Below are 72,089 nucleotides of genomic sequence, written 5' to 3'. Positions count from 1 at the left end.
CTATCTGGTCTTAGTATCGACCTTTCTGAAAGCTTAGTATTTTTCTCTAGAGTTGACAGCCAAATTAGAGCTAAAATTCTATCGCTTTTATAATTTGGGTCTTGCACACTACTTGTGAACTACTTGGGACTACCATTCTCATCCAAAGCTATTAGCTCAATTGACTGTAGTACTTCGCTTGTGGAAAGAATGACTACAAGAGTGAAGAGGTGGACCTCTAAATTTCTCTTATTTGTAGTGAGAGCTGTCCTCATAAAATTTATCTTATGCTCCATGCAATCTTACTGGGCTCAAACTTTCATTTTACCTAAGAAGGTTATTGAGGAAGTTAACCAAATTCTGAAGAAGTTCTTGTGGTCTGGTCCTGAACTAAAGAAATTATGTGTTAAGGTGGCTTGGGAAGTGGTCTGTGGACCTAAGATTAATGGTGGTTTGGGCGCGCTACACTAAAATGACAAACATAATTGTAAATCTGAGGCATGTCTGGAAACTTTTTGCTAGAAAAAGGAAAGTCTATGGGTTGGTTGGACATATAGATACTTGATCAAGAATACGAGCTTCTAGACTGTTAAACCTTCAGCTCTAAGTTCAGGTTTTTGGAGAAGGCTGTTGAAGTTAAGGGATATGGCAAGGGGACTTGTAAAGCATAGAGTGGGGAAGGTTGCAGACACAATGCTGTAGCTTGATTACTGGCTGCCAAATGGGCCACTTGTGTCTCAGATGAACCTTAATGATGGGGAAATTCTTTAACTGGACCTAAGAGTCAAAGTTGATAGGCTAATTTCCTTTGATCATTGGGTTGTTCCAGCTACATTTGCATATATTCAATTTTTTCATTCATAGAACTTTCACTCTCAGTTATAAGAAATAATAGCCCCTTCTAATGAGCTTGACATAGTAAGTTGGATACCATCACCAAGTTCCAACTTCTCCCATGCGCACACAGTTAAGTGCTTTCTCCCTCCCACTTACATCTTCCCTTAGTATCACATCATTTGGTTCAAGAACCATATTCTAAAACATTGTTTTATTACCTGGCTAGGGTAGATTAAGTACACTTGACAGGAAGGCAATGAAATACAAGCATCACCCTAATGTTTGTTACTTATGTCTAGCAAAAAATGAGTCTCTGGACCACCTATTTTTTTAATGCAACTTCTCAAAGAAGATTTGGTCCTTTGTTTAGCATACAACAGGATTTTACATCCAATTATCCAGTTGGGAATACAGCAAACCAGAAGCCTAAGGGACTTCTTGTGCACAGATTATTACTATCTGCTGCAGTCTATTTCATATAGATGGAGAGAAACAACAGAGCTTTTACGAATCTCACATAAATCACTACTTTCACCATAAACTAGATTAAGAGATATATCAGAGGAAGACTTGCTTCAATCACCCTTAAAAGGATTTCAGACTTGAGGGAGATTAGTAAAGTTAAAGAATTGCAGAGACTTTTCAGTGGGGGTTGCAACTTTGCCAATGCTCAGAATCTTGCTTTTGATTAATATATGCAACCGACGAAAGGGTTGTCCATCTGTACTTGGAGTAACAGATTTGTTCTTTGTGAAAGGATTGATCACAAACCTCCATGGTCTAATCTGTTATGGGGTTGCAACTGGGTGCCATTCCTTGTGCTTGTTTGGATTACTTACTCTCTGGAATTATTTGTGTAGCTTGTTGTATTGCTTTTAGTTGTTATTGAGGAATTGGAGTGTGTCTTGTGTTTGTTTCCTGCTTTGGAAGCTTGTTTGTCACTTTGAGACCTCCATGTACATTCTCTCTTTTTCTTAATACAAGCTTACCCTTTAACTTTAAAAAATAAAAAAAAAAAATAAAAAATAAAAAATCTCTTTTTTATTTTTTTATTTTTTATTATTATTATGATTGATAACAATTTAACTACTTATCTAACATTTGTTAGGGGGATGGGTCGACTTTGAATTGTATGTCCCAAACCTACCCATTGACAACTAATTGGAATGCATTATTTTTATTTTATTTAATTTATTATTGTTATTTTGTAAATAGAAGTAATAAATTTGATTTTAGTAATAAGTAATTTATTGAAAATAGTTCAGTGAAGTTGTAAACATTTTTTTTCCTTTAGTAAAGTTCCTTCTATAAGTATGTTCTTTTCATACGCATGGTTCCTTTTAATACCTCAGTTTTATTGGTTTTTTGAAGTCGTAATATATGTAATTTATTTTTTAAAGTTCCTTTTAATAACCTAGTTTTATTGGTTGGTAGAAGTTGTAATACATGAACAAATCAAAAATTAAAATATATTTTTTTTATCTTGACAAAAAACGCACTTATACATATATATACCTACTCATAAACATAACTCAAAAACATTTATAGACTAGAGATGGCCAGTCAGATCCATGATATATCCCAAATTCTGGGATTATACATGGAAGAACCAACAATTGGCCTAGGATGTTGTTTTTAAAAAATGAAAACTGAGAAAGCAAAAATAATTTAAATATAAGGTGCTTTAAATTGAAATTTATTTAATTGACATCCCCGAAAATACCTACATAAACTCATGCTATACATTGTACATTATTGCCACAAATATCTGTCCATTTTCTTTAAAAAAAAAAACTCACTCACACACACAAAAAGATGATAATCAAATAGAGTTGTGCGGTTGGAATAGTACCTACTCCAGAGCATTATATCATATTTATCTCTTCGCAAGTCATTTATGAAAATAGCAGGATACCGATCATAAAAAGCAAGATGGGGGATAGACAGTTTGTAGCACCTCCAGTGATACATATAAAACTTGAGCCTTGAGAGATAGCATTGTTGAGTGACCGAAAGAGCAACTCCATTGCAAGTACAAAGAGCAAGGGAAAAATAGGATCTCCTTGCCTAATGCCCCTTCTGCCCTTAAAAAACGTAAACAATTCCCCATTAAGGGAAATAAAATAGGAAGGGGTAGTAATGCATTAGGCTAGATCCAATCCCAAAAGGTGTGATTGAACAGGTCAATCAGGTTCTCAGAGCCTTTTTCTGGTCCAGTATTGAACTAAGGAAGAGGGGAGCTAAAGTGGCTTGGGTGGCTTTTTGTAGACTAAAATGTTTGGGAGGCTTAGGTTTTCCAGATCTTGAAATGGTCAATTTAATTGCAAGTTTGAAGCATATTTGAAATTTGTTTGCTAGGAAGGATTCCCTTTGGGTTGCATGGGCTCACAAGTACCTCATCAAGGCAAGGACTGTTTGGACTGTCAAAGCTACTTTTCTAAGTTCTGGGTTTTGGAGGAGGCTGCTCAAATTGAGAGGGATGGCTAGGGGGCTGATCAAGTACAGAGTAGGGACTGGCACTGATACTATGATGTGGCTTGACTATTGGTTACCAAATGGACCACTGTGCTCACAGCTTAACCTAACTGAGGTGGAAATTCTTCAACTGGATCTAGGTATCACAGTTGATAGGCTAATTTCCAGCACTCAGTGGGTGATCCCACCATCATTATAGCACTTGCAGGTCTTCAATTCACACAGGCTCACATCCTAGCTGCATTCTCTCCCTTTGCCTTCTGCTGAGAGGGACACTGTGGTGTGGACTCTGAGCCCCACAAATATTTTTTCACTAGCACATACCATTAAATACCTAACCCCTCCCTCAATTTCTTTTACTTGGGCTTATCTGCTTTGGTTTAAGAACAATATTCCAAAACATAGTGTGATTGCTTGGCTAGCATGCAGAGGTAGATTGTTCACACTTGATTCAAAGCCAATGAGAAGCAAGCACTATGTTAACAGATGCTTTCTGTGCCTTGCTGACAATGAATCTATTGACCACATCTTTTTTAATTGCAACTTCAGTGCTCATATTTGGTTGTTTATACAACATGTTGCTGGGTTCTATATTTTGCCGGATAGTTGGGGGGATATAATCAAGTGGTGTTCTGCCTCATGGTCCTCACAAAAGTTCTTCATCCACAAACTATTCTTCAATGCTGCAATTTATTCTATCTGGTTGGAGAGGAACGCAAGGGCTTTTAGGAACAAAGCTTCTTCCCCTCATCACATCATTTGCCTCATTAAAAGTTGTGTTTGAGCCAAGCTTGCATCTTTGACACTAAGGGATGGTAATCATCTCAGGATGGTTGGATCACAGGAGAACTTATTGCAGTTGTTGATGCAAGGATGCTCCTTTGAAGGAGGACAGACATGTTGCCTTGCTAATTAGTTTGTGATTATTTTGCTCAGTGTATCCTTGTCTGTTTTGTCTAGGTAATTAAGCCGGTCAGGTGGGGGTGTACGCTTTAGATGATGGTAGTTTGTTTGTTGTATGTTTTATGATTGTTTCGCTGCCTTGTGCTTAGATGTGCGTTTGGGCTGTTCTTGTAAATTCTCATTTTTATTTATTAAAGCTTACCTTTTAACCAAAAAAAAAGTATAAACTGCCAGTGTAGTGAATCAAATGCTTTTTTGAGAGTACAACCTGGTGGCTAATTAGCTTTGTGATAGCCATTAAGAAGCTCATGTGCTAGAATTATGTTATCTGTTTTTAATTTTTTTAGTTGAATGGGTAAGCTTGTATAAAATATAAAAAATATGTACACAATCCATGAAAATGGACACGGACCAAGGCAACAACATGATACAACAAGGCCTCAAAAGACAATTACAACAAGCCAACTTAGTAAACTTCAACAAGCAAGCATTAAAACTTAAACAAGAACCAAGACTGCCAATTAGCAAAAGCATAACCCTGTATGTTATCTGTTATTTGTCTATTTTAAAAAAAATATTCTGTCAGAGATTAATAATTGATATATATATATTTAGGAAAACCCCTCTACAAGTTAAGAAGATATTTACTAGAAAGTATCTATATTTAGTTGTGTAAGGATTAGATATATATCATCTTCAGGTGCTAGAATCTATCTCCTCGTGTGTGCGTGGGGCCCAAATTCCTATGTTTTGATGGGCCCATATTAGATATCATTATTGATCATTATAGATATATATATATATATATACCCAAAATACGTTCACAGACCTATATTTCCATAAAACTTCCCAAGTTTTGGATTCGCTCCCTCTCCTGAACATCATGCATATGAGGGCTCAAATTCTTACTCGTGTATACACACACACTCACACACACACACACATATATATATATATATTATTTATTTACTTAAAATCTTATGCTCAGATATTGTCTCTCTTTTCTATAAATTTTTGAAAAATTATAACCAATTTTTTAAGGCATTTTTTCTTTACTCAAAGATCAATTATTCATACATTTACCAAACTTATAAACATAAATATCCATGTGTATATATATGTGTGTATATGTATAATGTACATTTTGCATGGTTTAATGCAAATCGAACACTCAAGTAGTTTAACAAGTAAGAACAATTCCATAAGTATTAATGTTAATTGTGAGACTGGGTTCGATCCATGGATTCTTATGGGTGATTTTAATGTCCTACGAAACTTTTGGAGGTGCTTTGAGATGGACTAAAGGAATGGAGGACTTCATGAACTGCTTACATAAGAATGAATTAAACGACCTTATTAGATTTTCTGGCATCTACTTCACTAGCTCGAACAATAATAGCTTTGGCCCACTGGGTGTGCTAACATATCAAAGAAACTAGATAGAGTATTAATTAACAAGGATTGGATGCAATGTTCCATCAAGTTGCTTGTGAATTTTTGCCTCATGGAATTTCTAATCACTCTCTAATGGTGGTCAAATTTGGTTCCAATTCTCCTAAAAAGAACATGCCGTTTGGATTCTTTAATTTCTAGGTACTTAATGATAAATTCATTGATATTATTTATCTAGGTTGGCAAAATGAAGTTCATGGGACCAAAATGTTTTGTGTGGTTTAAAAGCTGAGAGCTTTGGAACAACTCTAAAGTTGCTTAACAAAAATGATTATGGTGTAATTTCCACAAGGGTAGCTGCCTACAGAGAGAAACTGTCAAAATGTCAACCTAGTCTTGATTTGAATCCAACTGAAGATTAACTCAGACTCAATGAAAGGGACCTACCTACTAAGTTTTCGGAGCACTGCTCAGCTTAGGAGATGTTCTTTAAACAAAAAACACATATACGTTGTCTTAGGGTGGGGGATTAGAAACATACTTCATGAAATCATTCTAATCAAAGTCCAATAGAGGAAATATTGTTTCAATTGAAGATTCTAATGAGAATGTTGTTCAGGATCAAGACCTTAAGAATGAGTTTCTCCGCCACTTCCAGAACCTGCTTGACAAACCTACATCAATTACAGAGGTATGTCCTCTTTCTCAAACTTAATTTCCCAAGTCTGTTCATACCTTTTACCTCCACTCACTCACATACCTACAGACTTGGAAATTCAAAATTGCATTATCTCTTTTCATCCTTATAAAAGCCCTCGACCCGATGGCTTTAACTCATGTTTTTTCACCCATGCTTGGCATATATATCATTGGACAAGATATCATTGATGCAATCAAGGATTTTTTCATATGTGGGAGAATGCCCTCGACCTGATGGCTTTAATTCATATCTTTTCTGCCATGCTTGGCATATATATCATTGGACAAGACATCATTGATGCAATCAAGGATTTTTTCATATATGGGAGAATGCTTTCTGAAATAAATTGTTATTACTTGCATTAGTGCCCAAAGTACCTAACCCTACAAATGTTAGTGACGTTTGACCTATTTCTTGTTGTAACCTGATCTATAAATGTATATCTAAACTTATTGTAGCTAAGCTTAGCATGTTCTTCCTTCAATTATTAATCCCTCGCAGAATGACTTTGTTAAAAATAGACAAATAACAAATAACATACAGGGTTGTGCTTTTGCTAATGGCCAGTCTCGGTTTCTTGCTTAAGTTTTTATGCTTGCTTGTTTAAGTTTACAAGTTGGCTTGTTGCAACGGTCTTTTGAGGCCTTGTTGCATCTCGTTGTTGCCTTGGACTGTGTCCATCTTCATGGATTGTGTACATATATACAAGCTTACCCATTCAACTAAAAAAATAAAAAAATAAACAGATAACATAATTCTAGCACATGAGCTTCTTAATGGCCATCACAAAGCCAATTAGCCACCATGTTGTACCCTCAAAAAGGCATTTGATTCACTGCACTAGCAATTTATACTTGATGCAATACATTTATTTGGTTTTCCAAACATGTTTGTACATTGGATCTAGCCCAATGCATTACGACCCTTTCCTATTATATTTCCCTTAATGGGGAATTGTATAGGGGAATTAGGCAAGGAGATCATATTTTTCCCTTGCTCTTTGTACTTGCAATGAAGATGCTCTCTCTGTCACTCAACAATGCTCTCTCTTAAAGCTCAAGTTTTATATGTATCACTGGAGGTGCAATAAGCTGTCCATCTCCTATCTTGCTTTTTATGATCGATATCCTACAATTTTCATAAATGAATTGCGAAGAGACAAATATGATATAATGTTCTGGAGTAGGTACCATTCCAACCGCACAGCTCTATTTGATTGTTATCTTTTTGTGTGTGTGAGTGAGTTTTTTTTGTTTGTCAAAGAAAATGGACAGATATTTGTGGCAATATTAATGTACAATGTATAGCATGAGTTTATATAGATATTTTCAGGGATGTCAATGGGTTTCAATTTAAAGCACCTTATATTTAAATTGTTTTTGTTTTCTCAATTTCGATTTTTTTAAAACAACCTCCTAGGCCAATTGTTGTTTCTTCCATGTATAATCCCAGAGACGCAACAATAATACGATTAAGTAAAGCATTCGCACAGAGATGAGTCCTTAAAGTATCTAGGATTGCACTCCATCCAAATTTGATAAACTAATGCTGTAAGACAAATTTTATAAACAATGTTTCTAGGGTCCCTCTTGTCATTCCAAATTTGGCTTGCCCAAGTGAAGAAATCCCTCCATGATGAAGGCCGGATGTAGAACGCACAACGTGTTTGTATACCACAAATATTTTTTTTTTTTCAAACTTGTCAAATCCCAGTATAGAAAATATTTCAAGCTTTGAACAAATTTAAGATAAACATTGTAAAAAATTTTAAGTATAGTTAAATATTTATCAATCTTAATAATAAAAAGTTGGTAAAAATTAAAATTATCACAAGAAATGAAGAGAGAGAAAAACAATAGTTAATAGAATTATAGATTTTTATAATTAATTGGGGCGAGCTTCGGGTTTTAAATTATTTTTCTAAACCCGCTCCTAATCCTATTAAGATGATCCTAAATCTGTCTCAACATGGGCGAAACGGAGAAGCCAATGCCTTAAATTGACATCCCTAATTCAAATTACAAATACAGAAGTACATGAAACAAACATTAATTACTTTAACCCTAGTCAAAATAAAAGAAACAGAAAGTCATCCCTAATTGCATCTAAGTTAACCTTACTGAAATAAGAAGAAACAAAAAGTGAACCCTAATATATAGATCAGAACAAAATCGTCAACAAAGGAACTATACAAGACGGACTTCACCCAATTGATTTCATTAAATTGCTTATAATTGAAATCAAATTTATTATATACAACTTGTATTTACAATCTTATTACAACTTGTATATACAATAATAACTGATGTATTCCAATTAAACATATACCAATACGTACAAAAGTCCATCAACATGAATTGTGTTGATCACGTTACTGAAAATAAAAGAAACAAAAAGAGAACCCTAATAGCATCTCCAGTATATGGTCTTTCACCCATGAAAGAATATCAAACTCTGCATGCGAATCGGTGATGGTCTTGGTTTCTTCATCATTGTTGGCAGCCCCACCATCTGGATACGCAGGATCCAAGAAGTCTTGATCAACTCCATGAACGGCGGTCTCAAACGCAGGATCAAAGAAGTCCTCAACTCCATGAATGGTGACACGTCCATCGTTGTAGATGTTCCACTCGGTGATCTTGACTCCGTTGATGGAAGCCGGTCCGCCACCGGGAAGCGTGGTGAGGACGAGTGAGTGGCCAGGAAGGAGAGTCTCGAACGTGTTCTCGAAAGGAAGAACTGATGATTGAAGAATGTCATGACTATCAAGCTTTGTTGGAATGACATGATAACGAAGGAGAGATAAAGGAGGCTGAGTGCAGAAAGCGTCGTCTCGTGGGAAGAATATAGTAATTGGGGTGGTGATGTCAGGGACCAAAGTGTGTAGAGTCATTGCAATTGTCATTGACATGGCTGTGTAGCCTCTCTTCATACCATAATCGGCAGCAACAGGTAGCGGCATGATTGAAAGAAAACCAACTACAAGATGAACAATGGTGAATACTACTTTGGAATCCATGAGAATAGTAGAACTCAAAGCGTACTGCAAAGACAAATGGCTGTAGAAAAGAGAGTACTGGGAGATATAAGAAACCCTAACTATATATATATATATATATTTAGGAAAACCCCTCTACAAGTTAAGAAGATATTTACTAGAAAGTATCTATATTTAGTTGCGCAACGATTAGATATATATCATCTTCAGGTGCTACAGCTGTATTATGAATCTATCTACACTTCTTGTAAGGGAAAGTGTGTGCGTGGGGCCCAAATTCCTATATTTTGATGGGCCCAGATTAGATATCATCTTTGATAGTTTATTTTATATATATATATATATGGCCCAATATATATACCTATATTTCCATAAAACTTCCCAAGTTTCGATTGACTGCCTAACACCATGCATATATACATATATATGGGCTGAAATCAATATATATATATATATATGCACATACGCCCATATGCATGGATAAAATTTTAAATCAATATATATATATATATATATATATATATATATATATAATCTTATGGTCAGATATTGTCTCTCTTTTCTAGATATTTTTGAAAAATATTCACCAAAATGTTTTGGCATTTTTTCTTTACTCGAAGATCAATTATGCGTGCATTTACCAAACTTATAAACATAAATATTTATATGTGTGTGTGTGTATATATATATATATATATATATATATGCGCGTATATATATAATGTACATTTTACATGGTTTAATGCAAATCGAACATGCAACTAGTTTAACAAGTAAGAACACTTCCATAAGTATTAATGTTCATAGCAGTGAGCCTGGGTTCCATCCACGCATTCTTATGGGTGATTTTAATGTCCTATTCCATGTGAATGAAACTTTTCGTGGTGTTTTGAGATGGACTCAAGGAATGGAGGACTTGATGAACTGCTTACATAAGAATGAATTGGAAGGCCTAAGATTTTCTGGCATCTAATTCACTCGAACAATAATAGCTTTGGCCTGTTGGGTGTGCTATAACATATCTAGGAAACTAGATAGGGTATTGGTTAACCAGAATTAATTGGATGCAATGTTCCCTCAAGGTGCTTGTGAATTTTTGCCTCATTGAATTTCTGATCACTCTCCAATGGTGGTCAAATTTGGTTTCAATTCTCCTAAAAAGAACATGCCCTTCAAATTCTTTTATTTTTAGGCACTTAATGATAAATTCATTGATATTGTTTGTCTAGGTTGGCAAAAGGAAGTTCATGGGATCAAAATGTTTTTTGTGGTTCAGAAGGTGAGTGCTTTAAAACAACATCTAAAGTTACTTAACAAAAATGATTATGGAAAGCTGCCTACAGAGAGGAACTGTCAAAATGCCAATCTAGTCATGATCTATATCCAACTGATGATCAACTTAGACTCAATAAAAAGGACTTTGCCGGTTACTATAAGTTTTATGAGCTTTGCTTAGCTGATTGAGGAAATGTTCTTTAAACAAAAAACACATATACATTGTCTTAGGACGTGGGGGTTCGGAACACTACATACTTCATAAAATCATTCAAATCCAAGGCCAACAACAGAGATATTGTTTCAATTGATCGAAGATTCTAATGGGAATGTTGTTCAGGATCAAGACCTTAAGAATGAGTTTTTCTGCCACTTCCAGAACCTCTTGGACAAACCTACAGAAATTACACAAGTATGCCTTTTTTCTTAAACTTCCAAGTTTGTTCATACCTTTTACCTCCACGCACTAACATACCTATAGACTTGGAAATTCATAATTGCATTCTTTCTTTTCATCCATATAAAAGCCCTCGACATAATGGCTTTAATTCATGTTTTTTCACCCATGTTTGGCATATCAATGGACAAGATATCATTGATGCAATCAAGGATTTTTTTCATATCTGGGAGATTGCTTTTTGAAATATATTGTTCTTACTTGCATTAGTGCCTAAAGTACGGTACCTAACCCAACAAAAGTATGTGACTTTCGACCTATTTAAGAATCCATGGATCGAACCCAGGCTCACAATTAACATTAATACTTATGGAATTGTTCTTAGTTGTTAAACTACTTGAGTGTTCGATTTGCATTAAACCATGCAAAATGTACATTATATATATACACGCATATATATACATATGGATATTTATGTTTATAAGTTTGGTAAATGTATGAATAATTGATCTTCGAGTAAAGAAAAAATGCCATAAAAAATTGGTTATTATTTTTCAAAAATTTATAGAAAAGAGAGACAATATCAAAGCACAAGATTTTAAGTAAATAAATAATATATGTGTGTGTGTGTGTGTGTACACGAGTAAGAATTTGAGCCCCCATATGCATGATGTTCAGGAGAGGGAGCCAATCCAAAACTTGGGAAGTTTTATGGAAATATAGGTCTGTGAACGTATTTTGGGTATATATATATATATATATATATATATATATATAATGATCAAAGATGATATCTAATATGGGCCCATCAAAACATAGGAATTTGGGGCCCACGCACACACGAGGAGATAGATTCTAGCACCTGAAGATGATATATATCTAATCCTTGCACAACTAAATATAGATACTTTCTTGTAAATATCTTCTTTACTTGTAGAGGGGTTTTCCTAACTATATATATATATATATATATATATATATATATATAATTAGGGTTTCTCATCTCTTTTCTACAGCCATTTAATTTTGCAGCCGCTTTGAGTTCTATTATTCTCATGGATTCCAAAGTAGTATTCACCATTCTTCTTCTTGTGGTTGGTTTTCTTTCAATCATGCCCCTACCCGTTGCTGCCGATTATGGTATGAAGAGAGGCTACACAGCCATGTCAATGACTATTGCCATGACTCTACACACTTTGGTCCCTGACATCACCACCCCAATTACTATATTCTTCCCACGAGACGACGCTTTCTCCGCTCAGCCTCCTTTATCTCTCCTCCGTTATCATGTCATACCAACAAATCTTGATAGTCATGACATTCTGCAATCATCAGTTCTTCCTTTCGAGACCACGTTCGAGACTCTCCTTCCTGGCCACGCACTCGTCCTCACCACTCTTCCCGGTGGAGGACCCGCTTCCATCAACGGAGTCAAGATCACCGAGTGGAACATCTACAACGATGGACGTGTCACCATTCATGGAGTTGAGGACTTCTTTGATCCTGCGTTTGAGACCGCCGTTCATGGAGTTGATCAAGACATCTTTGATCCTGCGCATCCAGATGGTGAGGCTTCCAACAATGATGGAGAAACCATCACTGATTCGGATGCAGAGTTTGGTATTCTTTCATGGGTGAAAGACCATATAGTGGAGATGCTATTAGGGTTCTCTTTTTGTTTCTTTTATTTTCAGTAACGTCAACACAATTCATGTTGATGGACTTTTGTACGTATTGGTATTTGTTTAATTGGAATACATCAGTTCTTATTGTATATACAAATTGTAATAAGATTGTAAATACAAGTTGTATGTAATAAATATGATTCCAATTATAAGCAATTAATTAATGAAATCAATTGGGTGAAGTCCTTGTTGTATAGTTCCTTTTAATATATATAGTTGGTGTTGAGGATTTTTTCTGATCTGTTTATTAGGGTTCACTTTTTGTTTCTTCTTATATCAGTAAGGTTAATACAAATGCAATTAGGGTCCTCTTTCTGTTTCTTTTATTTTACCTAGGGTTAAGGTAATTAATGTTTGTTTCATGTACTTGTGTAATTTTAATTTGAATTAGGCATGTCAATTTATCCCATTGGCTTCTCCATTTCTCCCGAGACAGATTTAGGATCATCTTAATAGGATATTAAGATTAGGGGTGGGTTTAAAAAAATAATTTAAAATCCAAACCCCCGAACTAGCTCGCCCCAATTAATTATATAAAAAAAATAGATTAATATAATTCAATTAACTATTGTTTTTCTCTCTTCATTTTTTACGATAATTTTAACTTTTAACAACTTTTTATTATTATGATTGATAACAATTTAACTGTTTGGGGGATGGGTCGACTTTGAATCGTATTTCCCAAACCTACCCATTGACAACTAATTGGAATGTATTATTTTTATTTTATTTAATTTATTATTGTAATTTTGTAAATAGAAGTAATAAATTTGATTTCAATAATAAGCAATTTATTGAAAACAGTTCAGTGAAGTTGTAAATATTTTTTTCCTTTAGTAAATTAAGTTCCTTCTATAAGTTCCTTTCGTATGCATGGTTCCTTTTAATACCTCAGTTTTATTGGTTGGTAGAAGTTGTGATATATGTAATTTATTTTTTACAGTTCCTTTAAATAACCAAGTTTTTTTGGTCGGTAGAAGTTGTAATACATGAAGAAAAAAAAAATTAATATTTTTTTTATCTTGACAAAAAACTCGCTTAGACATACCTACCCATACACACTCGAACTCAATAGATAAACATGACTCAAAAACATTGATAGACTAGAGATGCCGGTCAGATCCATCATATATCCCAAATTCTGGGATTATACATGGAAGAACCAACAATTGGCCTAGGAGGTTGTTTTTAAAAAATGAAAACTGAGAAAACAAAAACAATTTAAATATAAGGTGCTTTAAATTGAAACCCATTGACATCCCTGAAAATACCTACATAAACTCATGATATACATTGTACATTATTGCCACAAATATCTGTACGTCCATTTTCTTTACCAAACAAAAAAAAAAAAAAAAAAAAAACTCACTCACACACACAAAAAGATGACAATCAAATAAAGCGGTGCGGTTGGAATGGTATATACCTACTCCAGAGCAGTATATCATATTTGTCTCTTCGCAATTCATTTATGAAAATAGTTGGATATCGATCATAAAAATCAGGATGGGAGATGGACAACTTGTTGCACCTCCAGTGATACATAAAAAACTTGAGCCTTGAGAGATAGCATTGTTGAGTGACAGAGAGAGCAACTCCATTGCAAGAACAAAGAGCAAGGGAAAAATAGGATCTCCTTCCCTAATGCCCCTTCTACCCTTAAAAAACCTAAACAATTCCCCATTAAGGGAAATAGATTAGGAAGGGGTAGTAATGCATTGGGCTAGATCCAATGTACAAACATGTTTGGAAAACCAAATAAATGTATTGCATTAAGTATAAACTGCCAGTGCAGTGAATCAAATGCCTTTTTGAGAGTACAACATGGTGGCTAACTGGCTTTGTGATGGCCATGAAAAAGCTCGTGTGCTGGAATTATGTTATCGATCTGTTTTTTTATTTATTTATTTATTTATTAAGTTGAATGGGTAAGCTTGCATAAAATATAAAAAATATGCACACAATCCATGAAGATGGACACAGTCCAAGGCAACAACAAGATACAACAAGGCCTCAAAAGACCATTACAACAAGACAACTTAGTAAACTTAAACAAGAAACCAAGACTGCCCATTAGCCAAAGCACAACCCTGTATGTTATCTGTTATTTGTCTATTTTTAAGAAAATCATTCTGTGAGGGAGGAAGAACAATGCTAAGCTTAGCTGCAATAAGTTTAGATATATATTTATAGATCAAGTTATAACAAGACAGGATTTGGGTTGCTTGGTTTTAGAACTGTTATTTGAGGACTGCATCTTTTTGGAATGTTGCTCCTAGGATTAACTCATCTGCTATGTGGCAAAGCATAATGGCTGTTCGTGATATTGTCAAGGAAAATTGCAGGTATAGAATTGGTGATGGCCTAAATATAAAAGTTTTCTTGGATCCATGGTGTGAAGGGAAACTGCAAAGCGATTTATTTAACCATAGGCTATTAAGGTGCCTAAGTAGGAACAAAAACATTAGTATGCATAAGCTTATTATAGAGGGAGAATGGGATGTATTTCAATTAAATAATACTACTCAAGTGTTAATCCAGGTGTTCCAGAATAAGAAAATCCATGGCGGGGAGGATAAAATTCAGTGGGTAACTACATTTAGTTTTAACGCTGCTTGGGAAGCAACTCGTTTCAGATTGCAGGAAGTGAATTGGGCTGGTTCGTGTTGGGGTGAGGGGAGGCCTAGTTCATGCGGTTTTGGTGATGCAAAATGCCATCTTAACCCACTCTTACTTGCAGAGAAAAGGTTTTGCTTTAGTTTCTAGGTGCTTTCTTTGCTATAAGGAAGTGGAGAGTATTGATCATTTATTTTGCTGCTGTGAGTATACAAGAAAAGTATGGGACAATTTTGCAGGAATTTGTGTTTGGAATACTCAAGAATGTAATGGGATATATGAGTTGGCAGATTTTTTTTCTTCAACAGTATCAAAGGAAGGGGAGGAAGATGAAGATGGCAAGGATAGTGTTTACAGCCTCCTTATATATTTTATGGGGTGAAAGGAATAATTGAATGCATAATGATAAAGTGCGAGAGTCTAAGGATTTAGCAAAGTGTATTCGTTGAGAGGTACTTGAAGTCCTGGGGGTATGCCTTCAGGACATCCAGTAGTTCTCTTGTTTTATTAGCTTGTTTTGAGTGTTTTGTCTTCCCTTTCTAATGGTTTTGTTTTGTTTTGGTAAAGGGTTTTCCCTTATTTGTCTTTATACTATATTGTTCATATATATATTAAAAATTCTTCATTCAGTAAAAAAAAAAAAAAAAAAAGTTACAACAAGAAATATGTCAAAAGACACTGACATTTGTAGGGTTAGTACTTTAGGCACTAATGCAAGTAAAAACAATTTATTTCAGAAAGCATTCTCCCAGATATAAAAAAAAATCCTTGATTCCATTAATGATATCTTATCCAATGATATGCCAAGCACGGGTGAAAAAACATGAATTAAAGCTATTAGGTTGAGGGCTTTTATAAGGATGGAAAGAGAGAATGCAATTATGAACTTCCAAGCCTGCAGGCATGTGAGTGAGTGGAGGTGAAAGGTATGAACATACTTGGAAATTAAGTTTGAGAAAGAGGACATACCTGTGTAATTGCTGTAGGTTTGTCCAAGAGGTTCTGGACATGAAATCATTGCAACCAATAAAGACTTCTTAATTTCTGGCATGTTGCTCTGAGAAATAAATTGCTCATATATTGCCCTAGTACCCAAAACCCCCAACCCATCAACTGTGCATGATTTTAGACCTATTTTCTGTTGTAACTTGATTTATAAGTGTATCTCTAACCTGAATGCAGCAAAGATTAGGTCTACCTTGCTTTATCTTATTAGTCCCTCTCAAAATGCCTTTGTGAAAGGAAGACACTTTTCTGAAAACGTGATTCTTGCACATTAACTTGTTAATGGATATCATAGAGCTTCACATCCTCTAAATTGTGCAATGAGGTTGACCTTAAAAAAGCTTTTGACAGCATTCATTGGCAGTTTATCTTTGACACCTTGAAATTGATATGGTTCCCTGATTATTTAATACATTAGATATCACAATGTGTTACAACTCTATCCTACTCCATTTCTCTCAATGGGGCACTCTTTGGTTTCTTTAAAGGACAAAGAGGAATAAGGCAAGGAGACCCTATATCCCAATTGTTGTTTGTCTTAGCTATGGAAATTCTTACCCTATCCATAAATAACTCAATTAGCAGTAACCCCAATCTTAAATTTCATTGGAGATGCAGCAAAATGGCCCTATCTCATTTAACATTTGCTGATGATATATTCTTGTTCTTTCATGAAAACATTTCCTCTGTCCGAACCATTTTCCAAGTCCTAAACTAATTTCTTGCTCTATCTGGTCTTAGTATCGACCTTTCTAAAAGCTTAGTATTTTTCTCTAGAGTTGACAGCCAAATAAGAGCTAAAATTCTATCGTTTTTATAATTTGGGTCTTGCACACTACTTGTGAACTACTTGGGACTACCATTCTCATCCAAATCTATTAGCTCAATTGACTGTAGTACTTCACTTGTGGAAAGAATGACTACAGGAGTGAAGAGGTGGACCTCTAAATTTCTCTTATTTGTAGTGAGAGCTATCCTCATAAAATTTATCTTATGCACCATGCAATCTTACTGGGCTCAAACTTTCATTTTACCTAAGAAGGTTATTGAGGAAGTTAACCAAATTCTGAAGAAGTTCTTGTGGTCTGGTCCTGAACTAAAGAAATTATGAGTTAAGGTGGCTTGGGAAGTGGTCTGTGGACCTAAGATTAATGGTGGTTTGGGCGCGCTACACTAAAATGACAAACATAATTGTAAATCTGAGGCATGTCTGGAAACTTTTTGCTAGAAAAAGGAAAGTCTATGGGTTGGTTGGATATATAGATACTTGATCAAGAATACGAGCTTCTGGACTGTTAAACCTTCAGCTCTAAGTTCAGGTTTTTGGAGAAGGCTGTTGAAGTTAAGGGATATGGAAAGGGGACTTGTAAAGCATAGAGTGTGGAAGGTTGCAGACATAATGCTGTAGCTTGATTACTGGCTGCCAAATGGGCCACTTGTGTCTCAGATGAACCTTAATGATGGGGAAATTCTTTAACTGGACCTAAGAGTCAAAGTTGATAGGCTTATTTCCTTTAATCATTGGGTTGTTCCAGCTACATTTGCATATATTCCATTTTTTCATTCATAGAACTTTCACTCTCAGTTATAAGAAATAACAGCCCCTTCTAATGAGCTTGACATAGTAAGTTGGATAGCGTCACCAAGTTCCAACTTCTCCCATGCGCACACAGTTAAGTGCTTTCTCCCTCCCACTTACATCTTCCCTTAGCATCACATCATTTGGTTCAAGAACCATATCATAAAACATTGTTTTATTACCTGGCTAGGGTAGATTAAGTACACTTGACAGGAAGGCAATGAAATACAAGCATCACCCTAATGCTTGTTACTTATGTCTAGCAAAAAATGAGTCTCTGGACCACCTATTTTTTCAATGCAACTTCTCAAAGAAGATTTGGTCCTTTGTTTAGCATACAACAGGATTTTACATCCAACTATCCAGTTGGGAATACAGCAAACTAGAAGCCTAAGGGACTTCTTGTGCACATATTATTACTCTCTGCTGCAGTCTATTTCATATAGATGGAGAGAAACAACAGAGCTTTTACGAATCTCACATAAATCACTACTTTAACCATAAACCAGATTAAGAGATGTATCAGAGGAAGACTTGCTTCAATCACCCTTAAAAGGATTTCAGAATTGAGGGAGATTGGTAAAGTTAAAGAATTGCAAAGACTTTTCAGTGGGGGTTGCAACTTTGCCAATGCTCAGAATCTTGCTTTTGATTAATATATGCAACCGACAAAAGGGTTGTCCATCTGTACTTGGAGTAACAGATTTGTTCTTTGTGAAAAGATTGATCACAAACCTCCATGGTCTAATCTGTTATGGGGTTGCAACTGGGTGCCATTCCTTGTGCTTGTTTAGATTACTTACTCTCTGGAATTATTTGTGTAGCTTGTTGTATTGCTTTTAGTTGTTATTGAGGAATTGGAGTGTGTCTTGTGTTTGTTTCCTGCTTTGGAAGCTTGTTTGTCCCTTTGGGACCTCCATGTACATTCTCTCTTTTTCTTAATACAAGCTTACCCTTTAACTTTAAAAAAAAAATTTAAAAAAAAATCTCTTTTTTATTTTTTTTTTTATTATTATTATGATTGATAAAAATTTAACTATTTATCTAACATTTGTTGGGGGGATGGGTCCACTTTGAATCGTATGTCCCAAACCTACCCATTGACAACTAATTGGAATGCATTATTTTTATTTTATTTTATTTATTATTGTTATTTTGTAAATAGAAGTAATAAATTTGATTTTAGTAATAAGTAATTTATTGAAAATAGTTCAGTGAAGTTGTAAATATTTTTTTTCCTTTAGTAAAGTTCCTTCTATAAGTATGTTCTTTTCATATGCATGGTTCCTTTTAATACCTCGGTTTTATTGGTTTGTAGAAGTTGTAATATATGTAATTTATTTTTTATAGTTCCTTTTAATAACCTAGTTTTATTGGTTGGTAGAAGTTGTAATACATGAACAAAAAAAAAATTAATATATATTTTTTTTATCTTGACAAAAAACACACTTATACATATATATACCTACTCATAAACATAACTCAAAAACATTTATAGACTAGAGATGGCCAGTCAGATCCATGATATATCCCAAATTCTGGGATTATACATGGAAGAACCAACAATTGGCCTAGGATGTTGTTTTTAAAAAATGAAAACTGAGAAAGCAAAAATAATTTAAATATAAGGTGCTTTAAATTGAAATTTATTAATTGACATCCCCGAAAATACCTACATAAACTCATGCTATACATTGTACATTATTGCCACAAATATCTGTCCATTTTCTTCAAAAAAAAAAAAAAAAACTCACTCACACACACAAAAAGATGATAATCAAATAGAGTTGTGCGGTTGGAATAGTACCTACTCCAGAGCATTATATCATATTTATCTCTTCGCAAGTCATTTATGAAAATAGCAGGATACCGATCATAAAAAGCAAGATGGGGGATAGACAGTTTGTTGCACCTCCAGTGATACATATAAAACTTGAGCCTTGAGAGATAGCATTGTTGAGTGACCGAAAGAGCAACTCCATTGCAAGTACAAAGAGCAAGGGAAAAATAGGATCTCCTTGCCTAATGCCCCTCCTGCCCTTAAAAAACCTAAACAATTCCCCATTAAGGGAAATAAAATAGGAAGGGGTAGTAATGCATTAGGCTAGATCCAATCCCAAAAGGTGTGATTGAACAGGTCAATCAGGTTCTCAGAGCCTTTTTCTGGTCCAGTATTGAACTAAGGAAAAGGGGAGCTAAAGTGGCTTGGGTGGCTGTTTGTAGACTAAAATGTTTGGGAGGCTTAGGTTTTCCAAATTTTGAAATGGTCAATTTAATTGCAAGTTTGAAGCATATTTGAAATTTGTTTGCTAGGAAGGATTCCCTTTGAGTTGCATGGGCTCACAAGTACCTCATCAAGGCAAGGACTGTTTGGACTGTCAAAGCTACTTTTCTAAGTTCTGGGTTTTGGAGGAGGCTGCTCAAATTGAGAGGGATGGCTAGGGGGCTGATCAAGTACAGAGTAGGGACTGGCACTGATACTATGATGTGGCTTGACTATTGGTTACCAAATGGACCACTGTGCTCACAGCTTAACCTAACTGAGGTGGAAATTCTTCAACTGGATCTAGGTATCACAGTTGATAGGCTAATTTCCAGCACTCAGTGGGTGATCCCACCATCATTATAGCACTTGCAGGTCTTCAATTCACACAGGCTCACATCCCAGCTGCATTCTCTCCCTTTGCCTTCTGCTGAGAGGGACACTGTGGTGTGGACTCTGAGCCCCACAAATATTTTTTCACTAGCACATACCATTAAATACCTAACCCCTCCCTCAATTTCTTTTACTTGGGCTTATCTGCTTTGGTTTAAGAACAATATTCCAAAACATAGTGTGATTGCTTGGCTAGCATGCAGAGGTAGATTGTTCACACTTGATTCAAAGCCAATGAGAAGCAAGCACTATGTTAACAGATGCTTTCTGTGCCTTGCTGACAATGAATCTATTGACCACATCTTTTTTAATTGCAGCTTCAGTGCTCATATTTGGTTGTTTATACAACATGTTGCTGGGTTCTATATTTTGCCGGATAGTTGGGGGGATATAATCAAGTGGTGTTCTGCCTCATGGTCCTCACAAAAGTTCTTCATCCACAAACTATTCTTCAATGCTGCAATTTATTCTATCTGGTTGGAGAGGAACGCAAGGGCTTTTAGGAACAAAGCTTCTTCCCCTCATCACATCATTTGCCTCATTAAAAGTTGTGTTTGAGCCAAGCTTGCATCTTTGACACTAAGGGATGGTAATCATCTCAGGATGGTTGGATCACAGGAGAACTTATTACAGTTGTTGATGCAAGGATGCTCCTTTGAAGGAGGACAGACATGTTGCCTTGCTAATTAGTTTGTGATTATTTTGCTCAGTGTATCCTTGTCTGTGTTGTCTAGGTAATTAAGCCGGTCAGGTGGGGGTGTACGCTTTAGATGATGGTAGTTTGTTTGTTGTATGTTTTATGATTGTTTCGCTGCCTTGTGCTTAGATGTGCGTTTGGGCTGTTCTTGTAAATTCTCATTTTTATTTATTAAAGCTTACCTTTTAACCAAAAAAAAAGTATAAACTGCCAGTGTAGTGAATCAAATGCTTTTTTGAGAGTACAACCTGGTGGCTAATTAGCTTTGTGATAGCCATTAAGAAGCTCATGTGCTAGAATTATGTTATCTGTTTTTAATTTTTTTAGTTGAATGGGTAAGCTTGTATAAAATATAAAAAATATGTACACAATCCATGAAAATGGACACGGACCAAGGCAACAACATGATACAACAAGGCCTCAAAAGACAATTACAACAAGCCAACTTAGTAAACTTCAACAAGCAAGCATTCAAACTTAAACAAGAACCAAGACTGCCAATTAGCAAAAGCATAACCCTGTATGTTATCTGTTATTTGTCTATTTTAAAAAAAATATTCTGTCAGAGATTAATAATTGATATATATATATTTAGGAAAACCCCTCTACAAGTTAAGAAGATATTTACTAGAAAGTATCTATATTTAGTTGTGTAAGGATTAGATATATATCATCTTCAGGTGCTAGAATCTATCTCCTCGTGTGTGCGTGGGGCCCAAATTCCTATGTTTTGATGGGCCCATATTAGATATCATTATTGATCATTATAGATATATATATATATATATATATATATATATACCCAAAATACGTTCACAGACCTATATTTCCATAAAACTTCCCAAGTTTTGGATTCGCTCCCTCTCCTGAACATCATGCATATGAGGGCTCAAATTCTTACTCGTGTATACACACACACTCACACACACACATATATATATATATATTATTTATTTACTTAAAATCTTATGCTCAGATATTGTCTCTCTTTTCTATAAATTTTTGAAAAATTATAACCAATTTTTTAAGGCATTTTTTCTTTACTCGAAGATCAATTATTCATACATTTACCAAACTTATAAACATAAATATCCATGTGTATATATATGTGTGTATATGTATAATGTACATTTTGCATGGTTTAATGCAAATCGAACACTCAAGTAGTTTAACAAGTAAGAACAATTCCATAAGTATTAATGTTAATTGTGAGACTGGGTTCGATCCATGGATTCTTATGGGTGATTTTAATGTCCTACGAAACTTTTGGAGGTGCTTTGAGATGGACTAAAGGAATGGAGGACTTCATGAACTGCTTACATAAGAATGAATTAAACGACCTTATTAGATTTTCTGGCATCTACTTCACTAGCTCGAACAATAATAGCTTTGGCCCACTGGGTGTGCTAACATATCAAAGAAACTAGATAGAGTATTAATTAACAAGGATTGGATGCAATGTTCCATCAAGTTGCTTGTGAATTTTTGCCTCATGGAATTTCTAATCACTCTCTAATGGTGGTCAAATTTGGTTCCAATTCTCCTAAAAAGAACATGCCGTTTGGATTCTTTAATTTCTAGGTACTTAATGATAAATTCATTGATATTATTTATCTAGGTTGGCAAAATGAAGTTCATGGGACCAAAATGTTTTGTGTGGTTTAAAAGCTGAGAGCTTTGGAACAACTCTAAAGTTGCTTAACAAAAATGATTATGGTGTAATTTCCACAAGGGTAGCTGCCTACAGAGAGAAACTGTCAAAATGTCAACCTAGTCTTGATTTGAATCCAACTGAAGATTAACTCAGACTCAATGAAAGGGACCTACCTACTAAGTTTTCGGAGCACTGCTCAGCTTAGGAGATGTTCTTTAAACAAAAAACACATATACGTTGTCTTAGGGTGGGGGATTAGAAACATACTTCATGAAATCATTCTAATCAAAGTCCAATAGAGGAAATATTGTTTCAATTGAAGATTCTAATGAGAATGTTGTTCAGGATCAAGACCTTAAGAATGAGTTTCTCCGCCACTTCCAGAACCTGCTTGACAAACCTACATCAATTACAGAGGTATGTCCTCTTTCTCAAACTTAATTTCCCAAGTCTGTTCATACCTTTTACCTCCACTCACTCACATACCTACAGACTTGGAAATTCAAAATTGCATTATCTCTTTTCATCCTTATAAAAGCCCTCGACCCGATGGCTTTAACTCATGTTTTTTCACCCATGCTTGGCATATATATCATTGGACAAGATATCATTGATGCAATCAAGGATTTTTTCATATGTGGGAGAATGCCCTCGACCTGATGGCTTTAATTCATATCTTTTCTGCCATGCTTGGCATATATATCATTGGACAAGACATCATTGATGCAATCAAGGATTTTTTCATATATGGGAGAATGCTTTCTGAAATAAATTGTTATTACTTGCATTAGTGCCCAAAGTACCTAACCCTACAAATGTTAGTGACGTTTGACCTATTTCTTGTTGTAACCTGATCTATAAATGTATATCTAAACTTATTGTAGCTAAGCTTAGCATGTTCTTCCTTCAATTATTAATCCCTCGCAGAATGACTTTGTTAAAAATAGACAAATAACAAATAACATACAGGGTTGTGCTTTTGCTAATGGCCAGTCTCGGTTTCTTGCTTAAGTTTTTATGCTTGCTTGTTTAAGTTTACAAGTTGGCTTGTTGCAACGGTCTTTTGAGGCCTTGTTGCATCTCGTTGTTGCCTTGGACTGTGTCCATCTTCATGGATTGTGTACATATATACAAGCTTACCCATTCAACTAAAAAAATAAATAAATAAACAGATAACATAATTCTAGCACATGAGCTTCTTAATGGCCATCACAAAGCCAATTAGCCACCATGTTGTACCCTCAAAAAGGCATTTGATTCACTGCACTAGCAATTTATACTTGATGCAATACATTTATTTGGTTTTCCAAACATGTTTGTACATTGGATCTAGCCCAATGCATTACGACCCTTTCCTATTATATTTCCCTTAATGGGGAATTGTATAGGGGAATTAGGCAAGGAGATCATATTTTTCCCTTGCTCTTTGTACTTGCAATGAAGATGCTCTCTCTGTCACTCAACAATGCTCTCTCTTAAAGCTCAAGTTTTATATGTATCACTGGAGGTGCAATAAGCTGTCCATCTCCTATCTTGCTTTTTATGATCGATATCCTACAATTTTCATAAATGAATTGCGAAGAGACAAATATGATATAATGTTCTGGAGTAGGTACCATTCCAACCGCACAGCTCTATTTGATTGTTATCTTTTTGTGTGTGTGAGTGAGTTTTTTTTGTTTGTCAAAGAAAATGGACAGATATTTGTGGCAATATTAATGTACAATGTATAGCATGAGTTTATATAGATATTTTCAGGGATGTCAATGGGTTTCAATTTAAAGCACCTTATATTTAAATTGTTTTTGTTTTCTCAATTTCGATTTTTTTAAAACAACCTCCTAGGCCAATTGTTGTTTCTTCCATGTATAATCCCAGAGACGCAACAATAATACGATTAAGTAAAGCATTCGCACAGAGATGAGTCCTTAAAGTATCTAGGATTGCACTCCATCCAAATTTGATAAACTAATGCTGTAAGACAAATTTTATAAACAATGTTTCTAGGGTCCCTCTTGTCATTCCAAATTTGGCTTGCCCAAGTGAAGAAATCCCTCCATGATGAAGGCCGGATGTAGAACGCACAACGTGTTTGTATACCACAAATATATTTTTTTTTTCAAACTTGTCAAATCCCAGTATAGAAAATATTTCAAGCTTTGAACAAATTTAAGATAAACATTGTAAAAAATTTTAAGTATAGTTAAATATTTATCAATCTTAATAATAAAAAGTTGGTAAAAATTAAAATTATCACAAGAAATGAAGAGAGAGAAAAACAATAGTTAATAGAATTATAGATTTTTATAATTAATTGGGGCGAGCTTCGGGTTTTAAATTATTTTTCTAAACCCGCTCCTAATCCTATTAAGATGATCCTAAATCTGTCTCAACATGGGCGAAACGGAGAAGCCAATGCCTTAAATTGACATCCCTAATTCAAATTACAAATACAGAAGTACATGAAACAAACATTAATTACTTTAACCCTAGTCAAAATAAAAGAAACAGAAAGTCATCCCTAATTGCATCTAAGTTAACCTTACTGAAATAAGAAGAAACAAAAAGTGAACCCTAATATATAGATCAGAACAAAATCGTCAACAAAGGAACTATACAAGACGGACTTCACCCAATTGATTTCATTAAATTGCTTATAATTGAAATCAAATTTATTATATACAACTTGTATTTACAATCTAATTACAACTTGTATATACAATAATAACTGATGTATTCCAATTAAACATATACCAATACGTACAAAAGTCCATCAACATGAATTGTGTTGATCACGTTACTGAAAATAAAAGAAACAAAAAGAGAACCCTAATAGCATCTCCAGTATATGGTCTTTCACCCATGAAAGAATATCAAACTCTGCATGCGAATCGGTGATGGTCTTGGTTTCTTCATCATTGTTGGCAGCCCCACCATCTGGATACGCAGGATCCAAGAAGTCTTGATCAACTCCATGAACGGCGGTCTCAAACGCAGGATCAAAGAAGTCCTCAACTCCATGAATGGTGACACGTCCATCGTTGTAGATGTTCCACTCGGTGATCTTGACTCCGTTGATGGAAGCCGGTCCGCCACCGGGAAGCGTGGTGAGGACGAGTGAGTGGCCAGGAAGGAGAGTCTCGAACGTGTTCTCGAAAGGAAGAACTGATGATTGAAGAATGTCATGACTATCAAGCTTTGTTGGAATGACATGATAACGAAGGAGAGATAAAGGAGGCTGAGTGCAGAAAGCGTCGTCTCGTGGGAAGAATATAGTAATTGGGGTGGTGATGTCAGGGACCAAAGTGTGTAGAGTCATTGCAATTGTCATTGACATGGCTGTGTAGCCTCTCTTCATACCATAATCGGCAGCAACAGGTAGCGGCATGATTGAAAGAAAACCAACTACAAGATGAACAATGGTGAATACTACTTTGGAATCCATGAGAATAGTAGAACTCAAAGCGTACTGCAAAGACAAATGGCTGTAGAAAAGAGAGTACTGGGAGATATAAGAAACCCTAACTATATATATATATATATATATTTAGGAAAACCCCTCTACAAGTTAAGAAGATATTTACTAGAAAGTATCTATATTTAGTTGCGCAACGATTAGATATATATCATCTTCAGGTGCTACAGCTGTATTATGAATCTATCTACATTTCTTGTAAGGGAAAGTGTGTGCGTGGGGCCCAAATTCCTATGTTTTGATGGGCCCAGATTAGATATCATCTTTGATAGTTTATTTTATATATATATATATATGGCCCAATATATATACCTATATTTCCATAAAACTTCCCAAGTTTCGATTGACTGCCTAACACCATGCATATATACATATATATGGGCTGAAATCAATATATATATATATATATGCACATACGCCCATATGCATGGATAAAATTTTAAATCAATATATATATATATATATATATATATATATATATATATAATCTTATGGTCAGATATTGTCTCTCTTTTCTAGATATTTTTGAAAAATATTCACCAAAATGTTTTGGCATTTTTTCTTTACTCGAAGATCAATTATGCGTGCATTTACCAAACTTATAAACATAAATATTTATATGTGTGTGTGTGTATATATATATATATATATATATATATGCGCGTATATATATAATGTACATTTTACATGGTTTAATGCAAATCGAACATGCAACTAGTTTAACAAGTAAGAACACTTCCATAAGTATTAATGTTCATAGCAGTGAGCCTGGGTTCCATCCACGCATTCTTATGGGTGATTTTAATGTCCTATTCCATGTGAATGAAACTTTTCGTGGTGTTTTGAGATGGACTCAAGGAATGGAGGACTTGATGAACTGCTTACATAAGAATGAATTGGAAGGCCTAAGATTTTCTGGCATCTAATTCACTCGAACAATAATAGCTTTGGCCTGTTGGGTGTGCTATAACATATCTAGGAAACTAGATAGGGTATTGGTTAACCAGAATTAATTGGATGCAATGTTCCCTCAAGGTGCTTGTGAATTTTTGCCTCATTGAATTTCTGATCACTCTCCAATGGTGGTCAAATTTGGTTTCAATTCTCCTAAAAAGAACATGCCCTTCAAATTCTTTTATTTTTAGGCACTTAATGATAAATTCATTGATATTGTTTGTCTAGGTTGGCAAAAGGAAGTTCATGGGATCAAAATGTTTTTTGTGGTTCAGAAGGTGAGTGCTTTAAAACAACATCTAAAGTTACTTAACAAAAATGATTATGGAAAGCTGCCTACAGAGAGGAACTGTCAAAATGCCAATCTAGTCATGATCTATATCCAACTGATGATCAACTTAGACTCAATAAAAAGGACTTTGCCGGTTACTATAAGTTTTATGAGCTTTGCTTAGCTGATTGAGGAAATGTTCTTTAAACAAAAAACACATATACATTGTCTTAGGACGTGGGGGTTCGGAACACTACATACTTCATAAAATCATTCAAATCCAAGGCCAACAACAGAGATATTTGTTTCAATTGATCGAAGATTCTAATGGGAATGTTGTTCAGGATCAAGACCTTAAGAATGAGTTTTTCTGCCACTTCCAGAACCTCTTGGACAAACCTACAGAAATTACACAAGTATGCCTTTTTTCTTAAACTTCCAAGTTTGTTCATACCTTTTACCTCCACGCACTAACATACCTATAGACTTGGAAATTCATAATTGCATTCTTTCTTTTCATCCATATAAAAGCCCTCGACATAATGGCTTTAATTCATGTTTTTTCACCCATGTTTGGCATATCAATGGACAAGATATCATTGATGCAATCAAGGATTTTTTTCATATCTTGGAGATTGCTTTTTGAAATATATTGTTCTTACTTGCATTAGTGCCTAAAGTACGGTACCTAACCCAACAAAAGTATGTGACTTTCGACCTATTTAAGAATCCATGGATCGAACCCAGGCTCACAATTAACATTAATACTTATGGAATTGTTCTTAGTTGTTAAACTACTTGAGTGTTCGATTTGCATTAAACCATGCAAAATGTACATTATATATATACACGCATATATATACATATGGATATTTATGTTTATAAGTTTGGTAAATGTATGAATAATTGATCTTCGAGTAAAGAAAAAATGCCATAAAAAATTGGTTATTATTTTTCAAAAATTTATAGAAAAGAGAGACAATATCAAAGCACAAGATTTTAAGTAAATAAATAATATATATGTGTGTGTGTGTGTGTACACGAGTAAGAATTTGAGCCCCCATATGCATGATGTTCAGGAGAGGGAGCCAATCCAAAACTTGGGAAGTTTTATGGAAATATAGGTCTGTGAACGTATTTTGGGTATATATATATATATATATATATATATATATATCTATAATGATCAAAGATGATATCTAATATGGGCCCATCAAAACATAGGAATTTGGGGCCCACGCACACACGAGGAGATAGATTCTAGCACCTGAAGATGATATATATCTAATCCTTGCACAACTAAATATAGATACTTTCTTGTAAATATCTTCTTAACTTGTAGAGGGGTTTTCCTGACTATATATATATATATATATATATATATAATTAGGGTTTCTCATCTCTTTTCTACAGCCATTTAATTTTGCAGCCGCTTTGAGTTCTATTATTCTCATGGATTCCAAAGTAGTATTCACCATTCTTCTTCTTGTGGTTGGTTTTCTTTCAATCATGCCCCTACCCGTTGCTGCCGATTATGGTATGAAGAGAGGCTACACAGCCATGTCAATGACTATTGCCATGACTCTACACACTTTGGTCCCTGACATCACCACCCCAATTACTATATTCTTCCCACGAGACGACGCTTTCTCCGCTCAGCCTCCTTTATCTCTCCTCCGTTATCATGTCATACCAACAAATCTTGATAGTCATGACATTCTGCAATCATCAGTTCTTCCTTTCGAGACCACGTTCGAGACTCTCCTTCCTGGCCACGCACTCGTCCTCACCACTCTTCCCGGTGGAGGACCCGCTTCCATCAACGGAGTCAAGATCACCGAGTGGAACATCTACAACGATGGACGTGTCACCATTCATGGAGTTGAGGACTTCTTTGATCCTGCGTTTGAGACCGCCGTTCATGGAGTTGATCAAGACATCTTTGATCCTGCGCATCCAGATGGTGAGGCTTCCAACAATGATGGAGAAACCATCACTGATTCGGATGCAGAGTTTGGTATTCTTTCATGGGTGAAAGACCATATAGTGGAGATGCTATTAGGGTTCTCTTTTTGTTTCTTTTATTTTCAGTAACGTCAACACAATTCATGTTGATGGACTTTTGTACGTATTGGTATTTGTTTAATTGGAATACATCAGTTCTTATTGTATATACAAATTGTAATAAGATTGTAAATACAAGTTGTATGTAATAAATATGATTCCAATTATAAGCAATTAATTAATGAAATCAATTGGGTGAAGTCCTTGTTGTATAGTTCCTTTTAATATATATAGTTGGTGTTGAGGATTTTTTCTGATCTGTTTATTAGGGTTCACTTTTTGTTTCTTCTTATATCAGTAAGGTTAATACAAATGCAATTAGGGTCCTCTTTCTGTTTCTTTTATTTTACCTAGGGTTAAGGTAATTAATGTTTGTTTCATGTACTTGTGTAATTTTAATTTGAATTAGGCATGTCAATTTATCCCATTGGCTTCTCCATTTCTCCCGAGACAGATTTAGGATCATCTTAATAGGATATTAAGATTAGGGGTGGGTTTAAAAAAATAATTTAAAATCCAAACCCCCGAACTAGCTCGCCCCAATTAATTATATAAAAAAAATAGATTAATATAATTCAATTAACTATTGTTTTTCTCTCTTCATTTTTTACGATAATTTTAACTTTTAACAACTTTTTATTATTATGATTGATAACAATTTAACTGTTTGGGGGATGGGTCGACTTTGAATCGTATTTCCCAAACCTACCCATTGACAACTAATTGGAATGTATTATTTTTATTTTATTTAATTTATTATTGTAATTTTGTAAATAGAAGTAATAAATTTGATTTCAATAATAAGCAATTTATTGAAAACAGTTCAGTGAAGTTGTAAATATTTTTTTCCTTTAGTAAATTAAGTTCCTTCTATAAGTTCCTTTCGTATGCATGGTTCCTTTTAATACCTCAGTTTTATTGGTTGGTAGAAGTTGTGATATATGTAATTTATTTTTTACAGTTCCTTTAAATAACCAAGTTTTTTTGGTCGGTAGAAGTTGTAATACATGAAGAAAAAAAAAATTAATATTTTTTTTATCTTGACAAAAAACTCGCTTAGACATACCTACCCATACACACTCGAACTCAATAGATAAACATGACTCAAAAACATTGATAGACTAGAGATGCCGGTCAGATCCATCATATATCCCAAATTCTGGGATTATACATGGAAGAACCAACAATTGGCCTAGGAGGTTGTTTTTAAAAAATGAAAACTGAGAAAACAAAAACAATTTAAATATAAGGTGCTTTAAATTGAAACCCATTGACATCCCTGAAAATACCTACATAAACTCATGATATACATTGTACATTATTGCCACAAATATCTGTACGTCCATTTTCTTTACCAAACAAAAAAAAAAAAAAAAAAAAACTCACTCACACACACAAAAAGATGACAATCAAATAAAGCGGTGCGGTTGGAATGGTATATACCTACTCCAGAGCAGTATATCATATTTGTCTCTTCGCAATTCATTTATGAAAATAGTTGGATATCGATCATAAAAATCAGGATGGGAGATGGACAACTTGTTGCACCTCCAGTGATACATAAAAAACTTGAGCCTTGAGAGATAGCATTGTTGAGTGACAGAGAGAGCAACTCCATTGCAAGAACAAAGAGCAAGGGAAAAATAGGATCTCCTTCCCTAATGCCCCTTCTACCCTTAAAAAACCTAAACAATTCCCCATTAAGGGAAATAGATTAGGAAGGGGTAGTAATGCATTGGGCTAGATCCAATGTACAAACATGTTTGGAAAACCAAATAAATGTATTGCATTAAGTATAAACTGCCAGTGCAGTGAATCAAATGCCTTTTTGAGAGTACAACATGGTGGCTAACTGGCTTTGTGATGGCCATGAAAAAGCTCGTGTGCTGGAATTATGTTATCGATCTGTTTTTTTATTTATTTATTTATTTATTAAGTTGAATGGGTAAGCTTGCATAAAATATAAAAAATATGCACACAATCCATGAAGATGGACACAGTCCAAGGCAACAACAAGATACAACAAGGCCTCAAAAGACCATTACAACAAGACAACTTAGTAAACTTAAACAAGAAACCAAGACTGCCCATTAGCCAAAGCACAACCCTGTATGTTATCTGTTATTTGTCTATTTTTAAGAAAATCATTCTGTGAGGGAGGAAGAACAATGCTAAGCTTAGCTGCAATAAGTTTAGATATATATTTATAGATCAAGTTATAACAAGACAGGATTTGGGTTGCTTGGTTTTAGAACTGTTATTTGAGGACTGCATCTTTTTGGAATGTTGCTCCTAGGATTAACTCATCTGCTATGTGGCAAAGCATAATGGCTGTTCGTGATATTGTCAAGGAAAATTGCAGGTATAGAATTGGTGATGGCCTAAATATAAAAGTTTTCTTGGATCCATGGTGTGAAGGGAAACTGCAAAGCGATTTATTTAACCATAGGCTATTAAGGTGCCTAAGTAGGAACAAAAACATTAGTATGCATAAGCTTATTATAGAGGGAGAATGGGATGTATTTCAATTAAATAATACTACTCAAGTGTTAATCCAGGTGTTCCAGAATAAGAAAATCCATGGCGGGGAGGATAAAATTCAGTGGGTAACTACATTTAGTTTTAACGCTGCTTGGGAAGCAACTCGTTTCAGATTGCAGGAAGTGAATTGGGCTGGTTCGTGTTGGGGTGAGGGGAGGCCTAGTTCATGCGGTTTTGGTGATGCAAAATGCCATCTTAACCCACTCTTACTTGCAGAGAAAAGGTTTTGCTTTAGTTTCTAGGTGCTTTCTTTGCTATAAGGAAGTGGAGAGTATTGATCATTTATTTTGCTGCTGTGAGTATACAAGAAAAGTATGGGACAATTTTGCAGGAATTTGTGTTTGGAATACTCAAGAATGTAATGGGATATATGAGTTGGCAGATTTTTTTTCTTCAACAGTATCAAAGGAAGGGGAGGAAGATGAAGATGGCAAGGATAGTGTTTACAGCCTCCTTATATATTTTATGGGGTGAAAGGAATAATTGAATGCATAATGATAAAGTGCGAGAGTCTAAGGATTTAGCAAAGTGTATTCGTTGAGAGGTACTTGAAGTCCTGGGGGTATGCCTTCAGGACATCCAGTAGTTCTCTTGTTTTATTAGCTTGTTTTGAGTGTTTTGTCTTCCCTTTCTAATGGTTTTGTTTTGTTTTGGTAAGGGTTTTCCCTTATTTGTCTTTATACTATATTGTTCATATATATATTAAAAATTCTTCATTCAGTAAAAAAAAAAAAAAAAAAAGTTACAACAAGAAATATGTCAAAAGACACTGACATTTGTAGGGTTAGTACTTTAGGCACTAATGCAAGTAAAAACAATTTATTTCAGAAAGCATTCTCCCAGATATAAAAAAAAATCCTTGATTCCATTAATGATATCTTATCCAATGATATGCCAAGCACGGGTGAAAAAACATGAATTAAAGCTATTAGGTTGAGGGCTTTTATAAGGATGGAAAGAGAGAATGCAATTATGAACTTCCAAGTCTGCAGGCATGTGAGTGAGTGGAGGTGAAAGGTATGAACATACTTGGAAATTAAGTTTGAGAAAGAGGACATACCTGTGTAATTGCTGTAGGTTTGTCCAAGAGGTTCTGGACATGAAATCATTGCAACCAATAAAGACTTCTTAATTTCTGGCATGTTGCTCTGAGAAATAAATTGCTCATATATTGCCCTAGTACCCAAAACCCCCAACCCATCAACTGTGCATGATTTTAGACCTATTTTCTGTTGTAACTTGATTTATAAGTGTATCTCTAACCTGAATGCAGCAAAGATTAGGTCTACCTTGCTTTATCTTATTAGTCCCTCTCAAAATGCCTTTGTGAAAGGAAGACACTTTTCTGAAAACGTGATTCTTGCACATTAACTTGTTAATGGATATCATAGAGCTTCACATCCTCTAAATTGTGCAATGAGGTTGACCTTAAAAAAGCTTTTGACAGCATTCATTGGCAGTTTATCTTTGACACCTTGAAATTGATATGGTTCCCTGATTATTTAATACATTAGATATCACAATGTGTTACAACTCTATCCTACTCCATTTCTCTCAATGGGGCACTCTTTGGTTTCTTTAAAGGACAAAGAGGAATAAGGCAAGGAGACCCTATATCCCAATTGTTGTTTGTCTTAGCTATGGAAATTCTTACCCTATCCATAAATAACTCAATTAGCAGTAACCCCAATCTTAAATTTCATTGGAGATGCAGCAAAATGGCCCTATCTCATTTAACATTTGCTGATGATATATTCTTGTTCTTTCATGAAAACATTTCCTCTGTCCGAACCATTTTCCAAGTCCTAAACTAATTTCTTGCTCTATCTGGTCTTAGTATCGACCTTTCTAAAAGCTTAGTATTTTTCTCTAGAGTTGACAGCCAAATAAGAGCTAAAATTCTATCGTTTTTATAATTTGGGTCTTGCACACTACTTGTGAACTACTTGGGACTACCATTCTCATCCAAATCTATTAGCTCAATTGACTGTAGTACTTCACTTGTGGAAAGAATGACTACAGGAGTGAAGAGGTGGACCTCTAAATTTCTCTTATTTGTAGTGAGAGCTATCCTCATAAAATTTATCTTATGCACCATGCAATCTTACTGGGCTCAAACTTTCATTTTACCTAAGAAGGTTATTGAGGAAGTTAACCAAATTCTGAAGAAGTTCTTGTGGTCTGGTCCTGAACTAAAGAAATTATGAGTTAAGGTGGCTTGGGAAGTGGTCTGTGGACCTAAGATTAATGGTGGTTTGGGCGCGCTACACTAAAATGACAAACATAATTGTAAATCTGAGGCATGTCTGGAAACTTTTTGCTAGAAAAAGGAAAGTCTATGGGTTGGTTGGATATATAGATACTTGATCAAGAATACGAGCTTCTGGACTGTTAAACCTTCAGCTCTAAGTTCAGGTTTTTGGAGAAGGCTGTTGAAGTTAAGGGATATGGAAAGGGGACTTGTAAAGCATAGAGTGTGGAAGGTTGCAGACATAATGCTGTAGCTTGATTACTGGCTGCCAAATGGGCCACTTGTGTCTCAGATGAACCTTAATGATGGGGAAATTCTTTAACTGGACCTAAGAGTCAAAGTTGATAGGCTTATTTCCTTTGATCATTGGGTTGTTCCAGCTACATTTGCATATATTCCATTTTTTCATTCATAGAACTTTCACTCTCAGTTATAAGAAATAACAGCCCCTTCTAATGAGCTTGACATAGTAAGTTGGATAGCGTCACCAAGTTCCAACTTCTCCCATGCGCACACAGTTAAGTGCTTTCTCCCTCCCACTTACATCTTCCCTTAGCATCACATCATTTGGTTCAAGAACCATATCATAAAACATTGTTTTATTACCTGGCTAGGGTAGATTAAGTACACTTGACAGGAAGGCAATGAAATACAAGCATCACCCTAATGCTTGTTACTTATGTCTAGCAAAAAATGAGTCTCTGGACCACCTATTTTTTCAATGCAACTTCTCAAAGAAGATTTGGTCCTTTGTTTAGCATACAACAGGATTTTACATCCAACTATCCAGTTGGGAATACAGCAAACTAGAAGCCTAAGGGACTTCTTGTGCACATATTATTACTCTCTGCTGCAGTCTATTTCATATAGATGGAGAGAAACAACAGAGCTTTTACGAATCTCACATAAATCACTACTTTAACCATAAACCAGATTAAGAGATGTATCAGAGGAAGACTTGCTTCAATCACCCTTAAAAGGATTTCAGAATTGAGGGAGATTGGTAAAGTTAAAGAATTGCAAAGACTTTTCAGTGGGGGTTGCAACTTTGCCAATGCTCAGAATCTTGCTTTTGATTAATATATGCAACCGACAAAAGGGTTGTCCATCTGTACTTGGAGTAACAGATTTGTTCTTTGTGAAAAGATTGATCACAAACCTCCATGGTCTAATCTGTTATGGGGTTGCAACTGGGTGCCATTCCTTGTGCTTGTTTAGATTACTTACTCTCTGGAATTATTTGTGTAGCTTGTTGTATTGCTTTTAGTTGTTATTGAGGAATTGGAGTGTGTCTTGTGTTTGTTTCCTGCTTTGGAAGCTTGTTTGTCCCTTTGGGACCTCCATGTACATTCTCTCTTTTTCTTAATACAAGCTTACCCTTTAACTTTAAAAAAAAAAATTAAAAAAAAATCTCTTTTTTATTTTTTTTTTTATTATTATTATGATTGATAAAAATTTAACTATTTATCTAACATTTGTTGGGGGGATGGGTCCACTTTGAATCGTATGTCCCAAACCTACCCATTGACAACTAATTGGAATGCATTATTTTTATTTTATTTTATTTATTATTGTTATTTTGTAAATAGAAGTAATAAATTTGATTTTAGTAATAAGTAATTTATTGAAAATAGTTCAGTGAAGTTGTAAATATTTTTTTTCCTTTAGTAAAGTTCCTTCTATAAGTATGTTCTTTTCATATGCATGGTTCCTTTTAATACCTCGGTTTTATTGGTTTGTAGAAGTTGTAATATATGTAATTTATTTTTTATAGTTCCTTTTAATAACCTAGTTTTATTGGTTGGTAGAAGTTGTAATACATGAACAAAAAAAAAATTAATATATATTTTTTTTATCTTGACAAAAAACACACTTATACATATATATACCTACTCATAAACATAACTCAAAAACATTTATAGACTAGAGATGGCCAGTCAGATCCATGATATATCCCAAATTCTGGGATTATACATGGAAGAACCAACAATTGGCCTAGGATGTTGTTTTTAAAAAATGAAAACTGAGAAAGCAAAAATAATTTAAATATAAGGTGCTTTAAATTGAAATTTATTAATTGACATCCCCGAAAATACCTACATAAACTCATGCTATACATTGTACATTATTGCCACAAATATCTGTCCATTTTCTTCAAAAAAAAAAAAAAAAACTCACTCACACACACAAAAAGATGATAATCAAATAGAGTTGTGCGGTTGGAATAGTACCTACTCCAGAGCATTATATCATATTTATCTCTTCGCAAGTCATTTATGAAAATAGCAGGATACCGATCATAAAAAGCAAGATGGGGGATAGACAGTTTGTTGCACCTCCAGTGATACATATAAAACTTGAGCCTTGAGAGATAGCATTGTTGAGTGACCGAAAGAGCAACTCCATTGCAAGTACAAAGAGCAAGGGAAAAATAGGATCTCCTTGCCTAATGCCCCTTCTGCCCTTAAAAAACCTAAACAATTCCCCATTAAGGGAAATAAAATAGGAAGGGGTAGTAATGCATTAGGCTAGATCCAATCCCAAAAGGTGTGATTGAACAGGTCAATCAGGTTCTCAGAGCCTTTTTCTGGTCCAGTATTGAACTAAGGAAAAGGGGAGCTAAAGTGGCTTGGGTGGCGGTTTATAGACTAAAATGTTTGGGAGGCTTAGGTTTTCCAAATTTTGAAATGGTCAATTTAATTGCAAGTTTGAAGCATATTTGAAATTTGTTTGCTAGGAAGGATTCCCTTTGAGTTGCATGGGCTCACAAGTACCTCATCAAGGCAAGGACTGTTTGGACTGTCAAAGCTACTTTTCTAAGTTCTGGGTTTTGGAGGAGGCTGCTCAAATTGAGAGGGATGGCTAGGGGGCTGATCAAGTACAGAGTAGGGACTGGCACTGATACTATGATGTGGCTTGACTATTGGTTACCAAATGGACCACTGTGCTCACAGCTTAACCTAACTGAGGTGGAAATTCTTCAACTGGATCTAGGTATCACAGTTGATAGGCTAATTTCCAGCACTCAGTGGGTGATCCCACCATCATTATAGCACTTGCAGGTCTTCAATTCACACAGGCTCACATCCCAGCTGCATTCTCTCCCTTTGCCTTCTGCTGAGAGGGACACTGTGGTGTGGACTCTGAGCCCCACAAATATTTTTTCACTAGCACATACCATTAAATACCTAACCCCTCCCTCAATTTCTTTTACTTGGGCTTATCTGCTTTGGTTTAAGAACAATATTCCAAAACATAGTGTGATTGCTTGGCTAGCATGCAGAGGTAGATTGTTCACACTTGATTCAAAGCCAATGAGAAGCAAGCACTATGTTAACAGATGCTTTCTGTGCCTTGCTGACAATGAATCTATTGACCACATCTTTTTTAATTGCAGCTTCAGTGCTCATATTTGGTTATTTATACAACATGTTGCTGGGTTCTATATTTTGCCGGATAGTTGGGGGGATATAATCAAGTGGTGTTCTGCCTCATGGTCCTCACAAAAGTTCTTCATCCACAAACTATTCTTCAATGCTGCAATTTATTCTATCTGGTTGGAGAGGAACGCAAGGGCTTTTAGGAACAAAGCTTCTTCCCCTCATCACATCATTTGCCTCATTAAAAGTTGTGTTTGAGCCAAGCTTGCATCTTTGACACTAAGGGATGGTAATCATCTCAGGATGGTTGGATCACAGGAGAACTTATTGCAGTTGTTGATGCAAGGATGCTCCTTTGAAGGAGGACAGACATGTTGCCTTGCTAATTAGTTTGTGATTATTTTGCTCAGTGTATCCTTGTCTGTGTTGTCTAGGTAATTAAGCCGGTCAGGTGGGGGTGTACGCTTTAGATGATGGTAGTTTGTTTGTTGTATGTTTTATGATTGTTTCGCTGCCTTGTGCTTAGATGTGCGTTTGGGCTGTTCTTGTAAATTCTCATTTTTATTTATTAAAGCTTACCTTTTAACCAAAAAAAAAGTATAAACTGCCAGTGTAGTGAATCAAATGCTTTTTTGAGAGTACAACCTGGTGGCTAATTAGCTTTGTGATAGCCATTAAGAAGCTCATGTGCTAGAATTATGTTATCTGTTTTTAATTTTTTTAGTTGAATGGGTAAGCTTGTATAAAATATAAAAAATATGTACACAATCCATGAAAATGGACACGGACCAAGGCAACAACATGATACAACAAGGCCTCAAAAGACAATTACAACAAGCCAACTTAGTAAACTTCAACAAGCAAGCATTCAAACTTAAACAAGAACCAAGACTGCCAATTAGCAAAAGCATAACCCTGTATGTTATCTGTTATTTGTCTATTTTAAAAAAAATATTCTGTCAGAGATTAATAATTGATATATATATATTTAGGAAAACCCCTCTACAAGTTAAGAAGATATTTACTAGAAAGTATCTATATTTAGTTGTGTAAGGATTAGATATATATCATCTTCAGGTGCTAGAATCTATCTCCTCGTGTGTGCGTGGGGCCCAAATTCCTATGTTTTGATGGGCCCATATTAGATATCATTATTGATCATTATAGATATATATATATATATATACCCAAAATACGTTCACAGACCTATATTTCCATAAAACTTCCCAAGTTTTGGATTCGCTCCCTCTCCTGAACATCATGCATATGAGGGCTCAAATTCTTACTCGTGTATACACACACACTCACACACACACACATATATATATATATTATTTATTTACTTAAAATCTTATGCTCAGATATTGTCTCTCTTTTCTATAAATTTTTGAAAAATTATAACCAATTTTTGAAGGCATTTTTTCTTTACTCGAAGATCAATTATTCATACATTTACCAAACTTATAAACATAAATATCCATGTGTATATATATGTGTGTATATGTATAATGTACATTTTGCATGGTTTAATGCAAATCGAACACTCAAGTAGTTTAACAAGTAAGAACAATTCCATAAGTATTAATGTTAATTGTGAGACTGGGTTCGATCCATGGATTCTTATGGGTGATTTTAATGTCCTACGAAACTTTTGGAGGTGCTTTGAGATGGACTAAAGGAATGGAGGACTTCATGAACTGCTTACATAAGAATGAATTAAACGACCTTATTAGATTTTCTGGCATCTACTTCACTAGCTCGAACAATAATAGCTTTGGCCCACTGGGTGTGCTAACATATCAAAGAAACTAGATAGAGTATTAATTAACAAGGATTGGATGCAATGTTCCATCAAGTTGCTTGTGAATTTTTGCCTCATGGAATTTCTAATCACTCTCTAATGGTGGTCAAATTTGGTTCCAATTCTCCTAAAAAGAACATGCCGTTTGGATTCTTTAATTTCTAGGTACTTAATGATAAATTCATTGATATTATTTATCTAGGTTGGCAAAATGAAGTTCATGGGACCAAAATGTTTTGTGTGGTTTAAAAGCTGAGAGCTTTGGAACAACTCTAAAGTTGCTTAACAAAAATGATTATGGTGTAATTTCCACAAGGGTAGCTGCCTACAGAGAGAAACTGTCAAAATGTCAACCTAGTCTTGATTTGAATCCAACTGAAGATTAACTCAGACTCAATGAAAGGGACCTACCTACTAAGTTTTCGGAGCACTGCTCAGCTTAGGAGATGTTCTTTAAACAAAAAACACATATACGTTGTCTTAGGGTGGGGGATTAGAAACATACTTCATGAAATCATTCTAATCAAAGTCCAATAGAGGAAATATTGTTTCAATTGAAGATTCTAATGAGAATGTTGTTCAGGATCAAGACCTTAAGAATGAGTTTCTCCGCCACTTCCAGAACCTGCTTGACAAACCTACATCAATTACAGAGGTATGTCCTCTTTCTCAAACTTAATTTCCCAAGTCTGTTCATACCTTTTACCTCCACTCACTCACATACCTACAGACTTGGAAATTCAAAATTGCATTATCTCTTTTCATCCTTATAAAAGCCCTCGACCCGATGGCTTTAACTCATGTTTTTTCACCCATGCTTGGCATATATATCATTGGACAAGATATCATTGATGCAATCAAGGATTTTTTCATATGTGGGAGAATGCCCTCGACCTGATGGCTTTAATTCATATCTTTTCTGCCATGCTTGGCATATATATCATTGGACAAGACATCATTGATGCAATCAAGGATTTTTTCATATATGGGAGAATGCTTTCTGAAATAAATTGTTATTACTTGCATTAGTGCCCAAAGTACCTAACCCTACAAATGTTAGTGACGTTTGACCTATTTCTTGTTGTAACCTGATCTATAAATGTATATCTAAACTTATTGTAGCTAAGCTTAGCATGTTCTTCCTTCAATTATTAATCCCTCGCAGAATGACTTTGTTAAAAATAGACAAATAACAAATAACATACAGGGTTGTGCTTTTGCTAATGGCCAGTCTCGGTTTCTTGCTTAAGTTTTTATGCTTGCTTGTTTAAGTTTACAAGTTGGCTTGTTGCAACGGTCTTTTGAGGCCTTGTTGCATCTCGTTGTTGCCTTGGACTGTGTCCATCTTCATGGATTGTGTACATATATACAAGCTTACCCATTCAACTAAAAAAATAAAAAAATAAACAGATAACATAATTCTAGCACATGAGCTTCTTAATGGCCATCACAAAGCCAATTAGCCACCATGTTGTACCCTCAAAAAGGCATTTGATTCACTGCACTAGCAATTTATACTTGATGCAATACATTTATTTGGTTTTCCAAACATGTTTGTACATTGGATCTAGCCCAATGCATTACGACCCTTTCCTATTATATTTCCCTTAATGGGGAATTGTATAGGGGAATTAGGCAAGGAGATCATATTTTTCCCTTGCTCTTTGTACTTGCAATGAAGATGCTCTCTCTGTCACTCAACAATGCTCTCTCTTAAAGCTCAAGTTTTATATGTATCACTGGAGGTGCAATAAGCTGTCCATCTCCTATCTTGCTTTTTATGATCGATATCCTACAATTTTCATAAATGAATTGCGAAGAGACAAATATGATATAATGTTCTGGAGTAGGTACCATTCCAACCGCACAGCTCTATTTGATTGTTATCTTTTTGTGTGTGTGAGTGAGTTTTTTTTGTTTGTCAAAGAAAATGGACAGATATTTGTGGCAATATTAATGTACAATGTATAGCATGAGTTTATATAGATATTTTCAGGGATGTCAATGGGTTTCAATTTAAAGCACCTTATATTTAAATTGTTTTTGTTTTCTCAATTTCGATTTTTTTAAAACAACCTCCTAGGCCAATTGTTGTTTCTTCCATGTATAATCCCAGAGACGCAACAATAATACGATTAAGTAAAGCATTCGCACAGAGATGAGTCCTTAAAGTATCTAGGATTGCACTCCATCCAAATTTGATAAACTAATGCTGTAAGACAAATTTTATAAACAATGTTTCTAGGGTCCCTCTTGTCATTCCAAATTTGGCTTGCCCAAGTGAAGAAATCCATCCATGATGAAGGCCGGATGTAGAACGCACAACGTGTTTGTATACCACAAATATTTTTTTTTTTTCAAACTTGTCAAATCCCAGTATAGAAAATATTTCAAGCTTTGAACAAATTTAAGATAAAAATTGTAAAAAATTTTAAGTATAGTTAAATATTTATCAATCTTAATAATAAAAAGTTGGTAAAAATTAAAATTATCACAAGAAATGAAGAGAGAGAAAAACAATAGTTAATAGAATTATAGATTTTTATAATTAATTGGGGCGAGCTTCGGGTTTTAAATTATTTTTCTAAACCCGCTCCTAATCCTATTAAGATGATCCTAAATCTGTCTCAACATGGGCGAAACGGAGAAGCCAGTGCCTTAAATTGACATCCCTAATTCAAATTACAAATACAGAAGTACATGAAACAAACATTAATTACTTTAACCCTAGTCAAAATAAAAGAAATAGAAAGTCATCCCTAATTGCATCTAAGTTAACCTTACTGAAATAAGAAGAAACAAAAAGTGAACCCTAATATATAGATCAGAACAAAATCGTCAACAAAGGAACCATACAAGACGGACTTCACCCAATTGATTTCATTAAATTGCTTATAATTGAAATCAAATTTATTATATACAACTTGTATTTACAATCTTATTACAACTTGTATATACAATAATAACTGATGTATTCCAATTAAACATATACCAATACGTACAAAAGTCCATCAACATGAATTGTGTTGATCACGTTACTGAAAATAAAAGAAACAAAAAGAGAACCCTAATAGCATCTCCAGTATATGGTCTTTCACCCATGAAAGAATATCAAACTCTGCATGCGAATCGGTGATGGTCTTGGTTTCTTCATCATTGTTGGCAGCCCCACCATCTGGATACGCAGGATCCAAGAAGTCTTGATCAACTCCATGAACGGCGGTCTCAAACGCAGGATCAAAGAAGTCCTCAACTCCATGAATGGTGACACGTCCATCGTTGTAGATGTTCCACTCGGTGATCTTGACTCCGTTGATGGAAGCCGGTCCGCCACCGGGAAGCGTGGTGAGGACGAGTGAGTGGCCAGGAAGGAGAGTCTCGAACGTGTTCTCGAAAGGAAGAACTGATGATTGAAGAATGTCATGACTATCAAGCTTTGTTGGAATGACATGATAACGAAGGAGAGATAAAGGAGGCTGAGTGCAGAAAGCGTCGTCTCGTGGGAAGAATATAGTAATTGGGGTGGTGATGTCAGGGACCAAAGTGTGTAGAGTCATTGCAATTGTCATTGACATGGCTGTGTAGCCTCTCTTCATACCATAATCGGCAGCAACAGGTAGCGGCATGATTGAAAGAAAACCAACTACAAGATGAACAATGGTGAATACTACTTTGGAATCCATGAGAATAGTAGAACTCAAAGCGTACTGCAAAGACAAATGGCCGTAGAAAAGAGAGTACTGGGAGATATAAGAAACCCTAACTATATATATATATATATATTTAGGAAAACCCCTCTACAAGTTAAGAAGATATTTACTAGAAAGTATCTATATTTAGTTGCGCAACGATTAGATATATATCATCTTCAGGTGCTACAGCTGTATTATGAATCTATCTACACTTCTTGTAAGGGAAAGTGTGTGCGTGGGGCCCAAATTCCTATGTTTTGATGGGCCCAGATTAGATATCATCTTTGATAGTTTATTTTATATATATATATATATGGCCCAATATATATACCTATATTTCCATAAAACTTCCCAAGTTTCGATTGACTGCCTAACACCATGCATATATACATATATATGGGCTGAAATCAATATATATATATATATATGCACATACGCCCATATGCATGGATAAAATTTTAAATCAATATATATATATATATATATATAAAATCTTATGGTCAGATATTGTCTCTCTTTTCTAGATATTTTTGAAAAATATTCACCAAAATGTTTTGGCATTTTTTCTTTACTCGAAGATCAATTATGCGTGCATTTACCAAACTTATAAACATAAATATTTATATGTGTGTGTGTGTATATATATATATATATATATATGCGCGTATATATATAATGTACATTTTACATGGTTTAATGCAAATCGAACATGCAACTAGTTTAACAAGTAAGAACACTTCCATAAGTATTAATGTTCATAGCAGTGAGCCTGGGTTCCATCCACGCATTCTTATGGGTGATTTTAATGTCCTATTCCATGTGAATGAAACTTTTCGTGGTGTTTTGAGATGGACTCAAGGAATGGAGGACTTGATGAACTGCTTACATAAGAATGAATTGGAAGGCCTAAGATTTTCTGGCATCTAATTCACTCGAACAATAATAGCTTTGGCCTGTTGGGTGTGCTATAACATATCTAGGAAACTAGATAGGGTATTGGTTAACCAGAATTAATTGGATGCAATGTTCCCTCAAGGTGCTTGTGAATTTTTGCCTCATTGAATTTCTGATCACTCTCCAATGGTGGTCAAATTTGGTTTCAATTCTCCTAAAAAGAACATGCCCTTCAAATTCTTTTATTTTTAGGCACTTAATGATAAATTCATTGATATTGTTTGTCTAGGTTGGCAAAAGGAAGTTCATGGGATCAAAATGTTTTTTGTGGTTCAGAAGGTGAGTGCTTTAAAACAACATCTAAAGTTACTTAACAAAAATGATTATGGAAAGCTGCCTACAGAGAGGAACTGTCAAAATGCCAATCTAGTCATGATCTATATCCAACTGATGATCAACTTAGACTCAATAAAAAGGACTTTGCCGGTTACTATAAGTTTTATGAGCTTTGCTTAGCTGATTGAGGAAATGTTCTTTAAACAAAAAACACATATACATTGTCTTAGGACGTGGGGGTTCGGAACACTACATACTTCATAAAATCATTCAAATCCAAGGCCAACAACAGAGATATTTGTTTCAATTGATCGAAGATTCTAATGGGAATGTTGTTCAGGATCAAGACCTTAAGAATGAGTTTTTCTGCCACTTCCAGAACCTCTTGGACAAACCTACAGAAATTACACAAGTATGCCTTTTTTCTTAAACTTCCAAGTTTGTTCATACCTTTTACCTCCACGCACTAACATACCTATAGACTTGGAAATTCATAATTGCATTCTTTCTTTTCATCCATATAAAAGCCCTCGACATAATGGCTTTAATTCATGTTTTTTCACCCATGTTTGGCATATCAATGGACAAGATATCATTGATGCAATCAAGGATTTTTTTCATATCTGGGAGATTGCTTTTTGAAATATATTGTTCTTACTTGCATTAGTGCCTAAAGTACGGTACCTAACCCAACAAAAGTATGTGACTTTCGACCTATTTAAGAATCCATGGATCGAACCCAGGCTCACAATTAACATTAATACTTATGGAATTGTTCTTAGTTGTTAAACTACTTGAGTGTTCGATTTGCATTAAACCATGCAAAATGTACATTATATATATACACGCATATATATACATATGGATATTTATGTTTATAAGTTTGGTAAATGTATGAATAATTGATCTTCGAGTAAAGAAAAAATGCCATAAAAAATTGGTTATTATTTTTCAAAAATTTATAGAAAAGAGAGACAATATCAAAGCACAAGATTTTAAGTAAATAAATAATATATATGTGTGTGTGTGTGTGTGTGTACACGAGTAAGAATTTGAGCCCCCATATGCATGATGTTCAGGAGAGGGAGCCAATCCAAAACTTGGGAAGTTTTATGGAAATATAGGTCTGTGAACGTATTTTGGGTATATATATATATATATATATATATATATATATATATATATCTATAATGATCAAAGATGATATCTAATATGGGCCCATCAAAACATAGGAATTTGGGGCCCACGCACACACGAGGAGATAGATTCTAGCACCTGAAGATGATATATATCTAATCCTTGCACAACTAAATATAGATACTTTCTTGTAAATATCTTCTTAACTTGTAGAGGGGTTTTCCTAACTATATATATATATATATATATATATAATTAGGGTTTCTCATCTCTTTTCTACAGCCATTTAATTTTGCAGCCGCTTTGAGTTCTATTATTCTCATGGATTCCAAAGTAGTATTCACCATTCTTCTTCTTGTGGTTGGTTTTCTTTCAATCATGCCCCTACCCGTTGCTGCCGATTATGGTATGAAGAGAGGCTACACAGCCATGTCAATGACTATTGCCATGACTCTACACACTTTGGTCCCTGACATCACCACCCCAATTACTATATTCTTCCCACGAGACGACGCTTTCTCCGCTCAGCCTCCTTTATCTCTCCTCCGTTATCATGTCATACCAACAAATCTTGATAGTCATGACATTCTGCAATCATCAGTTCTTCCTTTCGAGACCACGTTCGAGACTCTCCTTCCTGGCCACGCACTCGTCCTCACCACTCTTCCCGGTGGAGGACCCGCTTCCATCAACGGAGTCAAGATCACCGAGTGGAACATCTACAACGATGGACGTGTCACCATTCATGGAGTTGAGGACTTCTTTGATCCTGCGTTTGAGACCGCCGTTCATGGAGTTGATCAAGACATCTTTGATCCTGCGCATCCAGATGGTGAGGCTTCCAACAATGATGGAGAAACCATCACTGATTCGGATGCAGAGTTTGGTATTCTTTCATGGGTGAAAGACCATATAGTGGAGATGCTATTAGGGTTCTCTTTTTGTTTCTTTTATTTTCAGTAACGTCAACACAATTCATGTTGATGGACTTTTGTACGTATTGGTATTTGTTTAATTGGAATACATCAGTTCTTATTGTATATACAAATTGTAATAAGATTGTAAATACAAGTTGTATGTAATAAATATGATTCCAATTATAAGCAATTAATTAATGAAATCAATTGGGTGAAGTCCTTGTTGTATAGTTCCTTTTAATATATATAGTTGGTGTTGAGGATTTTTTCTGATCTGTTTATTAGGGTTCACTTTTTGTTTCTTCTTATATCAGTAAGGTTAATACAAATGCAATTAGGGTCCTCTTTCTGTTTCTTTTATTTTACCTAGGGTTAAGGTAATTAATGTTTGTTTCATGTACTTGTGTAATTTTAATTTGAATTAGGCATGTCAATTTATCCCATTGGCTTCTCCATTTCTCCCGAGACAGATTTAGGATCATCTTAATAGGATATTAAGATTAGGGGTGGGTTTAAAAAAATAATTTAAAATCCAAACCCCCGAACTAGCTCGCCCCAATTAATTATATAAAAAAAATAGATTAATATAATTCAATTAACTATTGTTTTTCTCTCTTCATTTTTTACGATAATTTTAACTTTTAACAACTTTTTATTATTATGATTGATAACAATTTAACTGTTTGGGGGATGGGTCGACTTTGAATCGTATTTCCCAAACCTACCCATTGACAACTAATTGGAATGTATTATTTTTATTTTATTTAATTTATTATTGTAATTTTGTAAATAGAAGTAATAAATTTGATTTCAATAATAAGCAATTTATTGAAAACAGTTCAGTGAAGTTGTAAATATTTTTTTCCTTTAGTAAATTAAGTTCCTTCTATAAGTTCCTTTCGTATGCATGGTTCCTTTTAATACCTCAGTTTTATTGGTTGGTAGAAGTTGTGATATATGTAATTTATTTTTTACAGTTCCTTTAAATAACCAAGTTTTTTTGGTCGGTAGAAGTTGTAATACATGAAGAAAAAAAAAATTTAATATTTTTTTTATCTTGACAAAAAACTCGCTTAGACATACCTACCCATACACACTCGAACTCAATAGATAAACATGACTCAAAAACATTGATAGACTAGAGATGCCGGTCAGATCCATCATATATCCCAAATTCTGGGATTATACATGGAAGAACCAACAATTGGCCTAGGAGGTTGTTTTTAAAAAATGAAAACTGAGAAAACAAAAACAATTTAAATATAAGGTGCTTTAAATTGAAACCCATTGACATCCCTGAAAATACCTACATAAACTCATGATATACATTGTACATTATTGCCACAAATATCTGTACGTCCATTTTCTTTACCAAACAAAAAAAAAAAAAAAAAAAAACTCACTCACACACACAAAAAGATGACAATCAAATAAAGCGGTGCGGTTGGAATGGTATATACCTACTCCAGAGCAGTATATCATATTTGTCTCTTCGCAATTCATTTATGAAAATAGTTGGATATCGATCATAAAAATCAGGATGGGAGATGGACAACTTGTTGCACCTCCAGTGATACATAAAAAACTTGAGCCTTGAGAGATAGCATGGTTGAGTGACAGAGAGAGCAACTCCATTGCAAGAACAAAGAGCAAGGGAAAAATAGGATCTCCTTCCCTAATGCCCCTTCTACCCTTAAAAAACCTAAACAATTCCCCATTAAGGGAAATAGATTAGGAAGGGGTAGTAATGCATTGGGCTAGATCCAATGTACAAACATGTTTGGAAAACCAAATAAATGTATTGCATTAAGTATAAACTGCCAGTGCAGTGAATCAAATGCCTTTTTGAGAGTACAACATGGTGGCTAACTGGCTTTGTGATGGCCATGAAAAAGCTCGTGTGCTGGAATTATGTTATCGATCTGTTTTTTTATTTATTTATTTATTTATTAAGTTGAATGGGTAAGCTTGCATAAAATATAAAAAATATGCACACAATCCATGAAGATGGACACAGTCCAAGGCAACAACAAGATACAACAAGGCCTCAAAAGACCATTACAACAAGACAACTTAGTAAACTTAAACAAGAAACCAAGACTGCCCATTAGCCAAAGCACAACCCTGTATGTTATCTGTTATTTGTCTATTTTTAAGAAAATCATTCTGTGAGGGAGGAAGAACAATGCTAAGCTTAGCTGCAATAAGTTTAGATATATATTTATAGATCAAGTTATAACAAGACAGGATTTGGGTTGCTTGGTTTTAGAACTGTTATTTGAGGACTGCATCTTTTTGGAATGTTGCTCCTAGGATTAACTCATCTGCTATGTGGCAAAGCATAATGGCTGTTCGTGATATTGTCAAGGAAAATTGCAGGTATAGAATTGGTGATGGCCTAAATATAAAAGTTTTCTTGGATCCATGGTGTGAAGGGAAACTGCAAAGCGATTTATTTAACCATAGGCTATTAAGGTGCCTAAGTAGGAACAAAAACATTAGTATGCATAAGCTTATTATAGAGGGAGAATGGGATGTATTTCAATTAAATAATACTACTCAAGTGTTAATCCAGGTGTTCCAGAATAAGAAAATCCATGGCGGGGAGGATAAAATTCAGTGGGTAACTACATTTAGTTTTAACGCTGCTTGGGAAGCAACTCGTTTCAGATTGCAGGAAGTGAATTGGGCTGGTTCGTGTTGGGGTGAGGGGAGGCCTAGTTCATGCGGTTTTGGTGATGCAAAATGCCATCTTAACCCACTCTTACTTGCAGAGAAAAGGTTTTGCTTTAGTTTCTAGGTGCTTTCTTTGCTATAAGGAAGTGGAGAGTATTGATCATTTATTTTGCTGCTGTGAGTATACAAGAAAAGTATGGGACAATTTTGCAGGAATTTGTGTTTGGAATACTCAAGAATGTAATGGGATATATGAGTTGGCAGATTTTTTTTCTTCAACAGTATCAAAGGAAGGGGAGGAAGATGAAGATGGCAAGGATAGTGTTTACAGCCTCCTTATATATTTTATGGGGTGAAAGGAATAATTGAATGCATAATGATAAAGTGCGAGAGTCTAAGGATTTAGCAAAGTGTATTCGTTGAGAGGTACTTGAAGTCCTGGGGGTATGCCTTCAGGACATCCAGTAGTTCTCTTGTTTTATTAGCTTGTTTTAAGTGTTTTGTCTTCCCTTTCTAATGGTTTTGTTTTGTTTTGGTAAGGGTTTTCCCTTATTTGTCTTTATACTATATTGTTCATATATATATTAAAAATTCTTCATTCAGTAAAAAAAAAAAAAAAAAAGTTACAACAAGAAATATGTCAAAAGACACTGACATTTGTAGGGTTAGTACTTTAGGCACTAATGCAAGTAAAAACAATTTATTTCAGAAAGCATTCTCCCAGATATAAAAAAAAATCCTTGATTCCATTAATGATATCTTATCCAATGATATGCCAAGCACGGGTGAAAAAACATGAATTAAAGCTATTAGGTTGAGGGCTTTTATAAGGATGGAAAGAGAGAATGCAATTATGAACTTCCAAGTCTGCAGGCATGTGAGTGAGTGGAGGTGAAAGGTATGAACATACTTGGAAATTAAGTTTGAGAAAGAGGACATACCTGTGTAATTGCTGTAGGTTTGTCCAAGAGGTTCTGGACATGAAATCATTGCAACCAATAAAGACTTCTTAATTTCTGGTATGTTGCTCTGAGAAATAAATTGCTCATATATTGCCCAAGTACCCAAAACCCCCAACCCATCAACTGTGCATGATTTTAGACCTATTTTCTGTTGTAACTTGATTTATAAGTGTATCTCTAAGCTGAATGCAGCAAAGATTAGGTCTACCTTGCTTTATCTTATTAGTCCCTCTCAAAATGCCTTTGTGAAAGGAAGACACTTTTCTGAAAACGTGATTCTTGCACATTAACTTGTTAATGGATATCATAGAGCTTCACATCATCTAAATTGTGCAATGAGGTTGACCTTAAAAAAGCTTTTGACAGCATTCATTGGCAGTTTATCTTTGACACCTTGAAATTGATATGGCTCCCTGATTATTTAATACATTAGATATCACAATGTGTTACAACTCTATCCTACTCCATTTCTCTCAATGGGGCACTCTTTGGTTTCTTTAAAGGACAAAGAGGAATAAGGCAAGGAGACCCTATATCCCAATTGTTGTTTGTCTTAGCTATGGAAATTCTTACCCTATCCATAAATAACTCAATTAGCAGTAACCCCAATCTTAAATTTCATTGGAGATGCAGCAAAATGGCCCTATCTCATTTAACATTTGCTGATGATATATTCTTGTTCTTTCATGAAACATTTCCTCTGTCCGAACCATTTTCCAAGTCCTAAACTAATTTCTTGCTCTATCTGGTCTTAGTATCGACCTTTCTAAAAGCTTAGTATTTTTCTCTAGAGTTGACAGCCAAATAAGAGCTAAAATTCTATCGTTTTTATAATTTGGGTCTTGCACACTACTTGTGAACTACTTGGGACTACCATTCTCATCCAAATCTATTAGCTCAATTGACTGTAGTACTTCACTTGTGGAAAGAATGACTACAGGAGTGAAGAGGTGGACCTCTAAATTTCTCTTATTTGTAGTGAGAGCTATCCTCATAAAATTTATCTTATGCACCATGCAATCTTACTGGGCTCAAACTTTCATTTTACCTAAGAAGGTTATTAAGGAAGTTAACCAAATTCTGAAGAACTTCTTGTGGTCTGGTCCTGAACTAAAGAAATTATGAGTTAAGGTGGCTTGGGAAGTGGTCTGTGGACCTAAGATTAATGGTGGTTTGGGCGCGCTACACTAAAATGATAAACATAATTGTAAATCTGAGGCATGTCTGGAAACTTTTTGCTAGAAAAAGGAAAGTCTATGGGTTGGTTGGATATATAGATACTTGATCAAGAATACGAGCTTCTGGACTGTTAAACCTTCAGCTCTAAGTTCAGGTTTTTGGAGAAGGCTGTTGAAGTTAAGGGATATGGAAAGGGGACTTGTAAAGCATAGAGTGTGGAAGGTTGCAGACATAATGCTGTAGCTTGATTACTGGCTGCCAAATGGGCCACTTGTGTCTCAGATGAACCTTAATGATGGGGAAATTCTTTAACTGGACCTAAGAGTCAAAGTTGATAGGCTTATTTCCTTTGATCATTGGGTTGTTCCAGCTACATTTGCATATATTCCATTTTTTCATTCATAGAACTTTCACTCTCAGTTATAAGAAATAACAGCCCCTTCTAATGAGCTTGACATAGTAAGTTGGATAGCGTCACCAAGTTCCAACTTCTCCCATGCGCACACAGTTAAGTGCTTTCTCCCTCCCACTTACATCTTCCCTTAGCATCACATCATTTGGTTCAAGAACCATATCATAAAACATTGTTTTATTACCTGGCTAGGGTAGATTAAGTACACTTGACAGGAAGGCAATGAAATACAAGCATCACCCTAATGCTTGTTACTTATGTCTAGCAAAAAATGAGTCTCTGGACCACCTATTTTTTCAATGCAACTTCTCAAAGAAGATTTGGTCCTTTGTTTAGCATACAACAGGATTTTACATCCAACTATCCAGTTGGGAATACAGCAAACTAGAAGCCTAAGGGACTTCTTGTGCACATATTATTACTCTCTGCTGCAGTCTATTTCATATAGATGGAGAGAAACAACAGAGCTTTTACGAATCTCACATAAATCACTACTTTCACCATAAACCAGATTAAGAGATGTATCAGAGGAAGACTTGCTTCAATCACCCTTAAAAGGATTTCAGAATTGAGGGAGATTAGTAAAGTTAAAGAATTGCAAAGACTTTTCAGTGGGGGTTGCAACTTTGCCAATGCTCAGAATCTTGCTTTTGATTAATATATGCAACCGACAAAAGGGTTGTCCATCTGTACTTGGAGTAACAGATTTGTTCTTTGTGAAAAGATTGATCACAAACCTCCATGGTCTAATCTGTTATGGGGTTGCAACTGGGTGCCATTCCTTGTGCTTGTTTAGATTACTTACTCTCTGGAATTATTTGTGTAGCTTGTTGTATTGCTTTTAGTTGTTATTGAGGAATTGGAGTGTGTCTTGTGTTTGTTTCCTGCTTTGGAAGCTTGTTTGTCCCTTTGGGACCTCCATGTACATTCTCTCTTTTTCTTAATACAAGCTTACCCTTTAACTTTAAAAAAAAAAAATTAAAAAAAAATCTCTTTTTTATTTTTTTTTTTATTATTATTATGATTGATAAAAATTTAACTATTTATCTAACATTTGTTGGGGGGATGGGTCCACTTTGAATCGTATGTCCCAAACCTACCCATTGACAACTAATTGGAATGCATTATTTTTATTTTATTTTATTTATTATTGTTATTTTGTAAATAGAAGTAATAAATTTGATTTTAGTAATAAGTAATTTATTGAAAATAGTTCAGTGAAGTTGTAAATATTTTTTTTCCTTTAGTAAAGTTCCTTCTATAAGTATGTTCTTTTCATATGCATGGTTCCTTTTAATACCTCGGTTTTATTGGTTTGTAGAAGTTGTAATATATGTAATTTATTTTTTATAGTTCCTTTTAATAACCTAGTTTTATTGGTTGGTAGAAGTTGTAATACATGAACAAAAAAAAAATTAATATATATTTTTTTTATCTTGACAAAAAACACACTTATACATATATATACCTACTCATAAACATAACTCAAAAACATTTATAGACTAGAGATGGCCAGTCAGATCCATGATATATCCCAAATTCTGGGATTATACATGGAAGAACCAACAATTGGCCTAGGATGTTGTTTTTAAAAAATGAAAACTGAGAAAGCAAAAATAATTTAAATATAAGGTGCTTTAAATTGAAATTTATTAATTGACATCCCCGAAAATACCTACATAAACTCATGCTATACATTGTACATTATTGCCACAAATATCTGTCCATTTTCTTCAAAAAAAAAAAAAAAACTCACTCACACACACAAAAAGATGATAATCAAATAGAGTTGTGCGGTTGGAATAGTACCTACTCCAGAGCATTATATCATATTTATCTCTTCGCAAGTCATTTATGAAAATAGCAGGATACCGATCATAGAAAGCAAGATGGGGGATAGACAGTTTGTTGCACCTCTAGTGATACATATAAAACTTGAGCCTTGAGAGATAGCATTGTTGAGTGACCGAAAGAGCAACTCCATTGCAAGTACAAAGAGCAAGGGAAAAATAGGATCTCCTTGCCTAATGCCCCTTCTGCCCTTAAAAAACCTAAACAATTCCCCATTAAGGGAAATAAAATAGGAAGGGGTAGTAATGCATTAGGCTAGATCCAATCCCAAAAGGTGTGATTGAACAGGTCAATCAGGTTCTCAGAGCCTTTTTCTGGTCCAGTATTGAACTAAGGAAGAGGGGAGCTAAAGTGGCTTGGGTGGCTGTTTGTAGACTAAAATGTTTGGGAGGCTTAGGTTTTCCAAATTTTGAAATGGTCAATTTAATTGCAAGTTTGAAGCATATTTGAAATTTGTTTGCTAGGAAGGATTCCCTTTGAGTTGCATGGGCTCACAAGTACCTCATCAAGGCAAGGACTGTTTGGACTGTCAAAGCTACTTTTCTAAGTTCTGGGTTTTGGAGGAGGCTGCTCAAATTGAGAGGGATGGCTAGGGGGCTGATCAAGTACAGAGTAGGGACTGGCACTGATACTATGATGTGGCTTGACTATTGGTTACCAAATGGACCACTGTGCTCACAGCTTAACCTAACTGAGGTGGAAATTCTTCAACTGGATCTAGGTATCACAGTTGATAGGCTAATTTCCAGCACTCAGTGGGTGATCCCACCATCATTATAGCACTTGCAGGTCTTCAATTCACACAGGCTCACATCCCAGCTGCATTCTCTCCCTTTGCCTTCTGCTGAGAGGGACACTGTGGTGTGGACTCTGAGCCCCACAAATATTTTTTCACTAGCACATACCATTAAATACCTAACCCCTCCCTCAATTTCTTTTACTTGGGCTTATCTGCTTTGGTTTAAGAACAATATTCCAAAACATAGTGTGATTGTTTGGCTAGCATGCAGAGGTAGATTGTTCACACTTGATTCAAAGCCAATGAGAAGCAAGCACTATGTTAACAGATGCTTTCTGTGCCTTGCTGACAATGAATCTATTGACCACATCTTTTTTAATTGCAGCTTCAGTGCTCATATTTGGTTGTTTATACAACATGTTGCTGGGTTCTATATTTTGCCGGATAGTTGGGGGGATATAATCAAGTGGTGTTCTGCCTCATGGTCCTCACAAAAGTTCTTCATCCACAAACTATTCTTCAATGCTGCAATTTATTCTATCTGGTTGGAGAGGAATGCAAGGGCTTTTAGGAACAAAGCTTCTTCCCCTCATCACATCATTTGCCTCATTAAAAGTTGTGTTTGAGCCAAGCTTGCATCTTTGACACTAAGGGATGGTAATCATCTCAGGATGGTTGGATCACAGGAGAACTTATTGCAGTTGTTGATGCAAGGATGCTCCTTTGAAGGAGGACAGACATGTTGCCTTGCTAATTAGTTTGTGATTATTTTGCTCAGTGTATCCTTGTCTGTGTTGTCTAGGTAATTAAGTCGGTCAGGTGGGGGTGTACGCTTTATATGATGGTGGTTTGTTTGTTGTATGTTTTATGATTGTTTCGCTGCCTTGTGCTTAGATGTGCGTTTGGGCTGTTCTTGTAAATTCTCATTTTTATTTATTAAAGCTTACCTTTTAACCAAAAAAAAAGTATAAACTGCCAGTGTAGTGAATCAAATGCTTTTTTGAGAGTACAACCTGGTGGCTAATTAGCTTTGTGATAGCCATTAAGAAGCTCATGTGCTAGAATTATGTTATCTGTTTTTAATTTTTTTAGTTGAATGGGTAAGCTTGTATAAAATATAAAAAATATGTACACAATCCATGAAAATGGACACGGTCCAAGGCAACAACAAGATACAACAAGGCCTCAAAAGACAATTACAACAAGCCAACTTAGTAAACTTAAACAAGCAAGCATTAAAACTTAAACAAGAACCAAGACTGCCAATTAGCAAAAGCACAACCCTGTATGTTATCTGTTATTTGTCTATTTTAAAAAAAATATTCTGTCAGAGATTAATAATTGATATATATATATTTAGGAAAACCCCTCTACAAGTTAAGAAGATATTTACTAGAAAGTATCTATATTTAGTTGTGTAAGGATTAGATATATATCATCTTCAGGTGCTAGAATCTATCTCCTCGTGTGTGCGTGGGGCCCAAATTCCTATGTTTTGATGGGCCCATATTAGATATCATCTTTGATCATTATAGATATATATATATATATATACCCAAAATACGTTCACAGACCTATATTTCCATAAAACTTCCCAAGTTTTGGATTGGCTCCCTCTCCTGAACATCATGCATATGAGGCCTCAAATTCTTACTCGTGTATACACACACACACACACACACACAAATATATATATATATATATATATATATATATATATATATATATATATATATTATTTATTTACTTAAAATCTTATGCTCAGATATTGTCTCTCTTTTCTATAAATTTTTGAAAAATAATAACCAATTTTTTAAGGCATTTTTTCTTTACTCGAAGATCAATTATTCATACATTTACCAAACTTATAAACATAAATATCCATGTGTATATATATGCGTGTATATATATATTGTACATTTTGCATGGTTTAATGCAAATCGAACACTCAAGTAGTTTAACAAGTAAGAACAATTCCATAAGTATTAATGTTAATTTTGAGACTGGGTTCGATCCATGGATTCTTATGGGTGATTTTAATGTCCTACAAAACTTTTGGAGGTGCTTTGAGATAGACTAAAGGAATGGAGGACTTCATGAACTGCTTATATAAGAATGAATTAAACGACCTAATTAGATTTTCTAGCATCTACTTCACTAGCTCGGACAATAATAGCTTTGGCCCATTGGGTGTGCTAACATATCAAAGAAACTAGATAGAGTATTAATTAACCAGGATTGGATGCAATGTTCCATCAAGTTGCTTGTGAATTTTTGCCTCATGGAATTTCTAATCACTCTCTAATGGTGGTCAAATTTGGTTCCAATTCTCCTAAAAAGAACATGCCGTTTGGATTCTTTAATTTCTAGGTACTTAATGATAAATTCATTGATATTGTTTATCTAGTTTGGCAAAATGAAGCTCATGGACCAAAATGTTTTGTGTGGTCTAAAAGTTGAGAGCTTTGGAACAACTCTAAAGTTACTTAACAAAAATGATTATGGTGTAATATCCACAAGGGTAGCTGCCTACGGAGAGGAACTGTCAAAATGTCAACCTAGTCTTGATTTGAATCCAACTAAAGATTAACTCAGACTCAATGAAAGGGACCTACCTACTAAGTTTTCGGAGCACTACTCAGCTGAGGAGATGTTCTTTAAACAAAAAACACATATACATTGTCTTAGGGTGGGGGATTAGAAACATACTTCATGAATTCATTCTAATCAAAGTCCAATAGAGGAAATATTGTTTCAATTGAAGATTCTAATGAGAATGTTGTTCAGGATCAAGACCTTAAGAATGAGTTTTTCCGCCACTTCCAGAACCTGCTTGACAAACCTACATCAATTACAGAGGTATGTCCTCTTTCTCAAACTTAATTTCCCAAGTCTGTTCATACCTTTTACCTCCACTCACTCACATACCTACAGACTTGGAAATTCAAAATTGCATTATCTCTTTCATCCTTATAAAAGCCCTCGACCCGATGGTTTTAAGTCATGTTTTTTCACCCATGCTTGGCATATATATCATTGGACAAGATATCATTGATGCAATCAAGGATTTTTTCATATGTGGGAGAATGCCCTCGACCTGATGGCTATAATTCATATCTTTTCTGCCATGCTTGGCATATATATCATTGGACAAGACATCATTGATGCAATCAAGGATTTTTTCATATATGGGAGAATGCTTTCTGAAATAAATTGTTATTACTTGCATTAGTGCCTAAAGTACCTAACCCTACAAATGTTAGTGACGTTCGACCTATTTCTTGTTGTAACCTGATCTATAAATGTATATCTAAACTTATTGTAGCTAAGCATAGCATGTTCTTCCCTCAATTATTAATCCCTCGCAGAATGATTTTGTTAAAAATAGACAAATAACAAATAACATACAGGGTTGTGCTTTTGCTAATCGCCAGTCTCGGTTTCTTGCTTAAGTTTTTATGCTTGCTTGTTTAAGTTTACCAAGTTGGCTTGTTGCAACGGTCTTTTGAGGCCTTGTTGTATCTCGTTGTTGCCTTGGACTGTGTCCATCTTCATGGATTGTGTACATATATATATATATATATATATTTTATACAAGCTTACCCATTCAACTAAAAAAATAAAAAATAAACAGATAAGATAATTCTAGCACATGAGCTTCTTAATGGCCATCACAAAGCCAATTAGCCACTATGTTGTACCCTCAAAAAGGTATTTGATTCACTGCACTAGCAATTTATACTTGATGCAATACATTTATTTGGTTTTCCAAACATGTTTGTACATTGGATCTAGCCCAATGCATTACGACCCTTTCCTATTATATTTCCCTTAATGGGGAATTGTATAGGGGAATTAGGCAAGGAGATCATATTTTTCCCTTGCTCTTTGTACTTGCAATGGAGATGCTCTCTCTGTCACTCAACAATGCTCTTTCTTAAAGCTCAAGTTTTATATGTATCACTGGAGGTGCAATAAGCTGTCCATCTCCTATCTTGCATTTTATGATCGATATCCTACAATTTTCATAAATGAATTGCGAAGAGACAAATATGATATAATGTTCTGGAGTAGGTACCATTCCAACCGCACAGCTCTATTTGATTGTTATCTTTTTGTGTGTGTGAGTGAGTTTTTTTTGTTTGTCAAAGAAAATGGACAGATATTTGTGGCAATATTAATGTACAATGTATAGCATGAGTTTATATAGATATTTTCAGGGATGTCATTGGGTTTCAATTTAAAGCACCTTATATTTAAATTGTTTTTGTTTTCTCAATTTTGATTTTTTTAAAACAACCTCCTAGGCCAATTGTTGTTTCTTCCATGTATAATCCCATAGAAGCAACAATAAAACGATTAAGTAAAGCATTCGCACAGAGATGAGTCCTTAAAGTATCTAGGATTGCACTCCATCCAAATTTGATAAACTAATGCTGTAAGACAAATTTTATAAACAATGTTTCTAGGGGTCCCTCTTGTCATTCCAAATTTGGCTTGCCCAAGTGATGAAATCCCTCCATGATGAAGGCCGGATGTAGAACGCACAACGTGTTTGTATACCGCAAATAATTTTTTTTTTCAAACTTGTCACATCCCAGTATAGAAAATATTTCAAGCTTTGAACAAATTTAAGATAAACATTGTAAAAAAATTTAAGTATAGTTAAATATTTATCAATCTTAATAATAAAAAGTTGTTAAAAATTAAAATTATCACAAGAAATGAAGAGAGAGAAAAACAATAGTTAATAGAATTATAGATTTTTATAATTAATTGGGGCGAGCTTCAGGTTTTAAATTATTTTTCTAAACCCGCTCCTAATCCTATTAAGATGATCCTAAATCTGTCTCAACATGGGCGAAACAGGGAAGCCAATGCCTTAAATTGACATCCCTAATTCAAATTACAAATACAGAAGTACATAAAACAAACATTAATTACTTTAACCCTAGTCAAAATAAAAGAAACAGAAAGTCATCCCTAATTGCATCTAAGTTAACCTTACTGAAATAAGAAGAAACAAAAAGTGAACCCTAATATATAGATCAGAACAAAATCGTCAACAAAGGAACTATACAAGGACTTCACCCAATTGATTTCATTAAATTGCTAATAATTGAAATCAAATTTATTATATACAACTTGTATTTACAATCTTATTACAACTTGTATATACAATAAGAACTGATGTATTCCAATTAAACATATACCAATACGTACAAAAGTCCATCAACATGAATTGTGTTGATCACGTTACTGAAAATAAAAGAAACAAAAAGAGAACCCAAATAGCATCTCCAGTATATGGTCTTTCACCCATGAAAGAATATCAAACTCTGCATGCGAATCGGTGATGGTCTTGGTTTCTTCATCATTGTTGGCAGCCCCACCATCTGGATACGCAGGATCCAAGAAGTCTTGATCAACTCCATGAACGGCGGTCTCAAACGCAGGATCAAAGAAGTCCTCAACTCCATGAATGGTGACACGTCCATCGTTGTAGATGTTCCACTCGGTGATCTTGACTCCGTTGATGGAAGCCGGTCCGCCACCGGGAAGCGTGGTGAGGACGAGTGAGTGGCCAGGAAGGAGAGTCTCGAACGTGTTCTCGAAAGGAAGAACTGATGATTGAAGAATGTCATGACTATCAAGCTTTGTTGGAATGACATGATAACGAAGGAGAGATAAAGGAGGCTGAGTGCAGAAAGCGTCGTCTCGTGGGAAGAATATAGTAATTGGGGTGGTGATGTCAGGGACCAAAGTGTGTAGAGTCATTGCAATTGTCATTGACATGGCAGCAACAGGTAGCGGCATGATTGAAAGAAAACCAACTACAAGATGAACAATGGTGAATACTACTTTGGAATCCATGAGAATAGTAGAACTCAAAGCGTACTGCAAAGACAAATGGCCGTAGAAAAGAGAGTACTGGGAGATATAAGAAACCCTAACTATATATATATATATATATTTAGGAAAACCCCTCTACAAGTTAAGAAGATATTTACTAGAAAGTATCTATATTTAGTTGCGTAAGGATTAGATATATATCATCTTCAGGTGCTACAGCTGTATTATGAATCTATCTACACTTCTTGTAAGGGAAAGTGTGTGCGTGGGGCCCAAATTCCTATGTTTTGATGGGCCCAGATTAGATATCATCTTTGATAGTTTATTTTATATATATATATATATATGGCCCAATATATATACCTATATTTCCATAAAACTTCCCAAGTTTCGATTGACTGCCTAACACCATGCATATATACATATATATGGGCTGAAATCAATATATATATATATATACACATACGCCCATATGCATGGATAAAATTTTAAATCAATATATATATATATATATATAAAATCTTATGGTCAGATATTGTCTCTCTTTTCTAGATATTTTTGAAAAATATTCACCAAAATGTTTTGGTATTTTTTCTTTACTCGAAGATCAATTATGCGTACATTTACCAAACTTATAAACATAAATATTTATATGTGTGTGTATATATATATATATATATATATATATATATATATGCGCGTATATATATAATGTACATTTTACATGGTTTAATGCAAATCGAACATGCAACTAGTCTAACAAGTAAGAACAATTCCATAAGTATTAATTTTCATAGCAGTGAGCCTGGGTTCCATCCACGGATTCTTATGGGTGATTTTAATGTCCTATTCCATGTGAATGAAACTTTTCGTGGTGTTTTGAGATGGACTCAAGGAATGGAGGACTTGATGAACTGCTTACATAAGAATGAATTGGAAGGCCTAAGATTTTCTGTCATCTAATTCACTCGAACAATAATAGCTTTGGCCTGTTGGGTGTGCTATAACATATCAAGGAAACTAGATAGGGTATTGGTTAACCAGGATTAATTGGATGCAATGTTCCCTCAAGGTGCTTGTGAATTTTTGCCTCATTGAATTTCTGATCACTCTCCAATGGTGGTCAAATTTGGTTTCAATTCTCCTAAAAAGAACATGCCCTTCAAATTCTTTTATTTTTAGGCACTTAATGATAAATTCATTGATATTGTTTGTCTAGGTTGGCAAAAGGAAGTTCATGGGATCAAAATGTTTTTTGTGGTTCAGAAGGTGAGTGCTTTAAAACAACATCTAAAGTTACTTAACAAAAATGATTATGGACAGCTGCCTACAGAGAGGAACTGTCAAAATGCCAATCTAGTCATGATCTAAATCCAACTGATGATCAACTTAGACTCAATAAAAAGGACTTTGCCGGCTACTATAAGTTTTATGAGCTTTGCTTAGCTGATTGAGGAAATGTTCTTTAAACAAAAAACACATATACATTGTCTTAGGACGTGGGGGTTCGGAACACTACATACTTCATAAAATCATTCAAATCCAAGGCCAATAACAGAGATATTGTTTCAATTGATCGAAGATTCTAATGGGAATGTTGTTCAGGATCAAGACCATAAAATGAGTTTTTCTGCCACTTCCAGAACCTCTTGGACAAACCTACAGAAATTACACAAGTATGCCTTTTTTCTTAAACTTCCAAGTTTGTTCATACCTTTTACCTCCACGCACTAACATACCTATAGACTTAGAAATTCATAATTGCATTCTCTCTTTTCATCCATATAAAAGCCCTCGACATAATGGCTTTAATTCATGTTGTTTCACCCATGCTTGGCATATCAATGGACAAGATATCATTGATGCAATCAAGGATTTTTTTCATATCTGGGAGATTGCTTTTTGAAATATATTGTTCTTACTTGCATTAGTGCCTAAAGTACGGTACCTAACCCAACAAAAGTATGTGACTTTCGACCTATTTCTTGTTGTAACTTAATCTTTAACTGTATGTCTAAAATTATTGCAGCTAAGCTTAGCATTGTTCTTCCCTTAATTATTAATCTCTGACAGAATATTTTTTAAAAAATAGACAAATAACAGATAACATACAGGGTTGTGCTTTTGGTAATTGGCAGTCTTGGTTCTTGTTTAAGTTTTAATGCTTGCTTGTCTAAGTTTACTAAGTTGGCTTGTTGTAATGGTCTTTTGAGGCCTTGTTGTATCTTGTCGTTGCCTTGGACCGTGTCCATTTTCATGGATTGTGTACATATTTTTTATATTTTATACAAGCTTACCCATTCAACTAAAAAAATTAAAAACATATAACATAATTCTAGGAGTTCAATTGCAGTCCTAGAATCCATTAAAATCATGCATTCAATCCCAAATACATAAGGTTAAGCAAAATTAAAACTCACGCAAACAGTTTATTTTTAAACTGAGCAACGTCCTACACACAACAGAATTATGCAATGACTTAACAGTCGATTCAACATGCTTCCAAGATTAATATTACTTCAACTTAATCTGTTTTGGTGCTAAATTAATTCCTGGAGTCCACTAGGCATGCACAGAACACGAATTAAAGGGAAAGAATAAAATAGCGACTTGCCTTTGAGTTTCAAATTTGAAACTCTAAACTGCCGTATCCTGAATTTTCCGACGAGGTCTCCGACTGTTGTTCCACCATCGTCACTCTAGGTTTAGTCTCAGTTGAAACCCACAACCCCAACTTCCTTCCTCTCTGTAACTCTCTCATGTTCTCCTCTCTGCTTCTCCCAAATCCACAACAATTACTCTCTGTATGTTCTCTTTGTTTCACAGTGACTATGAGAACTAGGATTGTGTTTCTAACCCTAAACCAACGTAGAATATGCATATATATAGACTTTTAAATACTAAACTCTAATCCTTATACAACTCGGCCCATTGAACAACCTAGGTTTAAACAGTACCGGCTACATAAACTTACGTAAATTTATACCCACAAGAAAAATAATAACAATGACTTCGATAAAGAAATTAAAAAAAAAAAAAAAACATTTAACAACCAATTAATTAACAACCAATAAAATAATTAAAACAATTAAATAATTAACAATTAATCAAAATACATGCAAGTTAATCAACACAATAATAAAACAATTAATCCAATAAAAAGACCTTGAAATCAAAAATAAAAATACCAAAAATATCCTTTTAAAATTAGGGGTATTACAGATGGTGTGCCGCACCACCGTCAAGTTTGAGAGTCTGAATTTTAAGGTAAGGGCGAAAAGTTTTACATTTATAGAAGCCACTACTACCTTTCACTATAAATATAGCTAGGGTGAGTAGGGATCGTCCCAAGGGATTGTGAGGGTCGGACAAGGTTGTGGAATCGTTATTAGGGCTTGTAGGTCGAGTGATCAAATAATTTGTTGGTTGGTTGATTAGAGAGCAACTAAATTGAATTAAGTAATAACAAAAGAATGCAACTAAGAGTAAGTAAGAGAGAAAAGAGTCTTGGGGTTTAGAGATCACCACCAAGCAATACATTTCTATACCTTTGACAAGTAACTAATGAGGGCAAATGGTGTGTTGCAATATTGGTGTGTGTGTGTATTTGGTTGATTCAACAAGCAAGGATGGCTAGTCAAGCATGTATTGTCTAAACATCATGTGAAAGGTACAATATATCTAAACAATGAAGCATATATTGTCTAAACAATATGTGAAAGGCACAATATATCAAAGCAAGTCATTAATCAATTCATTAAGCTCACAATCCAAAAATAACACAAGGATAGAGACATATGTTACTTCCATTCAAAAGCTTGGATCATCAAACAACAAGCATGGATTGTCCTCCCATTTAACACTACACTTCAACTACACTACATCTACACTACTAGCATGAAAATAAACTAGGGAAGAGGCACAATCCATCAAGGAATAAGTATGAACCATCAAGAAAATCATAAGAGCATTCCATTAAGCACTATGTTTTGACAATCTCTAAATCTATAGCATCAATACACATAGACATGCATCAATAACACAAAATCTAGAGACAAGCACATGAACATCTATTCTAACATACATAGACATATGAATAGAATGAAATAATCAATTGAAAGCATTTAACCACATAAATCATTGAACAATCAAGATCTATATATATCAAAGTGTCAAAACATTAATTACAACACTAATCCCTCAATAATACACAAGATTAAGATATAGAAAGCATGTTTGGGGCTAACTCTAGCCCCAAAAGGATGTCTAGCCACTCATGGTGATGTTGCTCCAACCCTCAAGGGCTAACTCCATGGAAAAAATCTGTTCCTTGTTGATGAAGAACTCCAATGGTGTCTCTAGCCTCCTCCTCTTTTCTTCTACACTAAGAATAGCCTCTAAAGTTGTATCTACCAAATGCTAAGTCTCCCCTTCAAAAAGTGCATTATATTCCTTTTATAGGTAGGTCAAGTGACACACCAAACGAGCTAGGGTCGTGCAAAGAATATTCTCTAATGATTGGATAGAGGACGGATTGAATAAGCTGGCTTTTTAACTTTTTTGCACTGGAGGAAGTTCGATCGATCGAACCTTGGACTTGGATCGATCAAACTGGCTGAGATCCATCGAACTGAAGCTGGATCGATCCAACTGGTAGAGCTTTTTGGGAAAAGACAAATTCGAGATATTTTGGGAGATATTTTTGGGAAAAAGACAAACGTGGTTAGTGGGTGGTACAGCTGTGGATGAGATCAATCATTTGAATAAGGACAAAAGTGTTCGATAAATCGAATGATGGTGTTGGATCGATCGAACTTTGGACTTTTTGCTCTTAGATCAAGGCTTGGATCTATCTTGAAGTACTGAGATTGATCAGTGTTCGATCGATCGAACCTTGAAGTTGGATCGATCGAACTTTGTTGCTTCCTACCTTTGGCTTCATTTGCTTCCTTCTTCCTCCACTTTGCTCCTTTCTTTGTTTAATCCCAGAATTGCTTCAATTAAGCTCTTATTTGGCTGAGTTAGCGTATTTTCGGGATAAGTGCCTAAAAATGGAAATAATTCGAAATCAATCTAAAACGGTAGAGTAAGATAGATAAAGGTACTAGAATGTCTAAGCTTAAGGGGTTTAAATACGCATTTTCAGCGCTCGTCACACCCCCAAACTTAAATATTGCTAATCCCTAGCAATGAACTAGAAAGTAAAGGAATGAAATGAACAACTATACAAGAATGAATCTAGAAAACAATAAATGGATAATGCCACTTTCGTAGGGAACATGATTGCACTTAGCATATGCAACAAGCCTTTTAAACCTCTAGGTTACCCCAAGTGGACGAGTGAATTCTCGTGAGAGTTTCCAGAAATGGTACCCATAAACATTAAGCTCATTCTTTCAAAAGAGGTACCAATATTGCAAACAAGCATTGGGAGAAAACTACCTCAAGTATGCAATTTTTCAACCCTTTCCAAGCAATCTCCCAAAATCTCAACATCAAGCAAGCAAGTATGGTCCTCCACACATCAAAAAAAAAGATCATGCAAATCAAAATAACTCTAGAATCCTTTTTGAGTGGACCGGCATCAAATGTGTTGCTATCTCAGCCAACTAGAGAGATGATCACATCCTTACCCTCAAACTAGCACACAAATCTAGTACCGATCATCAAGACAAAAAGTGAACCTTTTATTAAAGCTTTATTGTTCTAGGTGCGCTTATTCTTTTCACTCGGTTTTTTTTTTTTTTTTTAGGATCAAAGATGGAAGCATGGTGCAATGTGTTGATCTATTAAGCTTTCTAGTGATTCATGAGGTCGAGCGTTAGGTCAATGACTCCCAAACCAGACGGCTTTAGGGCATTAGGCATTCAAATACCCCTACGGACTTACAAGCTCAAATCAATTAGGCTACAAATCAAGACAACAACCATCTAATCATTTCCCACTTCTCACCTTTTTGGAGAAGTCCTCACTTTTTCCTTTTTCTTTTGGATAAGTTCAATTATTAACCTAGAGTTTGGGCCCTCCACCTTTCGGCGCGAGAAGTTCAGTGCTTGATGAAGCTAGAATCCCGGTTACTTAGTGAAAAGGGATTGTTATCCACCTTTATCAAAAATGAAAGCTTTCAATGCACTACTAGTTCAATTGGGATATAACCAATTCAATAATTAACAAAGCATGTACCCCATAAATGAATGCTAGTGTGTGCTTGTCCTAGTGTAGAATCCTAGAATGAATCTTAAAACAATCACAAAATCAAGATGATGTGGACCACAAGTGCAAGCAAGATATCAATCTTTCGAAAAATTTACTCCTAAATGGCTTCCACAAGGCATACAAGGAGTATTGGACTCACAAGTCAAACAATTTTTAAATTTTAAGTAATATAGTCCTCAAAAGATCAAAATCATAGCTAGATATGGACCAATCATAGAAATATCCCTCAAATACACAAGTCATGCTCAAAATCTTGAAATTTAAAGTTAATACTGCAAAACATCATTCCCCCCAAACTTAAATGGCACAATGTCCTCAATGTGCAAGAGAACAAAGGAAAGAGTATACCAGTGCAACTAAGGCATAGAATGATCGGGACTGAAGTATCCGAAGTGGGTGGCATGGCCCCCCCAAACTTGGGATTAACTGTTGTCCTGAAAATTGGCACTTGGATAAACTCGTCAGATAACAAAATGGGATAATCGATGCACAGTGGGCATGCAAGTGTAAATGGGATAAACAGATAAAGAGATGAGAGAGGTATAAGGGTGATCCTGAAAATCGGGTAGCACTCTCTCATTGAAGTTACTGTAATGCACTTGATGGAGTCAAACATACAGATATGAGAATATAATATATAACATCCATAACAAAAACATATATATATATAATAGATAAAGTGTAGGTACAACAGAAATATCAAAGCCGACAGACCGGCTGCAAAAAATAATAGTATTGTACAGTAACAAAAATAAAGTATCAATAGTAGAGAAGGATCATGAGATAGAAGGAACTGGGAACTCAGGAGGATGAGGTAGGATGGGTAGGTCGGGCTCCGCGGATATCTCTGGATAGATCTCGGAACATAGTAGCGACATCTATGCGGAAGGTAGCAAAATCAGCTCTGTGGGCTGTAAGATCAGCTCGTATGGCAACAACAGCATCCTCAAGAGTCTGCAAGCGTACTCCAAAGCCGAGGGTCAGATCTGGAGCCTCAGGTATAGATGAATCAGAAGAAAACTCCTGAATCTGCTGATAAGCGCTGAATACTGTATATTCAGGCGCCCTAAATTACATTAACAAAGTCCATTAATTGATTATTTTATGCAGATTAACTCCATTTGCATGTTTTTGAGCATTTTCAGGTTAAAGTGCAAAAAGGAAGCAAAAATGATGCCTTGTGGAATTATGAACAAAAAGGGTGCCAATTCTGAATTTCTGGCAGCGGTAGAACCTGACTTTTGTTGCCATTTTTGACCTAGCAAACTCAAGAACTGGACTTCCATCATAACATGAAATATTTAGAGCTCTGAATCAGCTTTCTAAATATTTAAGCAGTTTGTCATTCGGAGTTCGGAACAGAGAGTTATTATCTTCTTAACAGAGGTGCGCAGAACTGCCTAGCAGCACTGAAGTACTGCCTTTCTCCCCATTTTCGACCAACCCTACTTGAGAATTGCATCTTCATCAAAACATAAAGTTTTTAAAGCACTGAATTAGCTCTCCAAATCTTCAAACAGATCATCATTCGGAGTTCGGGGCACAAAGTTATAGCAGTTTTACCAAAGTAGGTCAGTGCTGAGCAAGAAGAGCATGTTGCACATTACACTAATTTAGAGTGCTCGAGACCACTCTTCGAGTGCTCGAAAATCAGCCAGATTGCAGCTCGGAAATGAACCCCTCTTCAGCCCACTTGTGCATTGGTTTCCACATTTCCACCCTCCTTCTTTATGGAGTGGTTGGGAATGTCTTTGGAGGAGAGAGAGAGAGCTTGGTTGAAAGTTATAAGGCAACTAAGGGCCACATGCATCCTATCATTCATTTTTAGAAGATAAGAGGAGAGAGAGGAGAGGAAAGAAAGGAGTTCTTCAAGCTAACAAAGGGGAGCTCGAAAATTGGAGATGGAGTTCAAGCTTCTTCTTCATTCTAAGGCTCCAATGGGTAACTAACTCTTCTTCTAGGGAGGTGATGAAGCCTCCCTTGTAAGCATACTCTAGTTTTGTTCTTAATTTGGGGAATGAAGTATGTATGTGTTCGTTTTCATAATCTAGAGCTCTACACATGTTGTAATGGATCTTAATTTCTATTAATGATTATGTTGAGTTTTATCATCTTGTTTTAGGTTACATTCTCTCATGATTTTATAGCTTGCATCTTCATGGTGGGAATGGAGATGAGATTATGAAATGGTTTTCTTGGCATGTCTTGTGAAGGTTTTGATAGTCCATTCCTAGGAACGATGAACCATACTACACCCCTAGTTTAATGTAATTAAGTAGATGGTTCATACCAACCGTGGATAGATTATACTTAGTCTTTGATTACATGTGCATTTACCATACAAAGTAAGGGATTTGATAGGCCATTCCTAGGGGATTATACTTAGATGGTTTATACTTAGCTCTTGATTGTATGAACTTCTTGAAGATAGTGTAGTTATCATGCATCTCTACATATCATGGTCATTTACATAAGTAGCTCCCCAAGTTAATTGCAAGCTAGCATGTTTATGAGGTGTGTGGTGGATTCATTTCCCTAGTCCTCTCCACCTAAGTTTCACTCCTTTTAATCTCCTTCCATTTATTATTTTATGCATCTTTACATTTCTAGCTTAGTGACAAACCAATCAACAACTCTTTATTACACCTTATCACTCTAAAATGACTCTAGACACTTAGGTTGCCATAGATTAGCGCAGTCCCAGTGGTTCGACTTACCCAACCAATAGCCCTATTTTACAATGATTCGTGTTATTGCGAAGGTTGATGTATGATTGACCAACCGATCAATTTTTGGCACCGTTGCCGGGGACTTGTATACGGTTTAGCAACCAAAGTTTTAGGGTTAAACTTAGTGTGGTTGTTAATATTGTGTTTTGTGCATATTTCTCGTGTGGTTTAACCATTTTTATGTTGTAAGATTCTAGGGACTCGACTCTCGCCGTGGGAACGCTAGCAAAGTGTAAGTCTAGAGGACCATAGGTAAGCTTCTTGACCTTTTAGTTTCGCATTGTTATATTTTGTGCATGTGTTAAGCTTAGAAGTAGTTAATTTATTTGCAAGCCCTTGTTGAAGCTATATTATTGTTTTAATTTTGTGTTCAAGCATCGGTCCTTGTCGTGGCCATTTATTTTCTGTCTCGATAATTGAGGAGAAAGGGAACATCGTATGTGGAGTTGTGGTTGATGAATTGTTGTTGAATATATGCTTTGTTGTTGATGTTTGGCCGTAGGTCACTCTCTCTACCCACACTTGACTCGCCTATTGATATAAATTCACTTGAAAGAACTCTTAGACGGAACCTTAGGGAACCCACTCTTACAAGGGATCTTGAAACTGAATTCAATACAATGGGGGATAACGTAGGAAATCCGGGAAATGAAAGGGCTGAAATTCCTAATGTAGAACCAATGACTCTTAGAGATCATTTCATTCCTACCACCTATGCTTCTCCTTCTTGCATAGTAATGCCAAACATAGATGCAGCTCAATATGAGATCAAATCAAGCACCATCCAAATGCTTCCACCATTTCATGGCTTTGATAATGAAGATCCATATAAGCATCTTGATGAGTTCCTTGAAATCTGTTCGACCATCCGGTTGAGAGGTTCTTCGGACAATGCACTTCATCTCCATCTTTTCCCATTCTCCCTAAAGGATAGGGCAAAATATTGGTTGAACTCCCTCGCTCCTAATTCCATTACTTCTTGGGCTCAATTGCAACAAGAATTCCTTAAGAAGTATTATCCGGTGAGTAAAACCAACCAAATGAGGCGTTCCATTCTAAGTTTTTCTCAAGTTGATGGAGAACAACTCCATGAGACTTGGGAAAGGCTACAAGATCTTCTTCGAAAATGTCCTCATCATTTGATCCCAAAATGGCAATTAGTGCAAGCTTTCTATGCCGGCTTGACCGAAACCCATAGATTCATGGTTGATTTTTCTTGTGGTGGGATGTTCATGTCCAAGAATGCGGATGAGGCTTGGACCCTACTTGAGAATTTAAGCGAAAATTCACTTCAACATAATTCTCGTAGGGCTCCGACCGCAACCATTGCAAAGAACACCAACCCTTGTCAACCAAAATCAATAAGGGAGGAATCATCTCAAGTGGATGCCATCGCTCATAAATTCTACCAATTGATGGCACCACATCTTCCTCCTTCATTGTCTCAAAATTCGGCAAGTTCAGTTTGTGCTTCATGTACTAGTCCATTCCATCTCTCGGAAGATTGCCCCACACCGGAGCAATTTCCCAATCCCAACCAAGAGCAAGCTAATGCCATGTTCTCGCGGCCCGGGAACAATCCATATTCCAACACCTACAATCCGGGTTGGCGAGATCATCCGAATTTCTCGTGGCGGCAACAAGCCCCACAAAATTCCCAATTCCAAAACCAAGGGCAGCAAAATCAACCCTCTTCTCAATATCAAGGTAGACCTTTCCAAGCCTCTTCAAGCTACCGTCCTCCTTACAATCCAAATGTCTCCAATCAACCTCCTGTGTGTCCAACTGACGAGATAGTAGCTGCAAACAAGCAAATGATGGAATCATTAAATAAGCAAATAATAGATGCCAACAAGCAACTCTTGACATCCTTGCAGCCTACTCTCCAAATGGTTCACTCTTATACTCAATCCATAGCTAATCTCGAAAATCAAGTGGGCCAAATAGCTAACTCGGTGAATCAATTACTTTAAAAGGACAAGGGCAAGCTTCCCTCTCAACTTTTTGAAAATCCTAGAGGAATGCATGTGATTGACGAAACCCTTCCTCCGAGTGGGCCGACTCATGAACAAGTTCAAGCTATCACCACCCTTCGGAGTGGTAGAGTGGTTGACAACAAGGTCGATGGAGACAAAAGTGAGGAAGTTTCTCCTTTGAAAAATCCAAATTCAAGCTCTTCTAATCCAAATTCTTGTCCAAATACCATTCACGGAAATCCCACACATGTCACCCCAAATGTGGAAACTACTTATGAGCCAAAAGCTCCGTTTCCTCAACGTCTTCAAGAGTCGACACATTTTGGGAACAAGAATTGTAAAATTCAAGACATGTGGGAAGTTTTCAAGCAAGTGAAGATTAACTTACCCCTCTTGGATGCTATCAAGCAAATCCCTCCCTATGCAAAATTTCTTAAAGATTTGTGCACTCAAAAACGCACTTCTAAAAATCATTTGCCAAAAAAAGTGAGGTTGACTGAAAATGTTAGTGCTATCATTCAGCACAGCACTCCTCCGAAGTATAAGGATTCGGGTGCCCCCACAATCTCTTGCATCATTGGTGACAGCAAAATCGAGAGGGCCCTCCTTGACTTAGGAGCTAATGTCAATTTAATTCCATATTCAGTCTACCAACAACTTGGTTTAGGAGATCTTAAGCCGACTTCCGTGGTTTTGCAACTTGCCGATAGATCGGTCAAGCATCGACAAGGTATTCTCGAGGACGTTATCATCAAAGTGGATAAATTCTACTTCTCGATAGATTTTGTGGTTCTTGATACGGAACCAGTCCATGACCCAAAAAAGCACATTCCCGTGATCCTTGGTAAGCCATTTTTAGCCACGGCTAATGCATCAATTAATTGCCGAACCGGGGCGATGGACATTGCTTTTGGAAACATGCAAGTTAAACTCCA

The sequence above is a fragment of the Cornus florida genome, unplaced genomic scaffold (genome assembly GCF_030987335.1).
Source record: "Cornus florida cultivar Cherokee Brave unplaced genomic scaffold, ASM3098733v1 CherokeeBrave_3.0.0_Hap2_Chr08, whole genome shotgun sequence".
Classification (NCBI taxonomy): Eukaryota; Viridiplantae; Streptophyta; class Magnoliopsida; order Cornales; family Cornaceae; genus Cornus; species Cornus florida.
This window is presented reverse-complemented; position numbering follows the sequence as displayed.